This window comes from Vulpes vulpes, chromosome X (genome assembly GCF_048418805.1).
Source record: "Vulpes vulpes isolate BD-2025 chromosome X, VulVul3, whole genome shotgun sequence".
In the NCBI taxonomy this organism is placed as follows: Eukaryota; Metazoa; Chordata; class Mammalia; order Carnivora; family Canidae; genus Vulpes; species Vulpes vulpes.
This window is the reverse complement of record NC_132796.1, coordinates 84,863,719-84,935,807: the sequence shown is the minus strand read 5'-3', so window position 1 is coordinate 84,935,807 and position 72,089 is coordinate 84,863,719. Positions and strand designations below refer to the sequence as shown.

Here is a 72,089-nt window from a genome sequence, read left to right as displayed (position 1 = left end):
CTGGGTTCCTAGGTCTGTGATCTCGAAGTTTCCTTCTAGTCATAGCCATCTAGGTTAAGGTCTTTGTTTAAGGATATAACGAGGCATTTGTGTATATTCTAGGCATCCTCCTACAGAGATTGCTTTCCTTAGATGATCGGTTGCCTCATTTGCCTTGATAAGTTCTCTCTTGAAAAAAGAGGGACAGCTGAGTACTGACAATGAAGGCCTGTGGGAATTGAGCATATTGAACTTCCCAGGGTAATAAAGAACTTTCTGACTTCAGTGGCTATGGTGCCCAACATTGCTTCTGAGGGACTTTTCATTGTTATGTATTAGAACCAAACTTTGAGAAGTGTCATAGTATAATGCAGTGGGGACTGGATAAGCAATCAATATCAGAAGACCTGGGTTCATCAGAGTTCTTCCATTCTCTAGTTGCAGATGCTGAAGTAAGGAGTTCCTCTTCTCTTTTTTCCTTTTATTTCTTTTTTTAAAGTAAGCTTGACACCTGATATGGGGCTCCGACTCACGACCCCCAGAATGAGAGCCCCACCTTCCACTGACTGAGCCAGCCGGGTGCCCCAAGAATTCTTCTTCTTTTGGTCTCTCCTTCCCTAATCCTCATAGGGTTATTCTGGGTAGCAAATGAGATAATGATGTCAAAGTGATTCTTAAGCTATTTTCTAGAAATACTTTATTCCTTTCAATATTTCACTGGTTATTGCATTCTTTTAAAACCAGTGAACTGTAGCATGAAAATAGATATCTACTTTAGATATCTACTTCGGTGGGTAGAAAAATACTTTATAGGGGTGCCTGAGTGGCTCAGTCAGTGGAGAGTCTGACTCTTGATTTTGGCTCAGGTCATGATCTCAGGGTCCCGGGAACAGGCCCTATGTTGGGCTCCATGCTGAGTGTGGAGCCAGCTTGGGATTCTCTCTCTCCTTCTCCCTCTCACACGCACTCTCTCCTTCTCTTTCTCAAGAAAGAAAGAAAGAAAGAAAGAAAGAAAGAAAGAAAGAAAGAATACTTTATAAATAAAGCCCTAATTTCAGTAGAAACCTTATTAGAAAGAGCAGTAAGTGAAAGATGGAAGCAGGATTTAGCTGCTCTTGGTTGAGGCAAAGTGCAAATTCTGTTTCTCTTCACCCTCATAAAGTCCTGTGAGGCCCCTGCTCAGTTCCCACAGAAACTCAGTTTGAAACCATGAAAATTGGGTTGCCTGGGTGGCTCAGTGGTTGAGCATCTGCCTTTGGCTCCGGGCATGATCCCAGGGTCCCAGCATCGATTCTCGCAGCAGGATCCCCGCAGGAAGCCTGCTTCTCCCTCTGCCTGTGTCTCTCATGAATGAATAAATGAAATCTTAAAAAAGAAAAGAAAAGAAAAGAAAAGAAACTGTGAAAATTATATAATCCACAGCCTCATGTTCAGATGGGCCTAAGATCCAGAGAAGGAAAGGAATTTTCGTAGTGCCATCCAACACAGGGGAGGGATAGCTGAAACCAAAAAGCACACAACACGTGCACAGCATGGGAATATATTTTCCCTATGTACTAGAGATAGGTAAGGATATTGTATTCAATGTAAAGTATCAGAATTAGGGTAAATACACTAAGTAAGTTGTTTTGATTCAGCAATTTTGATGTGGAAACCTTTTGGCCATAAGAACAAAGAAACAATCTTTCAAGCTTATATAAAATATTGTCAAACAGCCTGCCCAATAAATGTCTTTTTTTCACTGTACGTCCCCTTTCCCAAGCCTTATCTCATCCCCAACCCTACTTGTATCAAATGGCTGGTAAAAATGGAAATATAAAGTGTTAGGTTCTCATGTTTTAGAGTCAGTTTCATATTTTATTAATTTTCTTTTGAACTTTATCAAAGTAAGTCCAAGTAATTTAGGCACACAGTAACAAATCAAGACATGCTGACAAATTTGTGATGGAAAGCAAGTCTCTCTTCCCATTCCCACTCCTTAGAAGCAATGTGTTTTCAGTTTCTATTTGTATTTCCTAAATGGAGCCAAGGCCAGTGTCAAACTACCATGGATCACTATGTTCATTATGCACTGGAATATGAGGGTGACAAAGCAATGGTCACCAGCTATATTTACCATAGTGTTCTTTCTATCTCTTTTTGGTCCCTCAAGATTAAAATCCTTGAGGCTAAAGCCATGGTCCTCTATAAGACCCCAAAAAGAGCCCCATCTTAATCTTTGAGAAGTAACAGTAGAACTAGGCCCCAGACTATCTCATTCTCTGGTTCTGAGGACTTAGCACATAGCAGGTACTCAATAGACTTCATGGTAGCTACTTCAACATTTGTTGAAGATTGAACTCATTAATTAGTTAACAAGCAAAGGTCTTTTTTAAAGATTTTATTTATTTATTCATGAGAGACACACAGAGAAAGGCAGAGACACAGACAGAGGGAGAAGCAGGCTCCTTGCAGGGAGCCCGATGTGGGACTCAATCCCGAGACCCCAGGATCACGCCCTGAGCCAAAGGCAGGTGCCCAACCGCTGAGCCACCCAGGCGTCCCAACCAGCAAAGGTCTTAAGGAGCCAGTACAGTATTATTTCAGTAAATTATGTGCCTCAACTCCATGACTACAGCCCTATTGGCAATCACTGGGAGTGACCAAGCCAGCCCTACTCATATATTATTATTCCTATGGACCTAAGCAACCACCCTGTAAGGAAAGACATAGAAACCTACACATGGAGGAAAGTCCTGACACTGACCTTGGCTCAATCCAGGAATCAATCAACAAGTAATAGCTGCTATAACACTCCTTTATTGAATATTGATACTCCATAAATATTATTTTTAATACTTATCTGAGTCCTGTACACAACTCTGTGAGATATTATCCCCATCACTGAGGAGGAAACTAGACTCAGAGGGAGAGTACATTCTGACTAAGGTTATACAGTTAGTTTAAAACAATGGAGTGGGAGGGGGTTCAAGTCTAGACAGTCTGACTCAGGAGCCTGTATTCTACATATTATAGTGTTTTTCACACAGCAGATGCTAAATTTATGTTAATTCTCTTCTGGTCTTGCTGGAAATGGGAAATATTTGGACAGCCATAAGTCAGAGAGGTAAAAGAAAGGAACCCAAAACACTTAAACACCAAATCTGATCATATTGAGGGGCCAAATCAGAATGATTCCCCACCTCCCAGAGCCCTTAGCATCATCCCCACTCTACCCTTGAAGGTCATCCAGTTTGATCTTCAAGTCAATGTACTGGAGCTGGCTGCCTTCCTGGGGTAGGACTTCATCCAGAACTACACCCACACAAGCCATGTGTCCACTCCCTCCTGTATGTTATTAAAGACCATGTTGATGATCCAAACAGAATGGGAAAATTATGTTTGGGGAGAAGACTGTATGCTTGAATACACTTGGCTAGGGCAGAACTTGCCAATCTGTAGTTTTCTGAGGCTCCTCCAGTAAAAGAGTGACTTCCACTTCCCATCCTCTTTTTCTTTTAAAAAAGATTTTATTTATTTATTCATGAGAGACAGAGAGAGAGAGGCAGAGACACAGGCAGAGGGAGAAGCAGGCTCCCTGTGGGGAACCTGATGCGGAACTCAATTCCAGGACCCCAGGATCAGAACCTGAGCAAAAAGGCTTAACCACTGAGCCAGTCAGGCATCCCCTGCTTCCCATCCTCTTAAGACAGGGTCTGTAATAAAGTTGTCACTTTTTCAGAGAGGACGTTGCTCCCCCCTACTCCTACCATGTCCTGCTTGTGTCCACCATAGGGCTTATCACAATTTAAAATTTAACCTAATTATTAAAGATTGTATTTATTTATTTATCTATTTAGAGAGGAAAGCAGAGGGATGGGCAGAGGGAGAGAGTGGGAGAGAATCTAAAGCAGACTCCACATTGAACATGATGCCCGATATGGGGCTCGACCTCACGACCCTGAGATCATGACCTGAGCCCAAATCAGGAGTTGAGCGCTTAACCAACTAAGCCACCCAGGCACCCCTCACAATTTAATTTTAGAGTTGTTTATTACCTAATTTCCCTAATCTGCTCTGTAAGCTTTAAGAGGGTTGAGACTTTCTCCTGTTTCCCATGGAATCCCCACACATAGCGACAGTGAGGATAGAATTCATAGCTGGGAAAGGGACACAGACAAATACACACATCACCATAATAAACTGGTGCCGAAGCCTTCAGAAAAAGTCTATTTAGAGTAGGGGCCTAACTAAAGGAACAGAAAAGGCTTCCCTGATGGGGCTGCACTTGAGCTGAATATTGAAAGATGATACAGAAACAAAGATGGATAAACACTACCCCAAAGAGAAAGCAACATAGACAGTAGCTTGGAAGCACAAAAGAGCATGCCACATTCTAGAAACTGTGCCTATGCTCTTTCCACAGTGCTATTTTATCACAGGGAGCCCCTGAGGGATTTTAAGCAGGGAAGTAATAAAATCTGCTTGGCCCACTGAAAAGCTCTTCCTAGGCATGATGTAGAGGGTAGATTGGAAGGGGCCAGAGCTGAGACAGAGAGACCGGCTAAGGGACTACAATTAACATAAGGCCACTGCTTCTCAGGTTTTGATGTGCATACAAGGCACCTAAAGATCTTGATAACACTCAGATTCTGTTTCAGTAGGTCTGGAGCAGAGCCTGAGATTCTGCATGTCTCAGATGCTACTGCTTGGACACAGGCTATGTTTGGAGTAGCAAGGGCCTAGGCTAAGGATGATGACAGCCTGAACTAGAGAAGTAAAAGTGGAGCAAAGGGGTAGTGAAGAAAAGAGATAGAATCTACAGAAATTCTTTTTTAAAAAAGATTATTTATTGACCAGAGAGGGTGTGCACAAGCAGGGGGAGCAGCAGGCAGAGGGACAGGGAGAAGCAGGCTCCCCACCAAACAGGGAGCCTGATGTGGGACTCAGTCCCAGAACCCTGGGATCAGGACCTCAGCTGATGGCAGATATTTAACTGACTGAGCCACACAGGTGCCCCAGAAATTCTTTATTAATAGAGTGTACCAACCCTACTTTCCAATTGATTCTTAGGGAGGGTTAAGGTAGCTCAGAGATTACATACCTACTTAGCAACTGGAGCTATGACCAGAACCCAAACCTGCCAATTTCTTGTCCCACTTATTTGGCCACCTGAAGGAAGTGACACAATATAACTAGAAAGCATTAGTGTTACAACTAAAATCAAACAATTCCAAGTAAAATTTTTTTAAAACTTTAGTTCACATTTGCTTCATCTTAAATTTACCCAGCTTAACTATTTCTTCAACTATTTGCACATGCCACAGTTTCTCTAGCATTAGGTGGAATTACATATGCCAAAAAAGGATGTATTTAACTATACCAGGTTAAAATACAACAGCATTTTATGGTGTGTAGTTAAGAATATTACAATATTGAGGAGTTTTGCTAACAGAGTCACTGGTCAGTTTGATCCTGAGTTTGATTGAGGGAAGACTTCACAAGGAGGAGGGAGTGGGATTTGACCTGGATCTCACAGGGTAGGAAGAATCTAGAGTGGATGAAAGGAATGAGAGAGTCATTTGCATAGGGAGGACAGTGGGGAGAAGATCCAGAAGCAGGAAAATACATAATGTGAATTGCATGTATGAATTACATGGTAAGCCTCTGCTCATTCTCAGGAATCAGTTATCACACACACACACAAAAGAAAACCACAAGTGGCCTTTTCTGTACCAGTTGGTTAGGAGAGAAGGATTCCTGTTGCCGATAGGATGATGCCACTTGGGGAAGTGGGGAGTGGAGGTAGAATTGGAGGATATGACATAGAGTGACATCAAAGAGATGAATGTCCTATCCAAACATCCATCGAATGGGCGTGTGTTTAATGCCTATCCCACCGCTGGGGAAAGAAGGCTTTCTAGCTATTCTATTCAGACCCTGACCACTGCACCCTCTCCATGCCCAGGAAACATTCACAAATGCACAGGCTCTATGTTTAGCCATTTGAGGAACTGCCAGACTGCTTTCTGAAGCATTCACACCATTTAACAATCCCACCAGCAAAGTATGAGGGCTCCCATTTCTCCACATTCTCATCAACACTTGTCTTTTTTTTTTTTTTTTTTTGAACGTAGGCTTCATAACCTTGAGTTCAATATCTGAGCTGAGGAGCACCTGGGTGGCTCAGTGGTTGAATGTCTGCCTTCGGCTCAGGTCCTGATGTCAGGGTCCTGGGATCAAATAATGCATCACGCTCCCCGCAAGGAGCCTGCTTCTCCCTCTGCCTATGTCTTTGCCTCTCTCTTTGTGTCTCTCATGAATAAATAAATAAAATCTTAAAAAAAAAAGATCTGAGCTGAGACCAAGAGTGGAAGGCTTCACTGACTGAGCCACCCAGGTGCCCCCTGTGTCTTTTTGACTATACCCATCCTAGTGGGTGTGAAGTGGTATCTCATTGTGATTTGGGTTTGCATTTCCCAGCTGGCTAATGATGTGGCACATCTTTTCATGTGCTTATTTCCAGCTGGCTCTCAAAAGCTGATTATAGGCATTTTTTTTCCAACCTTGGTAACACAGAGTTACCATACAGCCCAGCAATTCTACTCCTAGGTTCATACCCAAGAGCATTGAAAACATGTTTACACACACACACACACACACACACACACACACACAATTATACGGGAATGTTTGTAGTAGTATTATTCATAATAACCAAAAAGTGGAAAGCACTCAAATATCCATCAACTGATGAATGAATAAACAAAATGTGGTATGTGGTGTATTATTCAGCCATAAAAAGGATTGAAGTGCTGATATATGCTACAAGATGGATTAATTTGAAAACATTATGCTACATGGGAGAAGGCAGACACAAAGGTCACATGATTCCATTTATATGAAATATACAGAATAGATAAATCCATAGAAACATAAAGCAGATTGGTGGTTGCCAGAGGCTGGGGGCAGGGGGGCAGTGAATGGGGAGTAACTAGTTAATGGATATGGGGTTTTATTTTGGAGTGATGAAAATCTTTTGGCACTAGATTATGTCACTGAATTGTTCACTTTACAATGGTTCATTCTAGGGGCACTTGGGTGGTTCAGTCGGTTAAATGTTGGACTCTTGATTTTGGTTCAGGTCATGATCCCAGGTTGGTGAGATGGAGCCCCGAGTCGGGCTCTGCCCTGGGTGTGGAGCCTGCTTCAGATACTCTCTCCTTCTGCCACTCCCCCACACTCCCCACTCGCACATGCACGCACATGCTCTCTCTCTACAGAAAAAATTAAAATAAAATAAAGTGGTTCATTCTCTATCAATTTCCCCTCAAGGAAGAAAGCAAAGAGTCATTTAGAGCTGGCTCTAGCACACACTTGCCTAAAAACTGCGTTCCTCCAGTCAGGAAGATCCCACTGCCCATGCCTTCTGACACCCTCATGCCGCCACCGAGGCAATAACTAGCAGTTATGTGGAAAGGGATGAACCCTGAAGGGTAAATCCTGAAGTTTTATAGTATTTCAAATGTATTATTATATCATCTCTCTGTCTACCTTCCTACTCACCTTTGTTATTATCTTGCTCCTCACAATTTTATATATAGGGAAATTGAAAAACAGGAATAACCTAACCAAGATTGTGCACAGCTACAAAGTGCCAGAGATGGGATTTAAACTTTGGTCTAGGTGCGCGCCCACCGGGGGCCGGGGGAGTCCGGCCAGGCCGGCGACTCCGGAGGGCTCGGGGCGGCCCGGGTGTCGGACGCGAGCGGGGCCCCGGCGGCCGGAGCTCCCGGCGCAGGTTGAAAGCTACAGGTAGCAGCGGTGGAAGCTGGAATATTCTGATGCTGGTTATTTTTACTGACCTACAGCAACTCTACGGCCTAAGCATCACTGGCGGGGAAAACTCAACATGTGGTGCCGAAACCCGGGAGGAGGTTGAGCCCTTGCCCGGCACAGAGACTCCCTCCTCCTCTTACGGGCCTCAACCCCCGCCGCCGACCTCGAGGAGGCTTACTTAGGGACCTGTCCTGGTTGGGCAGAAGCTTATCCCACGGCCCGTGAGACTGCGGACGTCGTGGCCACCGTCCTTACAAACACATCATTCCCCGTTCCGGGCTGCCTCGAACCCTCCAGTCGGACAACGGGCCCGCCTTCATATCCAGCATAACCCGGCAAGTGGCTGAAAGTCTCAGCATCCCCTGGAAACTACACATCCCTTACCATCCGCAGGCATCAGGCCCTCCTGAGAGCTCATGTTGACTCAGTCACCCCGGCCCCGGACGACCTCGAGGACGATGAGATTCCTCCCCAGAAACTGCTCCCAGGTGACCAGGTTCTCCTCAGGGCTCGCAGCCCCGGCCCCTTGCAAACGCGGTGGACGGGACCCCACACCGTCATCCTCACTACCCCAACTGTGGCTAAATTCCTGGGCCACCAGCCACCAGCCACGGGTACACATCGACAACCTTAAACGGGCCCCCGCCGACAGTAAATGGGCGTCCCAGATGGTGGGCCCCACCAAGCTCCGCTTGGTTAAGTCTCCTCCTAATACTCCTCCTGAGCCCCCCCATCCAGGCAGAGTCATGTGACTGCATGAGGGGCTCGGGTACCTCGCGCTACTTCTCGGCTTATACCTCAATGCCAAAATCTTGCTACCAGGGAAAAACGCCAACCCTCTGCACGTCGCCCTATGCCCCGGGAAGGACCTTTTGGACCTCTGAGCTGTCTCAAACCTTTCGATCCCCCTGCACTAAGTACCCTAAATCTGGAAAGGTCTGCTGGACCTATTTGGCCCAAATAGGACTGTCTGATGGGGGAGGGGTCCAGGACCAGGCCTCCCGCAACCACTCCCTCAAGAGAGTACAACACCTCCTGTACAAGCACAACCCGGATATAAAGGGATCCATCTCGACTCCTCACGGGGAGCACCCTCCAGCAAACCGCTCACCCTAACCCCCCTAAATTCCAGTTAAATTTGGAAAAATGTTTCTGGAGGACAAGATTGCTGGATCTGCTTTCCTTTTTCTTCCCTCACTAACATCATCGGGATCCCAATTCCTAATCCTGGCCTATACCCAATTTCTCCAATAAAACGGTCCACATTGGATCTATCGGTGCTCCCATACCGATCCTGAACCTCATCTCCACCCCTCATACCACCACCAACATCTCCACTCTCCCCCACTGCACCCCTTCGGGAATCTTTCTCTCCTGCCCTACAGGACTCTTGTTGCTTAACCTCCAATGACTCTTTAAACTGCACTCTCATCCCTCTGTCTCCGACCACAAGCATCTATTCCTCTGAACAACTCTTCGTCTCAAGTATTCCCTACCCCTCGGAGCAAAAGGGCTGTTTTTCTCCCCTTAGTAGGGGCAGGACTAACAACTGGGGTGGCAACTGGGGCGGCGGGACTGGGAACCTCCATTAACTTCTTTAGGAGCTCTCCCAGGCACTCAACAAAGACATGGAACGTATAGCTGACTCCCTCACCGCCCTACAGACTCAAGTCACCAGCTTAGCTGCTGTTACCCTCAGAACTGACAGGCCCTGGACCTCCTCACCGCTGAAAAAGGGGGAACATGCCTGTACCTGAACAAGGAGTGCTGCTATTTTGTCAACCAGTCGGGCATAGTCCCCTCCAAAGTCAAGGAGCTCAGAGATCGGATCTGAGCAAGGTGTCAAAATGACCCTATTTGGGGCTTAAACCCTCAAGCCTGGGTGACCTGGCCTCTCCCCTTGGCAGGGTCCCTCTGTAGACTCCTCCTGTTAACCTTAATCGGTCCCTGCCTTATACGTTATGTACAAGAGCGCCTGCGACAAATGACCAGAATATCAGTTAACCAACTCCTCCTACAGCCCTATTCCCGCCTGCCCACTTCTGATGGCCTCTAGGACGGGCGCCCCACTGCCTGCAGGAAGTAGCCAGAGCAAAGTCAACGCCCCCTGACACCAGTATATAAAAGAGGCCGGAATGATGGGCCGGCAGGGGAGTCGGGGCACCCAAATGGTGGACCTTGCACCAACCCTCTCTAAGATGACAGATTTTCCCGCCACCCTCACAACGGGCCTTCTCGTCACCCAGGAACTTCGCGTTTAGGAAGTGCCAATCACCTACTCCTCGCCCCGTGTGCCCTGAGCACTACGTACCTTACATATATGAACTCGAACCCACGCCTTGGCGATGATCCGACACACGTCCCCTGCCCCATGCTCACTAACTACCACATACCTCACCTTTTTGGGGCACAAGCCAGGGCCCTACCCCGACCCAATAAAAGAACAGCACCAATTCCTTCCCAGTGTGACTTCCCCGGACCCCCCCCCCCCCCCCGCCCATGTGAGTCGTGGAACCTCACCCAAGGGTGCTTGCAATAAAGCTCATCTGGGAAAAAAAAAAAAAAACAAACAACTTTGGTCTACCCCAGCCTCTGCTCTGATATTCAAACAGAAGCTGAAGGTAGCCATGGGAGTGGTATATAGCCATGTTCCTTGGGTACCCCCAGCCCATGGGGAGACCACAACGATGAGTATGTCTGCTTGCCAAAAGACTTCAGTCCCATTCCAGAATGGGTGGCCTTAGGCCTTATGAGGAACTGTGGGGCTGTAGGGCTGCTTAGCTCTAAGGAATGATATGGCTGGGTGGCACAGTTGATTGAGCTTAAGACTCTGGGTTTTGGCTTAGGTCGTGATAGCAGTGTTGTGGGATTGGCATCAGGCTCTGAATTCAGCACCCAGTCTGCTTGATATTCTCTCTCTCTCTCTCTTTCCCTGCCCTTCCTGCTTGTGCTCTCTCTCCCTCTCTCTCTAAAATAAACGTAAAAAAAAAAAAGTGGGATGGCTGGGCTCATGTCGTGATCCTGGAGTTCTGGAATCAAGTCCCACATTGGGCTCTCCACAGAGAGCTTGCTACTCCCTCTGCCTATGTCTCTGCCTCTTTTTCTGTGTCCCTCATTAATAAATAATAAGATATTAAAAAAAAGAAATGATAACTTCAGGACCATGGGGTTTCTTCTGATTGGAGGCTTCCTTTGGCATCTTTTTCAGAAAATTCAAAGAGGAATTTAAGTATTTCAGGTTTTGTAGGGAGCTGAGGTATGTATTGCTTCCAGGGACCTAACAGACCATCTTTTTTTTTTTCTTTTTTCTAACAGACCATCTTTTCTAAAGACCTCACCAGATGAAGAAACTGAAGCTTCTAGAAGAGAAGTGACTTGTCCAAGATCACACAGCTGGTTCAGTGAAGAACCAAGACTAGATAAGGAAGTAACTGGAAGAAGTTTATCTTCATCCTCAACCTTTCTACTTCTCACTCTCCCTTTTTTTATATTCCTTGCTCAGTTCTCCAACCTGGAAGTGCTTTAATAGAAGAATATCTAGTATATTTACCCAAACTTAAGTATAATAAGGTATATTCTTTCAAAAAAATGTTTTATTATAGGGGCACCTGGGTGGCTCAGTCAGTTAAGCATCTGACTCCTAATTTCAACTCAGGTCATGATCTCAGGGTGGTAAGATTGAGCCCCACATCAGGTTCCACGCTCAGTGCAGAGTCGGCTTGAGATCCTCTCCCTCTCCCCTTGCCTCTTCCCTGCCCCTGCTCACACATGCTCTCTCAATAAATAAATAAAAATAAAATCTTTTTAAAAGCCCTTTACGGGCAGCCTGGGTGGCTCAGTGGTTTAGCGCCTCCTTCAGCCCAGGGTGTGATCCTGGAGATCCAGGATCGAGTCCCATGTCAGGCTCCTGCATGGAGCCTACTTTTCCCTCGGCCTCTCTCTCTCTCTCTCTCTGTGTCTCTCTCATGAATAAATAAATAAAACCTTTAAAATATATATAAAATTTGGGATCCCTGGGTGGTGCAGAGGTTTAGCGCCTGCCTTTGGCCCAGGGCGCGATCCTGGAGACCCAGGATCGAATCCCACGTCGGGCTCCCAGTGCATGGAGCCTGCTTCTCCCTCTGACTGTGTCTCTGCCTCTCTCTCTCTCTGTGTGACTATCATAAATAAATAAAAATTTTATATATATATAAAATTTTAAAATAATAATTAATTAATTAAAAAGCCCTCTTCATTATAGAATATTCATGTATATTACTTATTTACAAATTGCATGCGATTATATCTCCCTTAGTTGCTTATTTATTGCTAGAATATGTAAAAGCAAGTCCTAGATGGCAAGATATTTGTTCTTAAAGAAAAGCAGTATGATATAGCAAAGCACAAACATAAAGCTACACTGGGCTGCAGGTAGCGGACCTAGGTCTCACTTAACTCTTAGCTCTGCCACTAACTGGCTCTAAGATCATGGGAAGGTTGTATAAGCCCTTAGTCTCAGACTTCTTTCCCTAAGAAAGAAAAAAAAAGAACAGATTTCTTGACTTTACAACATTAAAATTCTGTGACTATTTGAATACCTCTTGACTTCATCAATTTTAAAAGAAGACAAGTGTTTAATGTGTCTCAGTCATCTGGCAAAGAAAAGTGATTTGGGGGATCAATAGAGCCATAGGGATGGGGGAGTGAGTGATGGTTCAGAGGTCTTTGAGTTACTATTTGAAGGCAGCTGCCACAGAAGGCTGATCTTGACTACCACACCTGCCAAGTGTGGCTCTGGGAAATCCCATCTCTGGCACTTTGTAGCTGTGCACAATCTTGGAAATGCATCTGCCTCCTTGTCAGAACCAGCCCAGGGCTCAGGAGGGGTCCTGCCTACCAGGAATTCAGGACGCTGGAGGGGGCCACAGAGTCTCCCAGCTCATGGCGACTTGGCTGTGTCTTAACAGCAGCTTATATATTTCATCAAAGCAGCAGCTTCCTGAATTGTCTATGTGCACATTTTCTGAAATTATTTTAAGGAGGCTATTGCAAACAAAATGAAAGAGGGAACTTTTATTATTGTTCCATTCATGCATTGGCAAAGACGTAACTCTCACTCACGTTAGTTTAGCCAAATATTTTGGGGGCAGTCCTCTTGGAGAGTTTGAGGAAATGAGCCTTTAAAGAATTTAACGGTTCGTACCTGCACATTTTGTGTCATTAACTTAAATCTGCTGGGTGTGACCATGTATTTCCCATCATTAAAAAGGCCTGTTGATCTGGGTCGGGGCTCTAGTTCTGCAGATAGTGCCACCAGGGAAACTGGTCCATGGCATGTGGGGTCTGTACTGCCCCTAACAACTGCATGTGCACTTAGTTATTTCAAAATAGAATGTCTCATCAGAAAATAAACAAAAGGCCTGAAGATCATCCATTCGAATTAAACTGGGAAACTGCTGTAAGGCTGTTTTTAGCTTCAAACAAATGTCCATTTTCTGAAGTAACCAAACACTCCACAACTTGTTTAGCCATCAAGTATCTTTCTTTTCCCCTCTTCCCCCCCTCCCTCCTCCCTTTTTCCTTTTTGTTCTCATTGAATGAGGGTTTGCAGGTTAGTGGGAGGCGCTATTTTAGAAGTTGGATGCTGCCATCTGCTGGCTGAAGGGCAGTACTCAGCTGGAGAAGGAAATCTTTCTCCAGACCCACAGCGAACAAAAACCCCACACAACTAAAGGCCTCAGACGCACAATCCCCAAAGCAACCTAACATACTTTTATGTCTTTATTATTTTAATCACAAATGTGTTTATTTTTGTCTGCTAGAAGTAGAATGTGATTATCCCAGAAAATGTGTAAAGTCTGGAAAGATAGGTGTGGGAAAACACCAATTTTCTATAGTTCCCAAATTCTAACACATGCTGGTGTCTTTTCCCCAATCCTTGTTAAATGCATTTTTTTTTTGCAATACTCTGACTCTCAGGCAACAGATATGGATTAGCACCTTCTATATGCTAGGCACTATTAGGCACTAGGGAATCAAACAGTGAAGAAAAAAATAAAAAACATCCCTGCCCTCAGAGTACTTAGATTCAAGGACATGACCAACAATCAACATATGAAGATGGCATCAAATGTTATACAACGATAAATGATGGAAAGAGAAAACATGATAAGGGGGAGTGATTGCAGTGCTATTTTAGGTAGGGTAGGGTGGTCTGGAAGGTCCCTCAGAGGTAGTAGGAGAAATGATAGTTGTCTTTTTTTTTTTTTTTTAAATCAATCCCTTGTGTCGAGGGCGAGGGCTGACTTTAGATAGATTACAGCCAGGGAGCTGCTCTGCTACAGACAAAACCCCAACCCAGAAGCAGGTGGTCTATGAATGGTTTAGCACCAGGTTAACCAGGAAATCTGGATGATCAAAGTGGGGGAGCCCTGCAAATGTCTGGAAGAAGAGTCTTCTAGTGGGGAGGGGGAGTGTCTTAGGCTGATGGAAAGGCAGGTGCAAATGCTCTAAGGCAGGAGCATCCTACCACATTAGAGGCATATCAAGGAAGCTAATGTGGCTGGATAGGTATGTGGGAGAAGAAAATTAGAAGGAAAGAAGAGAAGAAAGCAAAGCCAGGGATCAAATCACAAAGGAGCCAAATCCTGCACAGACAACTTTGTACTATTTTCCCCCATGTAAACTTACTTAACATAGCAGAGCTGCAGCTGATGAAGGACAGGCAGGATCCGAAGTCAGCAAAGGAGCAAAGAATATTTCAGAAAGAGGCATGATTGAAGCATAGGCATGCATGCTAAAAGTATGGGCTCTGGAACTTGAGAGATTTAGGTTCAAATGCCAGCTCTGCCGTGTCTAGTTGTTCCCTGACCACCCCCACCCCAACCAATAAATAGACTGTGATCCATCTGTATATCCTAGGCCTTATCTCTAGGAAACCTAGGATCAGGGGGTGGCTGCACTGAGAGAGTAATGCAGATGCAGACAACCAGAGAGTCCTCCAACATCCACTCATCCACTGGATAGAGTATTAGAATGGAGATGAAGAGGTGGGGAGAGAGTGCAGGTGCCTGACATGTGGAAAAACTAATAAGCAGAAAGGTTGAAACAGAAGTCAGGGATACAGAATAGGCCATAGGATTTCTACATGTCCTTGGGTACAACTTTGCACTGCCGCCAAGTAGCAGTATACTGTATAATCTCACACTGTAGCATGTGTCACATAGATTGCTGCGGCCCATACCTGGATTCAGTAGGTCTGGGGTGAGGCTGGAGAGTTTGTAACGTCCCAAATGATACTGGTGACACTGGTTTGAGGACCTCACTCTAAAAATTAGTGATACGACTGGTGCCAAATGAGGCAAACATGGGATATTCCATCCGCCTGTTTCTTGGTTGGTGTATTGACAAATAGCTAGAGTGTTCATCTCTTGGCATTGACCAAACAGGTTGTTTATGTTCTTGTACTTCTAACTCTATTCAAGGTAGAGAGGGGGAGAAGTATGAGTTATATGATTATTGTTTAATATAGAAAAGAGACCAGCTGGAGCTGGGAAAATATTATTAGGTTCATTGACTTACGCTGTTTCTCTTTACCCAATATTATCCATTGGCAAGCAACACATTGAAAACAGTAGCTCTATCCCATATTTTCTGTTGATGGGGGTATGAGGAAACCAGCCTTTCGCATTCTTTTTTTTTTAAGATTGTATTTATTCATGAGAGATACAGAGAGAGAGAGAGGCAGAGAGAGACACAGGCAAAGAAGCAGGCTCCATGCAGGGAGCCTGATGTGGGACTCGATCCCAGGACTCCAGGATCAGGCCCTGGGCTGAAGGTGGTGCTAAACTGCTGAGCCACCCGGGCTGCCTGCCTTTCACATTCTGTACCTATTCTGTACAGCACTTAATATGTGTAGCACTCTAAATAAGTACTATTTGATCTACTCGAAGTATTGATTCTACTTCCAGAAAATGATCATATGGCACAAATTGGAGTTGTACTGCAAAGACAGAGCTACATGGATGTTCATCACAAGTTTAATTCACAAAAATTCAAACCTGATGCAGCCTAGATGTCTAACAGTGAGGGACTGGGTACATACTATGGAAAGCTTTGCTATTAAAGAAATCTCAGTGTCAAGAAAATTAATATGGAGATAGAGATTCACAGTTGTTTTATGTAAGTGATTTTTTTTTTGGTATTTTGTGTTTTCTAAACTTTCTGCAATGAACGTGTATTGTTTTCATGATCCAAAGAACCATTCTTTCCCCAAACCACTTGCTACAAATTACATCTTGAAGCTTTATGCACATTGTCATTCTCTATATTCAAGATTAGGGTTTGGCAGCAAAGCTACAGCAGAGTCTACAGATTTTAGGTCGAACTGGTGATTGCTTTGCTCTTCAATATGATGTTATTAGTAGAACAGTCTTTACCATTTGGTAGAGAGGGCTAATTTAGTTCAGAAAACAATGATATAGGGACGCCTGGGTGGTTCAGCGGTTAAGCGCATCTGCCTTTGGCTCCGGTCGTGATCCTGGAGTACTGGGATCAAGTCCCGCATCGGGCTCCCTGCATGGAGCCTGCTTCTCCCTCTGCCTATGTCTCTGCCTCTCTCTTTCTGTGTCTCATGAATAAATAAATAAAATCTTTTAAAAAAGAAAACAATGGTATAAATGAACCATGCTAGAATACAACTATTTCTATATTCCTATACTGAATTTCATTTTCCTCACACAAATAACAACTAAATGTGAGGACAGAATTTATTAGATTAGGCTAAAAACCATCAGTCTTACATGGAAGCACCAAGTAATTGTAAAACAGTACTTTTAGTGTACTATAACAACAGGCTTAGCTGGACAACAGTTGACTTCCAAATTACACTTTGATAATCCATTTGTATCAGGATCATTATTACTCTGGATCCCACATGTCAATGAAAAGGAAAAGTCACGTATGTATTGAAACTTTATTAATGTGGTCACAGAAAATGACGGTAGAACAATTTGAAATTCCTACAAGTTCATGTCAAAAGCAAAAGCATAATTTGCTAGACAAAATGGAAAAGCGTGGCTACAAATTTATCCTTTTAATAAAGAGTAGAATTCCATCGTATTGACAGTGAATATTTCGTCACAAAAGATGTTCATAAAAAAAAGAGAGATGTTCATCAATAATCTTGCTCTACTGTTAAAGACAGTCTACTTAGTATTCATATGCAGGTTCTAGAGCTCAAAGAACAAATTAAACCAAAGAAGCAAATTCTCTAATGTTGAAAAGACACAGCATTCTGAAAGCATAGCTGTCTTCCTAACATCCCTCCTTCCAAATCACCTTCCCTACTTCTTACTCATCTTTCTGTTCTTTTATGCAAAGTAAACATTTTTTTCTTCTATGCAAACACTTACTTTTGACAGATTATTCACACCAAAGCTTACTTAAGAAAAAAACATATTAACAGGAGCAGCAAAAAGTTAAATACTGAAAGAATATGTCTGTGTTCTAGCATTAATGCACTACAACATCTCTGTTAACAGCAAACCCTTAAAAGGAAAGAACATTTTGGTCTTCAGAATTGACAACAGATTCTGGTGTTTTCTTCATTTTCATCTTAGAGAATCTTTCATGGAATGAAACCTCATTCTGTGCAGGAAAGAAAAGCAATGACTTCAGTGGGTTAACAACATTAAAAAACACTCAATGGAATTTGGGTATTGACATAGAGAAAAGACTGGGAGTGATGACCAGAGAAGACCGTGAGTTGGAAGAAACTGCATAGAACTCTTCCCTGTGACCCTAAAAGTATGAAGGAGTTCGCTTGGTCTGTGGTAGAACCACTGAGGCTACCTCCTGGGTTCTTATAGGTGAAACAGTGTCACCAAAGGGCTTAAATTGAAGAGGTAGTGAAGAAAGCATACAATCATCCACAGATTAAGTGGGTAAGCTTCCCCATTGGGGTGAGGGGCAGGCTCACTTCTATGCAGTGGAGATTAGATGACTCAACTCTGCCCAGGAATTTGACCATCTGCCTTGTGAAGACACTCCTAGGGCTAAATGACTTCCAGTTGGTATAATTAGTCCATTACCAGATAGAATACCTCAAAGATCTCCCAAGACTTAACTTCTACTCTCTTCCTTAGGTAGACTGCCACTGACCCTAAGTTTCTCTCTCCATCTTCAAGAAGTAACTTTTTAAAAAAAATATTTCATTTATTTATTCATGAGAGACACAGGCAGAGGGAGAAGCAGGCTCCATACAGGGAGCCCAATGCGGGACTCTATCCCCGGACCAGGATCACGCCCTGAGCCAAAGGCAGACACTCAACCACTGAGCCACCCAGGGATCCCAAGAAATACATTTTTGACACCATCCCAAAACTTAAGTCAGAAGCCAGACTGATACTGCTCTGAGGCACAGGTACTCTCTCTGTTACTCTATGTTACCTATTTTCCACTTCTGGGCCATGTGCTTTTATGTGGAACACAAGTAACCAGACTATGGATGGAACAGGGTGCTCTGGTTAATTTAACCGGTTGGTAACTGAAGGTTGGCAGATGATTCTTTTGATTTCAACCCCTGCTGTAAAAATCTGTTAAAATACATTTAGGTTTTGTTTTTTTTAATACATTTTTTTAATTTAAATTCAATCTGCCAACATATAGTATAACATCCAGTGCTCATCCCATCAAGTGCCCTCCTCAGTGACTGTCACCCAGTCACTCCATCCCCCCACCCACCTCCCTTTCCACAACCCTATGTTTGTTTCCCAGAGTTAGGAGTCTCTCATGGTTTGTCTTCCTCTCTAATTTTTCCCCACGCAGTTTCCCTTTTTTCCTTTATAATCCCATTCACTATTTCTTATATTCCCCATATGAATGAAACCATATAATGTTTGTCCTTCTCTGACTGACTTATTTCACTCAGCATAATACCCTCCAGTTCCATCCACGTCAAAGCAAAAGGTGGGTATTTGTCGTTTCTAATGGCTGAGTAATATTCCATGATATATATAGACCACATCTTCTTTACCCATTCATCTGTCGATGGACACCGAGGCTCCTTCCACAGTTCTACTATTGTAGACATTTGGGGTTTTTTTTTTTTGTTTTCGTTTTTGTTTTAGTATGTAGTCTGGTAAACAGTGTCTCCTTGGCAGGTGAGAACCACGTTGAGCCTTAAGTCAGTACAGATGTAAAATGCACAGTAGATTGAGCTAAATCGATGTTTGACTTGAAGTTCACTTTTAAAAAATGAGTAATTGAGGTCAGCTTATTTTCTTGGCCTTCCTGTCTTTCACAAAAGTGGAAATACAGCGAAGAAATTTCTTGTTTATTAAAGGGATCCAGAGAGGCTTTGGAGAACCACTTATTTTTCCTATACATAAAAGACAAACCTTGTATATACTTAAAATAGACATGAATTCTTAAACATCTCATGGGCATGCTTATGGTGCAGTTCTATTACATTTACCTGATTATCAATTGCTCAAAAATTGAATTTCAGGTATATTCCTCTGAGCTGCTGCAGAGAACTCTTGGTTATAGTTTTTTTTTTTCACTTTTTAGGAGTAAAGCTTTAACCCCCTGTCTCATGTATCTGTCAATTAAGTATAATAGTTAATAAAAATATATTTGACAGGCACTATAGATGAGCAACTTTGGGCCATTCAATTTAGCCTCTCTAGGTCTCTTTTCCACCAGCTATATAATGAAGAAGGCATACTCAAGAATCTTCCAAGTTCCTTTTAGTATTATGATTCCAAGTATTGGGGCTCCTGGATGGTGCAGTTGTTTAAGCTTTTCTTGGTTTCAACTCAGTCAGGTCATGATCTCAGGGTTGTGAGATTGAGCCCCGTGCTGGGCTCTGTTGCTCAGCTCAGAGTCTGATTCTCTCTTCTTCTCCCTCTGCTCCTCCCCTGATTTCTCTCTCTCTCAAATAAATACATCTTAAAAAAAAAAAAAAGATTCTGGGACTCCTGGGTGGCTCAGTCCACTAAGCGGCTGACTCTTGATTTCAGCTCAGGTCATGATCTCAGGATTCTCAGAAGGAGCCCCACATTAGGCTCTGCACTCGTTGGGGAGTCAGCTTGAGATTAGTCAGATCTCCCACTGCCCCTCCCCCAGCTCTCTCTCTCTCTCTCTCTCTCGCTATTAAAATAAATTAATAATTCTTTTTAAAAAAAGATTTCAATTATTGAATCTAGGAATGTTTGCATAGCATCTAAGAGGATCACTTACATGCATTAATCTAGCCTTTTCTATATTGTTACTTCAAAACCACTAGATGAGTTTCGCTACTACTTAAATACCAAAGCAGCTTTACTATTATTTTGATATGGTCTTTCCTATAAGCATTTTGGAACAAAAGTAGCTAGAGCTTCCATATATAAAGAAAATGCATTAGTAGTTGCCTTGGGCTCAGGGGGAGGGAGGGATGGGAGTTAACGGGGAGTTACTACTAATGGGTACAAGGAGTTTCTTTTGGGGATAATGAAGGCGTTGTAAAATTAGATTATGGTGATGGTGACAACTCTGTTAATATACTACAAGCCATTGAATTGTATACCCTAAGCGAGTGAAAATTATGAAATTTATCTCTTGAAGTTATGAAAATTATCTCTAAATAGAGTTGTGATTTAAAAAGTAGCCAGAACACCTGACTACCTAGAAACTAATAAGAAAAGCAGCCTGGCTATCTAAAAATTTTCATTCTTCCATGTTGCAGAGATATCCTCTACTTAGGGCCTCCTGAATGGATGGTGGGTCTCGTTTTTGCGTGTCTTATTAGAACAGCCCTTCATGAAAACAGCACAGAAGATGTGTTTTTTAATGGATGGCTAAACAGTTCAAGGGAAAATGTTAACCACACGCTGTGTCTTAACCACACGCTGTGCCTTCATCTGTTTGGGCTGCTGTAAGTCAATAGACTGGATGGCTTATAAACAACAGACTTTATTTCTCATGGTTCCGGAGGCTAGGAAGTCTGAGATCAAGGTGCCACATGATCAGGTTGCCCTCTGCTGGATTATAGACTGCCAACTTCTACTAGGGCCTCACTAAGAAGAGACCAGGAAGCTCTGGAAGGGGCAGGGGGTAGGGAGGTCTCTTATATAAAAACACAAATCCACACTGGCTTAGGGACCTAATCACCTCCTGAAGGCCCTACTCCCAATGCTGTCACATGGGGGCATCAAGATTTCAACATATGAATTTGGTGGGGGGAAACAAACATTCAGACCATAGCACACAGTCACACTCTGGAAGAGGGAGAGAACACGAGAGCCTAACTGCTGTGTGGTTCTCTTGATATTGTTAACTAAGTTGCTGTAGTCAGTGATTTTAAATAAAATCAGGTATCGTTTTCACTGTCACTTTTTTTTTCTGGTTATAAATACTCTTCCTACAAGGACCCAACTGGACCAAAAACAGTGTTTGAGTCGGCAGACAGAGTGCTCTGAGTAATTAATTAAATACTGGCTTGCTAATTAACATTTAGTCATATTTTCTCTTTTTCTTTGACAACATTCCATAGAATGGGTACTTGTTTGTTGTTGTTGTTGTTGTTTTATTGAACACAATATATTACATTCTTTTTTTTTTTTTTAAGATTTTATTTATTTATTCATGAGAGACACAGAGAGAGAGGCAGAGACACAGGCAGATGGAGAAGCAGGCTCCCTGTAGGGAACCCGACGTGGGACTCGATCCTGGGATTCCAAGGATCACGCCCTGGGCCGAAGGCAGATGCTCAACCCCTGAGCCACCCAGGCGTCCCAATATATTACATTCTTAATTTGAAAAGCAGGTAAGTGTAACGTTCTGGATGTGGTAAGCATAATTCCAAAAGTGGCCCCCACAGGGTTGCCTCAGAACTGTGAATGTGATGAGATACCACATCTTTGGCAAAAGAGACCTTGTAGATGTCATCAAAGTTACGAGCCAATTGACTTGAGAAAAGGCAGACTACTGTGGCTTATCCAGGCTAGCCCAATCTAATAATGGGATAAAAGCAAAAGAGGGGGCAAAAGGAGAAGTCAGAATGACTCAAAGAGAAGGAGGGGTGCCTGGCTGGCTTGGTTGGTAGAATGTGCGACTCTTAATCTTGGGCATGAGTTTGAGCCCCACATCAGATGTAGAGATAACTTAAAAAAAAAAAAAAGAAATTAAAAAAAAAAACCTAAAACAGGGCAGCCCGGATGGCTCAGAGGTTTAGCGCCACCTTCAGCCCAGGGTGTGATCCTGGAGACCTGGGATCGAGTCCCGCATCAGGCTCCCTGCGTGGAGCCTGCTTCTCCCTCTGCCTGTGTCCCTTTATCTCTCTGTGTCTCTCATGAATAAATAAATAAACTCTTTAATTAAAAAAAAAAAAAACTAAAAGAACGAGGACATGACATGACATGTTGTTGCTGGTTTGAAGATGGAGGGGGCCTGCAAGAAAGGAAATTCAGGCTACCTCTAGAAGCAGGGTGACCCTTCACTGAGAGCCAGCAGGCAAATAGAAACCTCATTCCCACAACCTCCAGGAACTAAAATTTTCCAACAACTAGAAGGAGCTTGGAAATGGATTCTTCCCCAGAGCCTCCAGATAAGCATACAGCCCAGGGCCAGCAACCTGATTTCAGCTCCACAAGGCCCTAGGTAGAAAGCCAGCCCAGTGCACCTGCACATCTGACCTATAGGACTCTGAGATGATAAAGGAGTGTTGTTTTATTTTTTCAAGATTTTATTTATTTATTCATGAAAGACAGAGAGAGAGAGAAAGGCAGAGACACAAGCAGAAGAAGTAGGCTCTCTGCAGAAGCCGGATGTGGGACTCGATCCCAGACCCCAGGATCACACCCTGGGTCAAAGGCAAACGCCCAACTGCTGAGCCACACAGGTGTCCCCAGGAATGCTGTTTTAAGTGGTTTGTGGTAATTTGTTTACGCAGCAATAGAAAACTAATATGCTAGGCTTTTAAAGACTTTAACCTCTTCTTTACGTGTACTGGTGGAGACAATATAAGAGTAGAGGGGCACCTGGGTGGCTCAGTTGGTTTCCGCTTGAGTTGTGAGGGCTGTGCCCTCAGTGGGGAGTCTGCTTTCTCTCCCTTTTTGCCCTGTCCCCCATCTCATGCTTTTTCGCTCTCTCTCCAAAATTAAATAAATAAATAAATAAATCTTTAAAAAAAAAAAAAGAGTAGAAAGCCCACAACTTTGTAGCCACACAAACCAAATTTAAATATATCATTCAAAATCTGAATTATGTTATTAGTTGTACTGCTTTGAGGAAGTTAATATACTCTATTGAGCTTATTTTATTCATCTATAATATGGAAATGTTTATACCTACTTCACAGGATTGCTGGAGATTAAATAATATCACAAATGCAAAAGTGCTTAGCACAGTGCCTAGCACATGATAGGCACTCAATAAATGCAGCTTATTATTATTAATATGTTCCTATGTCCACAGCTCTTTAAACCCTTCCACAGGGGCAGCCAGAGTGGCTCAGCAGTTTAGCGCCGCCTTCAGCCCAGGGCCTGATCCTGGGGTCCCAGGATCGAGTCCCACATCAGGCTCCCTGCATGGAGCCTGCTTCTCCCTCTGGCAGTGTCTCTGCCTCTCTCTCTCTCTCTCTGTGCCTCTCATGAATAAAATAAATAAAATCTTAAAAAAAATAAACCCTTCCACAGATGCCCTTGGTTAGGCCCATTTTGAAGGGAGTATTCCTTTCATGGCTATAGTTCTGAAAGGATACACAAATGCTCCTGAAAATTTCACCTGGCAAAGTCATCCATTCTTGAAACTAAGGTCATTTGGAACACTGAGATTTGCTTAGCATGTCTGGTATGTATTATAAAGAGCAGATGGGGGGATCCCTGGGTGGCGCAGTGGTTCGGCGCCTGCCTTTGGCCCAGGGTGCGATCCTGGAGACCCGGGATCGAGTCCCACATCGGGCTCCCGGTGCATGGAGCCTGCTTCTCCCTCTGCCTATGTCTCTGCCTCTCTCTCTCTCTCTGTGACTATCATAAATAAATAATAATTAAAAAAATATAAAGAGCAGATGGTTTTAATCTTAAGAGTAAAAGTGAAAAATCTTCATGGCACTAAATTTTTTAGGGTGACAATTCCTGCACGCTTTAAGTAGAAAGGGTACAACATCAAGACATTGATACTACCATAGCAAAATGAAGCATGGAAATCTCAAACATAAACATAAAATCAAGCCAGGCAGTTTTACTTGGGAATTTTCTGGTTCTATATTAGGATCGTTAACAGCAATTGTTATGGATTGTTCAGAATCAGATTCTAGAGGCCCTCTGCTGTAAGTTACCTTTATTTGTTTTTGTTTCATTTTTCCCCTTAAAATAATAATTAAATTTAATTGTACAAATGTCTATCAGCAATTACCTTTCACGTCTTAGATCATTTTCATGGAAGCTGTGGTCATCTTCTGGTGACATCTATACGGGAAAAGTTGAAACAAATCATGCAAAAGCCTTCCATACTCTGCACAACATGCTTATTTTCTACATTCTCAATTGACTAACATTTTCAGTAACAATTTTCTCTTTGCTTGGTCCTCGGTCTACCATTTAATTTCAGATTTTTGGGATGCCCGGGTGCCTCAGCAGTTGAGCATCTGCCTTCGGCTCAGGACGTGGTCCAGGAGTTCCAGAATCGAGTCCCACATCAGGCTCCTGCATGGAGCCTGCTTCTCCTCCCTCCATGGAGCCTGCTTCTCCTCCCTCTGCCTATGTCTCTGCCTCTTTCTGTGTCTCTCATGAATAAATAAATAAAATCTTTAAAATAATAATAATAATAATAATTTCAGATTTCTCTCCCCTATTCACAAATGCAAGAATGTCAAAGTCAGTGGGCCCTTAGAGATCAAGCACTCCAACCCCCTCATGTCACAAAATAGGAAATGAGGATTCAAAAAAGTCAAATGCCTTCTCAAAGGCCGTATAGCTTATAGTGACCCAGAAGAAAATTCTCAAGATCTAGATGTGGCCTGGATCCATACGATACTTGTCTGGATCTAGAAGAAAGATAATAATTGTAGATAAAAATCTATTGTGTGTCCTTATAACCTTTCTATAACATGCCTGTGATATTGACTATATTTAATATAACTAAGTGGGGGGGTGCCTGGTTGGCTCAGTCAGTAGAGTGGGCAATTCTTGATCTTGAGGTTGTGAGTTTGAGTCCCACCTTGGATATAGGGATTACTTAAAAAAATTTTTTTAAAGATAGTTAAGTGATATAGAGAATAGTATTATCCTAATAATTTTAGAAAGTGTTACCTGTATACCAATCAGACATTCATGTGCAAGTTAGGATTATTTTTCCAATAATTAGTTTAAATCCCTTATCCCTATAATTACTTTATAAATGACAACACAGGTTACACTTACATGAGGTCAATGAGACAAACCAAAGCATAATGAAAACATTCCATTCAAAGGTTAACCACCCCAGATCACTCCATAACTGAAATGGTTTCAGTGCACCCAGGTATGCGTAGCTAGTGTTTGGTGGTTCAGCTGTTTTTACAAGAAATCCTAACCACAGTTACAGTTTGCAAGCAGATTTGGTACTAAGAGCCTCACAAACAATATAATAGCAGCCCCAAAGTCCATCAAGCCAGCATATTTTAAAAGCACCACAACACGTGGAAGTATTCTTCAAAGTTAATGGTTACAGGTCAAATACCCTCTTACTGGAAAGTTTACGTTCAAGCTGGAAGCACATACTACGGTTTATAAGTAAACATGTTACTGAAGGCAGCCCGAATTCAACATGGATGTGTGTCTAAGGGTAACGACTCCATGAGTTAAACAGAGCCTCACACATGCTCTCCCATGTTCTACTATCAGCAACACTAGTCCTTGCCAAAAACCAAAGAAAGATAAAAATGCCTCTAGAATGGAGGTACAGTTTATGCAAACCAGTGGCAATCAGAGCAGATTATCCAGGAGCGTAACTAGGTGGTAGAGGAGCCAGGGCAGGAAAAATGAAAATAGGAGCCACGGAAATGGGGGGGAAAGGGCAGGAATTAGAACTCGAAGCTATTGGAAGAAAGGGATTTGAGCCAATGTGGTTATTTCTAAAATGAACTGATCGGTGCCATTTCCTTCCTTAAGGTCTTTCGATACTTCTATGTTGTGCTCGATAGCAAATCCATACTCCGGCATGGCACACAAGCCCTCCATGGTCTGGCTTCTGATCCTCTACCCCTTCACACTCACCTCTCAAGAGCTCTACCCACACACTTTACACTTGAGCTCAGTGGTTTTCAAACTATTTTTTTTAAGTGGCAAAATAGCTAGTTCTAACAAAATCTTATTTGGCATCCCAGTATGCACAATACTGGAAAGCAAAAGTGCCTTCATTGCCCCTAAGGCACCTCTTCGAAACGCTACAGTACATAGTTTGAAAATTACTGCAGTCTGGTCAAACCAAGCTAATTGCAGTTTACCAGACACATTGTGCTTGCTTGCTCGCTTTCCCTCTTTCTTTTTTTAAAGATTTTATTTATTTATTTATTTATTTATTTATTTATTTATTTATTTATTTGACAGAGAGATTGCATAAGGACAAGCAGGGGGAGTGGCAGAGGAAGAAGGACAAGCAGGGAGCTGGACTCAATCCCAGGCCCCTGGGATCATGACCTGAGCCAAATCCAAGAGTCAGCTGCTTAACCAACTGTGCCACCTGAGTGCCCCTCATGCTGTACTTTCTTTCACTTCTATACCCCTCCTCTGACTACAATGCCTTTCTTATATTTTCTGCTTTGCTTACTTCTGCTCAGCCTCTAGGACTCAACTCAAACTCTCTCTCCTTTTGGATGCCCTTCTCTGACCTCCCTACCTGGTTTGTACCTTGGGCCCACCTCTATCTAGGTATCTTTGCTATGCTTTCTCTCTCTCTCTCTCTCTCTCTTCCCCCTCCCTCCCTCCTTTCTCTCTCTCTCCCTTCCTTCTTTTTCTTTCTTTCTTGGAGTAAAGATTCTTTCTCAAGTACATAGCACATTTATGGCATATAATAAGAGCTCAAAAGTGTTAAATGAAGAAATACTACAAAGAAGTAGAGAAAGAGGGGACTAAGAAAAGGCCATTGAATTTGACAACAAAGAAGTAATAAAAATCTTTGATAGCAAAATTTATTGGAATGGTAGGAACTGCTGTTCTTGAATGTTCCACATTCAAGAAATGAATGGGCCAACAGAAACACTTAGGAGAGTGTAGCTGTTTCTATCTGGAAGCCTACTAGAGATTTTGTTCCTATTTTTAAAATACTCATATTTGCTTGGGCAGCCCGGATGGCTCAGCGGTTTAGCACCACCTTCAGCCCAGGGTCTGATCCTGGAGATACAGGATGGAGTACCACGTCGGGCTCCCTGCATGGAGCCTGCTTCTCCCTCTGCCTGTGTCTCTGCCTCTCTTTCTCTCTGTGTGTCTCATGAATAAACAAATAAAATCTTAAAAAAATAAATAATAATAATAAAATAAAATATTCATATTTGCTCCTCTATTCTCATGGGGATTTTTTTTTTTACTTCACGTTAAAAATCTCTTGAGGGGCACCTGGGTGCCTCAGTCGATTGAGTCTGCCTTTGGCTCCAGTCATGATCCCAGGGTTCTGGGATACAGCCCCACATTAGGCTCCCTGCTCTGTGGGGAGTCTGCTTCTCCCTCTCCATCTCCCACTGCTTCTGCTCTCCCTCTCTCTCTCTCAAGTAAATAAAATCTTTTAAAAAAGAAAATCTCTTAAATAACAAATAAGCATATATATGTATAAAATCTGAATCATAGAAAATTAATTAGAATTTAAGGACTTTTAAAAAGGCATGCATTTTTAAAGTAATCATGTCAATATGGCCATAATCAACATTTGGTAATTATAATGAATAATTTGATATAATCATCATAGTAATAATAAAATAATAAGAACCACAATTTATAAAATGCTTACCACAGTCCAGTCCCTGTGAAATCCAATTTATAGAATGCTTACCACAACAGTCTCTACCCTAAAATGTTTACATTTATTTCAATTAATCATTGCAACAACAACCTGGGGGATCAATATTATTCCCATTTTATAGCTGAGAAAACAGGCTCAAAGCGACTTGCTCAGACTTCCTTGGCTACCATGTTTCATTGAACCAAAACACCAAGATTATAAAATGCACTGTTATTTTGCATATCATTGAGAAAGCTTTTATAGCTTTTCAATTTAACTATGGTATACCATTGAATATAAGGCACTTCCTGATTTCAGAGATAGTAAAACCTAAAAAAAAAAAAACTGTATATCTTGAAATTGATTAGATATGGTAGTAAGTGGTAGAAATATGATACCATCCAAGCATGAGTCCAGCCCCCATTACTCACTAAACCGTGACAGTCATATCTCTTTAGCTATCTCATAGATGTCCTTCATTCTAATGCTATTTAGAGGGGGATAAAACTAATATTGAGAGCAGGGGAGGTGATGTGTTCAAGGTCATACACACAGCTGGTAAATAGATTAGCCAGGAAGGGAAGCCAAGTCGCTGAGACCCAGATTAGAACACTTTACATTATATTACACTGCCATTTAAGCTAACCTGTCTTTTCCTATGGGTAAAGAAGTTGGAAAAAATACCAGAGGGTCATGTGTGGGAAAAAGTATTAGGTATTTCATGTAGGAGCTACATCTACTCAATAGAACATTTCACCTAAATGCTTGTGTCAGGGGTGCCTGGCTGGCTCAGTTGGAAAAGCATGTGACTCTTGATCTCAGGGTCTTGAGTTAAAGCCCCACTTGGGGTGTAGAGATTACTTAAATAAATACGACTTTTAAAAATAATACATATTTATGTGAAACACATGGGTTCTATATTAAAGATGGAAGTTTCCAGCAAAATAGATTTAATTGGCTTAATTGATATACAGCATTTCTTGTGATTGCTATTCATAGAACTCCAGTAAATAAATAAATAAAATAAAGACAGTATCCTAGGGATTCAATAATTGTAAAAGTGTATTTAAAATAATACATGTAAAAAATGAATAAAATAATAAAATAAAATAAAATAAAATAAAATAAAATAAAATAAAATAAAATAAAATAATACATGCTAGTGGGGCACCTGGCTGGCTCAGTTGGTAGATCATGGGGCTCTTGATCTCAAGGGCATGAGTTCAAGCCCCATGTTGGATGTGAAGCCTACTTAAAAAGAATAATACATGCTACTAATAAGTTTTATTTGTATAATCCTATCTCACTTGAGAGGCTCAGAGGCTAAATAACATAAGGTAGCATGAGGGTAATGGAACTGGGAACCTTTGGCAAGCAATTGTACCACAAGGCTGGAAACACATGACTCACATAGACATGTGTGACATATGTGGCTTCCTCTTACCTTGCTGTTGGTAAAAAAGGTTTTACAATGTCTTAAAGTAATCATCAGTACAAGCAGATGCCAAAACTAACTAGGAGAAGAAAAGTAGCTACAAAAAGAAAAGCCTATTCTAATGAAAATGATACGGAAAAAACTACATAGACTCTGTACTATTAATACTGAAAGTGCAGATCCTTACCCTTCGATTCTTATTCATTTGATCATGTCTCTGCTGCATCTGCTTCTGGAAGCATTCATCCCTTCTTTTCATTATTAAATACCTGATACGAATCATAAATGGTGAAACTTTAAAAAGCAACCTTTTAGTTCAAAAGAAATTATGTAAAACATAGATCTTCAAGCAATGTTATGTTATTATATGTATTTTGATGTCTGGTTTAAGACAAGATACTAGAATTAGAATACAGAAGAGTGTTTTGATAAATGATTTTTAGCTTAGGTGTGAATTATTACTTACCGCACGCATCACAAAGATTAGACATTAGCCAGGCATTTGGGTGACCATTTTTGTTTAAATTTTTTTCAGGAGTGATGTCAGCAAGATGGTATTTATGGATTCAATGCTTTGTTTCCTCAAAATTCCTAAGTTGAAGCTCTAACCCCCAAGGTGATGATATCAGGAGCAGGGGCCCTTTGGGAGGCAACTAGGTTTAGATGAGGGACGCCTGGGTGGCTCAGCAATTAACCATGTGCCTTCAGGTCAAGGCATGATCCTAGAGTCCTGGGATTGAGTCTCACACCGGGCTCCCTGCATGGAGCCTGCTTTTCCCTCTGCCTGTGTCTGTGCCTCTGTCTGTGTGTCTCTCATGAATAAATAAATAAAATTTAAAAATCTTTTTTTAAAAAGTTTAGATGAGGCTGGGGTCCCCACGATGGGATTAGTGTCCTTCTAAGAAGAGGAAGAGATCAGAGTTTACTCTCTCTCCACTATGTTAGAACACAGAGAGAAGGTGGCTATATACTAGACAGGAAGAAAGCCCTCACCAGAACCCAACCTTGCCAGCCCCCTGATGTCAGACTTTCAGCTCCAGAACTGTAAGAAATAAATTTCTATTGTTTAAACTACCCAGTCTGTGGTATTTTGTCATGGCAGCCCAAGCAGACAAAGACGATGGCAGACTAGGAAGCTATAGGCCCTCCTTGCCTGAGAGATACACTAAATTAAAAACAATATAAAAAAAAGATACATAGACTAGAAGACTTCTATGAGAACTCCAGAGACCAGCTGAGAAGCTACAGCACCCAGGCCATTGTAAAACCAAGAAGGGATTCCAGTGAATGGGGTAGGAATATTCATGACATTTAGTGCACCCATCTGTGTCCCTTCCCCTATGGTCAAGCATAGAGCATCCGGGAGGAAACCCCTGTATTAATTAGGGCTCCTCCCTTGGGGAGGAAACTACAGAGTGGACCTTTTTATGCAATGTTCTGGTTTCTCTGGGGGCTGCCTGAGAGGCTGGTTTTTGTCTCAACAGACTCAGAGCATTCATGGGACTGGTGCCAGAGTTCAGAAGCTACTGAAAACAAAAGGTAAGCAACACATTAGAGCTACAGTTCTGTAGGCAGATGCTAAGGGGCACAAGAGATTATGCAAAGTCTGACAGGTGTTAGAGCTCCCAGATAGTAGATTGGTGGTCTTCCCCTGCATGAAGCCAGTACACAAAGACTGGGAAAGGTGTTTGTTGTTTCAAACGCCCAAATCCCAGCAAAAACTATAAGACACACAAAGAAAAAGAAACGTGGTCCAATCAAAGGACCAAAATAAAACTATAGAAATCAACCCTGAAAAATGCAGATCTATGAATTACCTGAAAAAGAATTTAAAATAATGACCATAAAGATACTCAATGAGCTAAAAGAGAACACAGACTAAAGGAAATCGGGAAAACCATGCATGAACAAAATAAGAACATCAGCAAGGGGCAGCCCTGGTGGCTCAGCGGTTGGTTTAGTGCTGCCTTCAGCCCAGGGCCTGATCCTGGAGACCCGGGATCGAGTCCCACGTCGGGCTCCCTGCATGGAGTCTGCTTCTCCCTCTGCCTGTGTCTCTGCCTCTCTCTCTCTCTCTTTCAGGAATAAATAAAATACATTAAAAAAAAAGAAGAAGAAGAACATCAGCAAGGAGACAGAAACTATGAAAAATAATGAAGCAAACCCCGGAGCTGAAAAATACAATAACTAAAATGAAAAATTCTTTAGATAGGGTTCAACAGAAGATTGGATCAGGCAGAAAAAAGAATCAGCAAACTGGAAAACAGGTCATTTGAAATCATTGAATCAGAGGAGCAAAAATAAAAACGAATGAGAAGAGACCCTAGGGATTTATGGTACATTATCAAGCTGGACAATATATGCATTGTGAGAATCCCAGAAGGGGAAAGAGGGGCAGAGAGTTTCTTTGAAGAGATAGAAGCAACCCAAATGTCCACTGATGGGTAAATAAAGTGTGATATACACAATGGACTATCATTCAGCCTTTAAGAAGAAGTAAATCCTGTCACATGCCACGACATGGGTGAACCTTGAGAACATTACACTAAGTGAAATAAGCCAGTCACACAAAAAAAACCAATACTATGTGATTCCACTTACAGGAGATATCTAAAATAGTCAAAGTCACAGAAACAGCAAGGAAAATGGTAGTTACCAGGGGTTGGAGTGAAGGAAAAATGGGAAGTTATTATTTAATGGGTACAGTTTCAGTTTTGTGAGATGAAGAAGCTCTGCAGATTTGTTTCACAACATTGTGACTATACTTAATGTCACTCAAGTGTACACTTAAAAGTGATTAAGATGGTAAATTTCATGCTGTTTTTTTACAATTATTTAAAATAAAAAGACAAAATTCAAGAACCCTTAAGATGTTGCTGGTTGGCATAGATCCTTAGCCACATAGTCCAAATTTCTCCTTTCACATATTAGGAGATTGAGATCCAGAGATAGTAACTCCCTCAATCCACTAGTGACAGAGTTGGGACATAAAGCCATGTCTTCATATTCTTAACGTTGTTTCTGCTCACTCATACTTTTAGGGGACATTTCCTTAAAAAAACACAGACCAGATTCTCACTGGCATCTTCTTTCAAGAAATAAGAAAAATACTAACAGCTAGGTAACAAACAGAGCTAGGGAATAGTGAAGAATTGGGGAATAAAAATAGGGAAATCAGTCTGAAGAAGACTTCTGTTTTCAGACTGATACATAGTAAATTAGGGATTTTCAACCCAAAGATCTGATTTGTCAATTATAACCAGGTTTGAATCTGTTTCAAGAATTACTTGCAGGACGCCTGGGTGGCTCAGTTAGTTGGGTGTCTGCCTTTGGCTCGGGTCATGATCCCGGGGTCCTGGGATCAAGCCCCACTTTGGGCTCCCTGCTCAGCAGGGAGTCTGCTTCTCCCTCTGCCCTGCTTGTGCTCTCTTTCTATCTCAAGTAAATAAATAAAATCTTAAAAAAAAAATTATTTGCAATGCTGGAGTGGTAATAAAATGTCAGTTGTCACTCTATAATTGGCATTTAAATGGCTAGCATTCCAAAACTAAGTATCTCATTTCCTCTGAAGCTATTATCTGTGTTTGGAAAAGCTTTCATCAGGTGGACAGCCCAGCTAATGTAAAGATATGCACTTTGTCATTAATTTCATGTAAATTACTTAGTGGAGAGTAAAAAAGACAGTTTTTGTTCTGCTATGCTTCTCTATTTACACATCACTTTAGCCAAGGAAGGTATCTGTCTACGTATATCATTACCATATCAGGAAAAAGGAGCAAAAGCTGAAATCAGGTATTTGGGGAGTGTTAAGAATCCAAATTCCAGGGCAGCCCAGGTGGCTTAGCAGTTTAGCACCACCTTCCGCCCAGGGCCTGATCCTGAAGACCTGGGATCGGGTCCCACATCGGGCTCCCTCCATGGAGCCTGCTTCTCCCTCTGCCTGTGTCTCTGCCTCTCTCTCTCTCTGTTTCTCTCATGAATAAATAAATAAAATCTAAAAAAAAAAAAGATTCCAAATTCCCACCTTGTTTACAATAAATCCTATTTAGAGCTTTTGAGAATCATATTGTTTTTTTCAAAATTGAGAAAAGTTTTTACAAATCCCCATAAATAAATAGTATTGTGAATATGATATCATTCTTTATTCCACTTATTCACACAACTACTTGTCTTTTATTTAGACCACACTGACTTCTACATTGGTAGCTTGTTTAAAGCAAAAGTGTACTTAGCACTGCCTGGTTTGTCCTCTTCTGGTGAAGCTGCACTGAGGGGAAAATTTTGTGTGAGGGCATATTACTGAAACCCTCATTTTACACTTGGTGCAGAAGCCAACTCCAAGTCTGAGGAGTATTATTACACCTAACTGGTCAACTTACATATAGTACTAGAAAGGAGAATTATGGAGTAGAAGAATTCATCTCCAAGGGGTCAATTATAAAAGTGTATTAATCTTTTGTACTTTATGCATTTCTTAATTCTTCTATAATAGTTTTGCATTTGATAACTTCAACCTTAACCAAGCAAGTACTACTTATTTGTGCTGAGGCTACAAAAAAATTATAAGAATAGAAGATAAAGGAGAAAAAAACTGAACAGAATTGTTAATTATAGTTACAAATGTAAAATGACATAAATATGGCATTGGACCTGTGGAAGTGTCATGCCACCTGACAAACAAAAATAACTGTATCAAATGAAGTAAAACATGAAAATCCCTGAGAAATGCAGGGATTTTAATTTTTATATCTTAATTTTTCTAGCAAATTATTTGTGTACTGTTAATATAAGTAGGATGGGGAACTTTTGCATTAAAATGGTGCCCACATCAGACATTATATACACAATAACCACCACATACATTTTGGAAATAATTTTTAGCTGAAACTAGTAATTCTGTGCAGTTGTTAATATGTGCTAAAACATGTGACTAGACATTTATAGGCAATGCAAACTGAAAGCAATTCCTGAGAACTTCAAACTGAAAATAAATAATAACAATAAAAATGGCTTGTCGTTTTTAAAACTCAAACAATTTGCTATGAAATTTCTTTTTTTTTCCGGGATAGACAGACATAGCCTGTTTCATAAAGCAACAGTAAATACACACAATATATTCAAAATATATTCAGAAGGTTAGTGTTGCACCTATGCATAGAATAGCATCCTCTCCTATGGCCTGACAGGAGGAAAGCCGAAAAGTTCAGCTGCCCAAAGATACACCTATTATTTGTGTGCTGAGGACTCTGAATACTCTTTAGGAAGGAGACAGAGGAAGGAAACACAGAAATTCATTATCAGAGATTACATATTATCAATCTAGCATAGTTTATTAGCTTAACTAACCTAGCAGCCTGGAAGGTTCAAAGGGAATGAGCACCAAATCAATATATTTTATTGTGAAGAAGGCTCGGTAGGAAAGGCTGAGTACGTGGGACTCTGCCGGGGAAAGTCAAGCTAGATGAAACAACTTAATGAGGGCACACTGGCAAACTGGATGATACTAAAGGCAGTCAGCAGGTTGAAAGAAAACTGATGCCATGTATATGTAGCCTCCATTCTATCAATATCTTAGTTCCAATACAATGTCTGTTACAAAAACATAGTTAGCCACTAAAATATATAAAGGAAGATGCCCTTACATTTCCACATTATTCAACATATTAATAACAATATAATATAATAATAATATAATACTAATAACACATTATACTAATATTAATAAGTATTTATTATGTTTTTACCTGTCATATTCAGACTCAATTTTGGGTGATCTTTTGAATCTTTCTACTGGTGAATGTCTTCGATATCTCCCTGATTGGCCATGAGATCTCCCTGATAGGAGATGAGATCTCTCTGATGAGACATGAGATCTCTCTAATGGAACATGAGATCTCCCTGATAGGACATGCGATCTTTCTGATGGGACATGCAATCTCTCTGATGAGACATGAGATCTCCCTGATAGGATAGGAGATCTCTTTGAGTAGTCATTAAATCTCTCTGAGTTGTTATGACATCTGTCTGAGTGACCATAAAACCTCTCAGTGTAACCATGAGATCTCTCTAATTGGCTAAGAGACCTCTCAGTGTAACCACAAGATCTCTCTAGTTGGCTATGAGATCTCTCTGTGTGGCCACGAGATCTCTCAGTGTGGCCACGAGATCTCTCAGTGTAACCATGAGATCTCTCTAATCGGCTAGGAGATCTCTCAGTGTAACCATGAGATCTCTCTAACCAGCTAGGAGATCTCTCAAAGCAGCCATGAGATCTCTCTAATCGGCTAAGAGATCTCTCAGTGTAACCATGAGATCTCTCTAATGGGCTATGAGGTCTCTCTCTGTGGCCATGAGATCTCTCTAATTGGCCATGAGATCTTTCTCTGTAGCCACGAGATCTCTCTAATCGTCTATGAGATCTCTCAGCGAGGCCACGAGATCTCTCTAATAGGCTGGGAGATCTTTCTGTGCAGCCACGAGATCTGTTTAACAGGCTATGAGATGTCTCTGAGTGGCCATGAGATCTCTTTAATTGGCTATGGGATCTTTCTTTGTAGCCATGGGATCTTTCTGTTTGGGCATGAGATTTCTCTGACCGGCCATGAGCTCTCTCTAATTGACCATGAGATCTTTTTGTTGGGTCACAAGATCTTTTTGTTGGGGCACGAAATCTCTCTGGATGGCCACGAGACCTTTCTGGTTGGCCACGAGATCTCTCAGATTGGCCATGAAATTCCTCAGGTTGATTACGAGGTCTCTCCAGTTGACCACAATATCTCTCAGACCGGCTACTAGAACTCTCAGACTGGCTTTGAGATCTCTCAGACCGGTTTCGAGATCTCTTAGACTGGTCATGAGATCTCTCAGACTGGCCATGAGAACTCTCTGACTGGCTATGAGATCTCTCTAACTGGCCATGAGATCTCTCAGATTGGCCATGAGATCTCTCCAACTGGCCACGAGAACTCTCCGACTGGCCACAAGAACTCTCCGACTGGCCACAAGAACTCTCCAACTGGCCACAAGAACTCTCCAACTGGCTACTAGAACTCTCAGACTGGCCATGAGAACTCTCTGAATGGTGTCGACTTTCTGATGATTGGCCTTGAGATTCTTCTGATTGATGCTGGTTCCCCTCTGACTGGCTTCCACTCGTTTCTGTTTGGGACTTAGAATTGTCACTTAACTTCTCCTGCAAAGAACCACAATTTGGCAAAACAAATGTAATGATATTTTGTCAAAGCCATTTCTATGCACAATTTTTTTTTTTAGAATTTTATTGCCCCTACTTTTATAGACTAAACAGTTTTCAGAACTAATTTGTAGAGAATGCTCTGATATTTCAGGTCATTGGCACAAAGTATATCATGCATATAAAACTTTAATAAAATCTTTTAAATATAGAAAATTTGTTGCTTTGCAAATTTGAATATATTCCAAGGTGTTTTACCTAAAAGACAATAGATTCTGTGACTTTATAGTTGAGGAGAGAAAGAATATTTAATATTTTGCAGTACAAATCCTAGAACCAAAGGAAAGTATTCAAAACCATACAATTCTTCACCTGTTTCAGATCATTAAAAAAAACTATCTCTTCATTATGCATTAATACTTAATTCTAGAAAGAAAGACAAATATGTGAGGGGAATGATAGCAATAAAGAAAGCAAAAAGTTGGCTTAATACTGTTCAATAAATAAATTGACCTGGCAACAATTCAGCCTTTCTACCTTTTCAATGTTTAAAACAAAAGGGCAGTAGAGTGAATTAGCCAAATGGAAATGATGAAAACTTTGACAAATCTCTATGATGTTACATAAATACAAGAGGATAAATCCATATGGACCATGCTGTGAAATCAAGCTTTCCACTAGTAAATATTGCCTGGCAAATAAAACAACCCTGAGACCTGCCATTGTGACTTTCTAATATAACGCTAGCAGAAGCTGGAAGCAACTGTTAAAGGGCACAGATGCACTGGTATAAAGAATATTATTCACATAAAACTTTAGTAAAATGGGGGCACGTGGGTGGCACAGTCAGTTAAGTATCTGATTCTTGGTTCAGCTCAGGTGGTGTTCTCATGGTTGTGAGTCAGGCTCCATGCTCAGTGCAGAGTCTGCTTGAGATTCTCCTTCTCCCTCTGTCCTTCCCGTTTGTGCAATCTCTCTCTCTCTCTCTCAAAATAAATAAATCTTTTTTTTTTTAATAAATCTTTTTTAAAAGTAGTACTCACTTTAAAAAAAACACTTTAGTCAAATGGAAAATATGACAAATTTGTTGCTTTGCTAAAGCACAAAGCCATAGTCACTCTCCAGCCTTTCTACCATAAAATATAAATGAGAAGGTTGGGTGGAATGCACATGTACCTCTTTTCTAAGTGATTAGTGTTGGGAGCATAATGAGTCAGCAGAAAGGATTGAGACCCATCTCCTAAAGACCCATATGCATCCAAGTACCCTTCCCAAGGAGCTTGTAGTATTTTTACAAATGTTTATATAAGAAATAGTTTCATCAACTTGGATATGACATATTTCTACCTTTAAAAGAATGAAATGCTTATTAAGTTTTCTTATAAACCATAAAAACTATCAAAAAGATTGTGCTAAATATATACAATTAATATTAAGACTAAATCTTGTACAGTATAAAACTAGCTTATTAGAATTTCAAAACAGGATTGAAAACTATAATTGTTACTCAATTTATCAGCAAAGTAATTATGCTTAAATTTTGACATATTTCTTTGCCACAGAGTATTTTTTTTCTGGTGTTTTCTGCTATAATGACAGTCTCAAAAGTCTTAAAAGTATGAGAGACAAAAAGGTGCTTTAAATTTGAAAATCTAAGAATTGTTCCATCACTCTATTGTACACTTGAAACTAATATAACACTACATGTTAGCTGTACTGGAATTAAAGTCTTAAAAAAAAGAAGTAAATAGTGTTTTACAATAATTCTCAGCTCATTTATGCATCTCAGACTGTGGAAGATGTAAGCTCATGTCTTTCTTTCCAAACTTTATGAAAAACCTCCTCACCCTACAGATTGTCACCTGTTAGGGGTACCGGGGTTGCTCAGCCGATTAAGCATCCAACTTGATTTCAGCTCAGGTCATGATCTCAGGGTCATGAGATAGTGCCTCACATCAGGCTCTGCATCAGGCTCCACAACACACATGGAGCCTGCATGAGATTCTCTCTCTCTCTCTCTCTCTCTCTCTCTCTCCCTCCCTCTCAAAAATTTAAGTAAGTAAGTAAGTAAATAAATAAATAAATAAATAAATAAATAAATAAATGTTACCTGTTAAACTTTCTCAAGTCTTCCCAGGCAGAATGAATCACTGCATCCTCACAATATATAATGTATACCTTATTAGAGCATGTATTGCAACTTGCCTAGCACTAAATTTTTTTCTTATCTTTCTCTCCTATCACCACAGATAATATTTGAAGCAGGACTGGCTAGTACCTCGCATAGTACTTGTGCAAAGTAGACAATATTTACTCAATCAACTTAAATTAATCCTCTATTTGAAAATGCAACATGTTCCCCTCCAAAAAAACAAGATTTATTTATATAATTTGGCAAAAATGGCTTAAGTTCCCAGAACCACCATTTTTTTTTTTTTTTTTACTAAATGACCACATAATACCTTCAGAAGAATCAGTTTATAGGCCCAGCTAAAACAGTAGCATCAGTGTTAGCTTTTGAATCTGAATAAGAGTACCTCTCAAATTCCTGTCCAGTGGTTGGCTTATTTATACAAATTTAGAGGTGATGGGTTTCTATAGGGTAGTATGTCCCATCCATTGGACTCAGGGTATATTTCGTATCGTATATCATCTGACTTGTTTTTTACAATTCATTCACAAAGGTACTAAAAGTGTTTTATACTATACCTTAAGATCAAAGACTCTATATGAGGGCAGAAATGAGAATGATCATACAAAACAAGCCAGAAAACTAAGAATTTATTTTGGCATTTTAAAAACTCAAAATTTCTAGCAATGATCAAAAATAGCCAAAATTAAATGTTTATTAAAACAGTTACAGAGGAGGAAAAAAATCAATGAAAAATATTGGGTTTGTATTGTGTTCAAGGCACCACAAGAAACAATCTCTGCTCTCAATGGAATTTAAAATAATCCTTAATATTAAGAATTATATTAAATTTAAAACCTTTTATATTGGTTAATTCTCAGTGTTTATTTACCTGCTCATTTACAGGCTGCTTGTTTAAAGTGCTTTGTCCACACTTGAATCCAGAAGATTCTCGGTATGGGTTTTTATCAGGATTTTCTTCCTCAGTGTTCTTTCTGAATCTTGAGAATCCTTTGAAAAATAATTATTTTCTGTATTTTCAGTCAGTAAATTCAACATATCTTTCAGAAGTGTTATCTGTGATCTCACTGTTTTAAAGCTATGCACTGGGTTTTGCAAAACTTGACATTTCATTAGTCTTACGTCATCCGAGAGTCTCACTGAATTCTGGGAAAGTCTTTGCCATACCGTTTCTATTTGCACACCTTAATATAGTAGTCTTCTCTGTATACAATACCTCAGATTTGTTTTCATATGCCAACAAAGTTGGGGCATATCATCCATCTACTAGAAAAAGAAGAGATGGAGAAAAACTGCTTTGCATTAATCATGTGAATATTTGCCTCCGTTGTCTGCTTTGCTTTGGGTGTAAAGATAGTTTAAGGAACAAAGAAGATGGATCTCCAAAAGGCTCACAAAGATCAATTTTATGTTCAGTTAAAAACATGAGAGTGAGATGGGGCATCTGGGTGGCTCAATTGGTTAAGCATCTGACTGTTGGTTTTGGCTCAGGACATGATCTCAGGGTCGTTGACTTAAGCCTTACACTGGGCTCTGTGCTCAGCACAGCATCTGCTTGTTCCTCTCCCTCTGCTCCTCCCTGTGTGCACTCTCCCCTCCTCTCTCTCTCTTAAATTTTTTTTTTTAATTTTTATTTATTTATGATAGGCACACAGTGAGAGAGAGAGAGAGAGAGGCAGAGACACAGGCAGAGGGAGAAGCAGGTTCCATGCACCGGGAGCCTGATGTGGGATTCGATCCCGGGTCTCCAGGATCGCGCCCTGGGCCAAAGGCAGGCGCTAAACCGCTGCGCCACCCAGGGATCCCCTCTCTCTCTTAAATTTAAAAAAAAAAAACATGAGAATGGGCAACCTCACCATTCTCAGCGGCTTTGTTCCTCTAATAACCACAATCCCTCCTTTTCTCAGAACCTGCTAAACCACTGAAGGATTCAAACAAGGACTATCATGAAACTGGGTGGGCAACTGGCAGGGGCTTGGAGTAGAACACAACCTGTCAAGATGATTCCAGATCTCCTTGCTGAAAAGACTTCTCTACAAAAGCAGTCAGCAGCACATTTTTATTAATATATACAGACTGGGGCACCTGGGTGGCTCAGTGGTTGAGCATCTGCCTTTGGCTCCAGTCATGGTCCCAGAGTACTGGGTTTGAGTCCTGCACCGGGCTCTCTGCATGGAGCCTGCTTCTCCCTCTGCCTATGTCTCTACCTCTCTCCCTGTGTCTCTCATGAATAAATAAATAAAATCTTTAAAATAAAAAATAAAATAAAATATGCAGACTGCACTGATCAATGGGATTAGAAATACAAAAAGGCTTTCTTCATGTTCTATACTTTGCCACAGGGCATTTGTCTTTTCAAAATGTGGGTGCCATGGTGCCCAGATTATTAACCATGCTCTTATCCCTCCTGTATTGCCTCCTAAAGGTGGAACTGGACCAACCAAGCAGGTCTGTGAATAGGTATAGAACATTTATCATTCTCCTCCTTCTCGCCCTTATGGAAGAAACACATATAAATTTTAAAAATTGTTTTCATTGGTCATGGCATAAATTCTTACCAACCGTATAATGTCTACATTTCCAAGAAAAATAAAACTAGCAACATAATGCAACGTCAGAATACATTCCAAGTTTGCAAATTTGCTTACCTAGTTATTTACAAATATTTCAGATTCTTTTTTTTTTTCAAATATTTCAGATTCTTTACAATGTTTCATTTTTAGTATACTTTACCTCTCTGATGGTACTGCCTATGACCATTTGATCGGCGTCTTGAAATCACGCTCTTTTTTTTACGGTTCTGTGTCCCATTCTTTTTTGGTTCAGTTTTTGGGCTTTCTATATTTTTGAGGATTATAATGTCATCTGTATTAGAAAAACACATAAAAAAAACCCTAAGACAATAGAAAAAGCTGAATTACAACATGTCTCAAGTGAATAATCTATATTCTATCTCACCATATTTCAGAACATTGTAAACATTGGTAGCCCTGAAAGTGCTAACAGTATAATAAGAATGAACTTGTGAGACTATAACAAAAATCAAACAATTCAGACATTTTAGGGTTAGTTTCCCGGAACAATAAAGAGAAAGATTCCTGTTAAACAGATTTATAGTAACTTCATTCATGCAAAAATAAAATACTTTCAGAGTCAAGTAGCCTAAAGGGGAAATCATTTAAATAAACGATTTCACTAAATGTTGTAGTTTCAGAGAAACATAGAGCAAGCGTCCCTCCGGATGAAATATAAATGCTAGACAATTAGTTGCATTTATTCTTGTGAATTGTAAGAAAGGAAGCAATAGTGATGGACATTCAGAGTACGCAAGGAACCAAGATGAGTGTAGTACAGGAAGCAATCAGACTTCACTCTGTAGTCAGGCATGTTCTAGGTACTCACGCAGCATGATCTGAAGGATGAGAGATGCCTACAAACTGCTTTAAAATATCTCTCCTAACATCCAAGATGGGAAGATCTTTTTTAAAGATTTTACTGCTCTGTTTCACATAAAGAGAGCACAAGCAGGGTGAGCAGGAAAAGAAGCAGAGTCCCCACAGAGCAGGGAGCCCAATGTGGGACTTGATCCCAAGACCCCGGGACCATGACCCGAGCCAAAGGCAGACACTTAACCAACTGAGCCACTTAGGCGTCCTGGGACAGGAGGATTTAAAGACTGGATGTTCTATCAGTGGATAAAAGCTTACTTAAGTCAAAGGACCTTAGAAATAACCACAAGCTAGGCATTTGGAAGGAACTGGAGATACTAGAAGAGAGAGGGGGAGATGGGAAGGGTACAAAAGAGGAGGCAGTTGTACACCAAAGATCATCCAATTCCTTCATTATTTTGCTTAGTACTAGCCCTGCCTCGGGTCTTCAAAAATCTGATTCTGATTTTCTTTGAAATGGCTGGCATCTTTAAAGGTAAAAGTCAGGGTAAAGTTCAACAATCAGTTGAGTGCCATTTCTTGACCAGCCCATTTTAAGCCTTTGTTCTGTCTGCCCATCGGCTCCCAATGGTTATAGCATCCTGCAAAGACATAGCCTTTTAGTTCCTTGTATTCCTCCCACATCCTCTTAACTTCTCGTTTTTTCCCTCTGTTCTCTCCCCTGTATTCGACGTTTAAAATCTGTATAAATCTCTGCATGGAGTTTTGCCTCATTACACTATAAGAGCGTTCACTAATCAGAACATCTTGCAAGGCACCACTTTGCATAATTAATTTGAAATAGAATGAACAGGAAAATGCTATTTTAATAAGAACATCACATTCAGATGGAGGATCACTAGCCCAGGTGGTGCTGAGACAACAGAGATTTTTTAATCTTTGTTAAAAGATTAAAAGCCAGCCAGCTTGCAGGGACCCAGAGAGATGGCTGACTTCCTAAATAGGAGAACAAAACCTCAGAGAGGAGAAAGTGAAGAGCAAGCTCCTCCTTGAGTCAGTGGTTATGTTTACAATGACGTGAGGGAGTGCTCTGGGATCAGTCTGTCTTGTGGCACTCACGGGCAATTTTCAATGACTTGATTTTTCCTGACCTCTGAGTCATCAAAAATAAGGCAAGCTCTGTCTTGGAATCACATAAGGATTAAATATGATAGAAAATGTCTTGAGGAGACACCTGGACGGCTCATTCAGTTAGGTGTCTGCCTTCGGCTCAGGTCAGGATCCCAGCGTCCTGGGATCGAGTCCCTTGTCAGGCTCCCTGGTCAGTGGGAAGTCTGCTTCTCCCTCACCGCCCCTTGTGATCTTTCTCTCTCACACTCTCTCAAGTAAATAAATAAAGTCTTTAAAACAAAAAAGAAAAGAAAGAAAAGAAAAGAAAAGAAAAGAAAAGAAAAGAAAAGAAAAGAAAAGAAAGAAAAGAAAAGAAAAGAAAAGAAAAGAAAAGAAAAGAAAAGAAAAGAAAAGAAAAGAAAAGAAAAGAAAAGGAGCCCAAGACATTTTCTTGGCTTGAAAATGAAAGAAAAGAAAAAAAGAAAATGTCTTGGGCTCATGCAGGACTACAGCTACAGTTGAGAAGCAGGCTCCCCACAGAGCAGGGAGCCCAATATGGAACTTGATCCCAAGACCCCGGGGCCATGACCCCAGCCAAAGGCAGACACTTCCACATAAAATCTCTTGGCACAGTACCTGGCATACATGCGACACTCAATAAATGAGACAATAAATGAACAAACGTTTATCAAGTATCTCATGTATGTCAGGTGGTGCACCCCCACCCTTAAAGGTCAGCAGAGTTCATCCCCAAGTGGGGATGAAACAGACTTACATGACTTACTTGAGGGCAAAAGATTAATATGTTAAGAAGCCGGGACAGATTCTAAGTCCAAGATTCTTGCCACTACATTGCACTTCTTCCTTCAAAAGCTCAGCTATCTGGGCAACTGGGTGGCTCAGTCGGTTAAACATCTGCCTTCGGCTCAGGTCATGATCCCAGGATCTTGGGATGAAGTTCCGAGTCAGGTTCCCTGCTCAGCTGAGAGTCTGCTTCTTCCTCTCCCTTTGCCCCTCCCCGCTGCTTGTGCTCTCTCTCACTCTTGTGCTCTCTCTCAAATAAATGGATAAAATCTTAAAAAACAAAACAAAACAAAACAAAAAAAAAACCTCAGCTATCCCAGGGCACCTGGGTGGCTTAGTCAGTTAAAGGTCCTGGGATTGAGCCCCCAGTGGAGTCAGGCTCCCTGCTCAGCGGGGAGTCTGCTTCTCCCTCCTTCTACTCCCGCTCTCTGCTTGTGCACACACACTCTCTCTCTTTCAAATAAGTAAATAAAATCTTAAAAAGAAAGAAAAGCGCAGCTATCCCAAGGACGAGGAGAACAGCACCCAGGCTAGTGACCTTCCATTTGAATGTGATATTATTAAAATAGCATTTTACTCTCAATTGTTTCTTTTTTTTTTAAGATTTTATTTATTTATTCATGAGAGACAGAGACGGAGGCAGAGATATAGGCAGAGAGAGAAGCAGGCTCCATGCAGGAAGCCCAACGTGGGAGTTGGTCCTGGGACTCCAGGATCACACCTGAGCCAAAGGCAGATGCTCAACCGCGGAGCCACCCAGGCGTCCCTCCATTCTGTTTCAAATTAATTACACAAAGTCAAGTTTAGCACTCAAATAGTGTAAGGCAACCTCTAATACAGTATTTGAGCACTCATTTTGCCCTGTCCCCTTGATTTCTTCAGCCTCAGATTGGTATACAACCATTATCAGTCTTGTTCTGAACCATATAGTGCTATGGAATAGCTATGGTGTGGCTTCACTCATTTGCTCAAAAGAACTTAAGTCATTTGATCTTTCAAACAACCACCCTGCAACTCACATAATCCTTTTTAATTCATGAATGAAATATATAACATGGCTCCAGAAATCCTGAAATTCCTCCCGCCCCCCATAAGCAAATCCTTCTCAGTAGCTTAAACATAACATTATAAGGACTTTGGTCTTAGGGTCACTCTGACAGTGCCACATGAATCCTGTGGATTTTTTTAATCCTTTACTTTTAAATATATTAGGATAGGGACACCTGGGTGGCTCAGGGGTTAAGGCATCTGCCTTTGGCTCAGGGCATGATGCTGGGGTCCCAGGATCGAGTCCTGCATCGGGGTCCCTGCAAGTGGCCTGTTTCACCTTCTGACTGTGTCTCTGCCTTTCTCTGTGTGTCTCTCATGAATAAATACAATCTTTAAAAATAATAATAATAATAATAAATAAATAAATATATTAGTACATGGAAGCATTTTCCCATGTCAGTCTGACTCAAAGCAAATATCATATAGCTCCCTAGTACTATGAATGAACAAACATCAGAGGAAAAAGTAGTGAATAGCAGTAAATGTTGTACATTTCAGGCAGGATTCTTTTTTCTTTTTTAGTAAAAATGTCATTTCCAAACAGGCTTTACAGAGATTGACTGTCATTGTTCACATTCAACAAATGGGTAGAGGTTTCATATCTGCTATTGGCCATCAGCATTGAGATATTTTGACTTAGAGTAATTATTCTAGAATATTCTAGAAGAGAGAAGGTAGAAATATACTCTGATATCTATCCAAATCTACAAAAGAGAATCTCTGGGTGAAAAATACATTATTTTCCCACTTATTTAGCCTTACTGTAAGGCTTTTGTTATGGTACTGACATTTACATTTTCATAAAAATAGTCACTGCTTTCACCCAATTTAACCTCATAAGTGATGGTACTGGCTTTTCTTTAAAATATCAGCAGCCCTGGGGCACCTGGGTGGCTCAGTCTGTTCAGCATCTGACTCTTGGTTTCAGTTCAGGTCATGACCACATGGGTCCTGAGATCAAGCCTCACGTCCCTTGGGCTCCACTTTCAGCGAGAAGTCTCCTTAAAGATTCTCTCCTTTTGGGACGCCTGGGTGGCTCAGCGGTTTAGCGCCTGCCTTTGGCCCAGGGCGTGATCCTGGAGTTCAGGGATTGAGTCCCACATCGGGCTCCCTGCAAGGGGCCTGCTTCTCCCTCTGCCTATGTCTCTGCCTCTCTCTCTCTCTCTCTGTCTCTCATGAATAAATAAATAAAACCTTAAAAACATAAATAAATAAATAAACCTATTACCTCCCTCAAGCCCCACCTTCTAATACCAACCCTTAAAAAAAAAGATTCCCTCCTTCTGCCCCTCTCTGCACTGGCACTTTTTATTTCTCTCTCTCTCAAGTAAATAAATAAATCTTTAAAATATCAGCGGCCCGGGGATCTCTGGGTAGCTCGATGGTTTGGCGCCTGCCATCAGCCCAGGGTGTGGTCCTGGAGTCCCAGAATCAAGTCCTGCATCAGGCTCCCTGCATGGAGCCTGCTTCTCCCTCTGCCTGTGTCTCTGCCTCTCTTTCTCTCTGTGTCTCTCATGAATAAATAAGTAAAATCTTAAAAAAAATTTTTTTAAAAAGATTTTATTTATTTGAGAGAGAGAGATTGAGAGAGAGAGCATGAGAGGGGGGAAGGGTAGAGGGTAAGGGAGAAGTAGAGTCCCCACAGAGCAGGGAGCCAGATATGGGGCTCCATCCCAGGACCCTGGGATCATGACCTGAGCCAAAGGCAGGTGCTTAACCCACTGAGCCCCCCAGGTGCTCCCTGGAGAGATTTATTTTAAAATATAGGGTCCCTATGCAAGATTATGACTCAGTAGGACTGGAATGGGACTCAAGTATTTGTGTTTCTTAAAAGTCCTCCAGGGAACTCTGATGTTTAGCCCAAATTGCTTGCAACTGCTGTAAGCAAACAAAGAAACTTCAAAGAGTATATGAGTGAGATTATGAAATTGATGGTTTGGGGAGATAGCAATTTATGATTGGCAGTAAATTGCAGAATAAAGTGAGATTACCAAAAGGAAAACCAATTATTTTGGGGTAGGCAGATGGATGGCAATAGTCCAAGCGTGAAGAGAAAAAAGTTTATACTAAAGTGGTGTGGGGAGGTGGGAGGGACATAAAAGAGAAACAAGAAGTCGCCTCCCCATTCACCTCAGATGCAATGGGAGGAGCCTCCACAGACCTACCCTCTTCTACTCATCTCCTTGCAAGCACAAAGCTCTTCCCCCAGAGCTCACACTATTCTCACTGAACCATCAGTTACCAAAGATAACTCAAGTCACCAAGGAAATGAGGCTGTATTGGGAAGGAAGAGCAACCCATAGAGATGTTCTTAGAACTATAGTAAGGGAGAGGTCTTCCTAGAATTCTCAGTTTGACTCTGAAATACATTACTGCATAACATATTATTATAAATAGTTGTTGCAATCCAAATAGCACCAAATAAACTTTTGTGCACTACCCTAGAATCGTACACACTTGGGATGCCTGGGTGGCTCAGCAGTTAAGTGTCTGCCTTCAGCTCAGCACATGATCCTGGAGTCTCAGGATCGAGTCCCACATCGGGTTCCCTGCGTGGAGCCTGCTTCTCCCTCTGCCTGTGTCTCTGCCTCTCTCTCTGTGTCTCTCATGAATTAAATAAAATCTTAAAAAAAAAAAAGAATCGTAAACACCCTTTATAATATCACTTCTAGGGCAGCCCAGGTGGCTCAGTGGTTTAAGCGCTGCCTTCAGCCCAGGGCCTGATCCTGGAGACCTGGGATCGAGTCCCACGTCAGGCTCCCTGCATGGAGCCTGCTTCTCCCTCTACCTGTGTATCTGCCTCTCTTTCACTGTGTGTGTCTCTCATGAATAAATAAATAAAATCTTTATATATATCTCACTTCTACAGGGAAATTCTGCATCCAACAGCTGGCATACAAATGAGGTACTGGAACACAACACTTTGCCAGCTGGGAATTGCTTGTATATGATTAAGCACCAATTGAATAACACAGATGAAATACTCCAAGACTGCAGAGAAAAGACAGACTACTGTGTACTGGAACAGCTGCAACATCTTTGTGGTGGAGCTGGATAAGATGGATAAGATGTAAATGAGGGGAAAGATCCCTACCCTCAAAGAAAGAGAAACAACATAAGAAAAGGCTTGAAGCCAGGAATTAATATAGGATGTGCAGGGAGAAGATTAGCTTGGCTAGAATGGAATATTAGTTCTGGAAAGTTATTCGGGAAAGTTTAGACAGATAAGGTAGATAATGAAAAGCCATGAGTGTCAGGACACCTGGGTGGCTCAGTTGATTAAGCATCAGATTTCAGCTCAGGTCATGATCTCAGGGTGGGGGGATAGAGCCCCACATCCAGCCAGGAATCTGGCCCAGAGTCAGACTCTGTGCTCCATGGGGAGTCTGCCGAAAATTCTCTCTCCCTCTCTCTCTCCCCCTACTCATGCACACTCGCGATAATTTTTTTTTTTTTTGAAAAAAGGAAAAGCCTTGAGCGTCAGTATCTCAATATAGAGTGAGGGATGATAGGAGCTAAGGCACAAGTAGTGAGGGTTATGGATGACAGTGAGGGAAGAACCATATACAATCTCTAGGAGTGCCATCTCAATCTACCAAATAATAAGCACTTACTGAGAGCATTCTATGTGCTTGGCAATATGCTAGGTATTATCTGAAATCAGGAAATTGATCAATACTTTTTATTTTTAATTTATTTTTCTAAGATTTTTCTTATTTATTCATGAGAGACAGAGAGAGGCACAGACAGGGAGAGGGAGAAGCAGCCTCCCCCTAGGGAACCTGATACAGGACTTGATCCCAGGACCCTGGGATCATGACCTGAGCCAAAGGCAGAGGCTCAACCACTGACCCACCCAAGTGCTCAATACTTTTTAAATAATAGAGAGAGGAACCCCTGGCTGGCTCAGTCAGAGGAGCCCCACGATGGGTATAGAGATTACGTAAATAAATGAAAACTTTTAAAAAATAAAAAATAAATAGAATATTAATATTATCACTGCACAGCTATTTGAAAGGAAACTGCCATCTTTTCTGTGATCTAATAATTTTAATTTCATTTGACTATCTTTAGAAATTAAGTCCATATTTTAAAGAGAACTTGTTTTAGCAAGCACTATAAAGCTGCCTAGACTATAAAAGGAGGATAGTCAAAGAAAAGTTGAATGCTGGGAATATTTGATATAACATTACATCCTTAAAAGCAAATGCATGGAGCACCTGGGTGGCTCAGTGATTGAGCATCTGCCTTTGGTTCAGGTCATGATCCCTGGGGTCCTAGGATAGAGTCCCACATCTGGCTCCCTGCAGGGAGTCTGCTTCTCCCTCTGCTTCTGTCTCTGCCTCTTTCTCTCTATGTCTCTCATGAATAAATAAATAAAATCTTAAAAAAAAAAAAAAAGCAAATGCATTTGGTATACTCCAAGTCCAGTTGTGCATGGCTCCCAGTCAAGTAGAAAAGCTTTATATAAAACAGATCTTTTATTTCACCTCTTGCCAAATGCTGACTATTCCATTTCTCTCCGAACTTAGAACACCAATATGGTGACACCTCAGGACAAGCTCATATGGCATAGTACCTGTCTAAGACTATTGCAAGATGCAAACATCAGTATTTAAGATACCAATTGTGATGAAAGTCAAATGAATAGGAAATTTTAATCTTGAAGGTGCTTCAGATTCAAAAAGGAGAAAATAAATATATTTTAGTTTTATAATCTTAAACATCCGTTCTGGGGGCCTGGGTGGCTCAGATGGTTAAGCCTCTGCCTTTGGCTCAGGTCATGATCTCAGGGTCCTGGGATCAAGCCCTACATCAAAGCCACCTTCTCCCCCCAGCTCTGTCTCCCTCTCTCTCACTATCTCAAATAAATAAATAAAATCTTAAAAAAAAAATAGATCACCCAGGGAGTCTGGCTGGCTCAGTTGGAAGAATGCGCCACTCTTGATCTCTGGGTTGAGTTTGAGCCCCATGTTCGGTGTAGGGATGACTTAAATAAATAAAAACACTTACAAAAATAGATTGTCCAGCTTGAAATGCCATATAACTAAATTTTTTAAAAAGATTTATTTATTTATTTATTCAGAGAGAGCTAGAGAGAGGCAGAGGGAGAAGCAGGCTCCATGCAGGAAGCCTGACGTGGGACTCGATCCCAGATCTCCAGGATCACACCCCGGGCTTCAGGCAGCGCTAAACCGCTGCGCCACTGGGGCTGCCCCTATAACTAAATTTTGATATAAATTATATAACCAAGTTTCTTGTAAAAAGCATAATTATATTTGATGTATATTTTAGAAGGTGTTGAAATCACTATTTTAGCATTTATAAACATTTAAAACATATCCCAATTTTTGTAAACAGTTCTGTCATTTTAAAAATATGTAATATTCCAGAAACCTCAAAAAATGTGAGTTTCCTCTCAATTTCTAAGAGAGTTTGACTATAGTCACTTCCAGAACACTTAAAACAACATATAATTGCACATATTTACTTAGCTGCCTCCCCAAACTGGATGAGAGGCTTGAGAAGAAGCCATTGTTTATTTATCAGTGTACCAAGTGCCTAGCACAGTACTTAATATAGAGTGGATAGTTTATAAAAATTTATGATTTATGATTGATTACATCTGCAAGCAGAAAGGGGTTTCTTTTCTTTCAAACTATAGTAATTTCACCTTAGTCTCCTTTAGACAGAAGCGGTGGACAGGGAAGTACAGTTCCCATTAAGTTCCTACTGTTGCCAGCTCCAATTTTGGTTTTATTTTTGCCTTTTATTTCTTTTTTAATACTTTATTTTTAGGTAATCTCTACACCCAATGTGGGGCTCAAACTTACAACCCCAAGATCAAGAGTCACATGCTCCACCAACTGAGTCAGCCAGGCACTCCATATTTTTGCCTTTTATTTCTAAAAAAACACTGTAATACTTCCTGAAAATGTTCACTAGAAACAAGAACAAAAACAAATCTGTAGAGCCTTTCCCTATTTTAGTACATCTTATTACAATAGAAGTAATATCCTTGCATTCAATATAAATGATAAAAATAACAGAAAATGATATATAATATATAAATGACATAAACAAACATAAAATTGCTTTTCTAATGTATACATGCAGTTATCCAAAGACAAGTATGCATTGTTAAAAGTAGTATTTTCAAAAAAAATAGTATTTTCACTTTAATAAAGAGGAAATTTACTGGAAAAGTATGGATTTCTCATCAACTCACAGAAGCAATATGCATTACGCTCTTTATAATGTTTTTTCTTGGCTTCAAACTGGAAGGGCCTTTCATGACTAACCAGTTTTGCCTGTTCCCCTTGAAAAACTCCAAAGCTATACTCTCACCTGTCTGAAATGGTATAAATATGAATCAGGGGCACCAAGGTTTAAAAGCATGAAACAGTGAAATCAACACAAGAAAAGCACTGGAGGGGCAGCCTGGGTAGCTCAGCGGTTTAGCGCCGCCTTCAGCCCAGGGCATGATCCTAGAGACCTGGGATCGAGTCCCACGTAGGGCTCCCTGCATGGAGCCTGCTTCTCCCTCTGCCTGTGTCTCTGCCTCTCTCTCTCTCTCATGAATAAATAAATAAAATCTTAAAAAAAAAAAAAAGAAAAGCACAGGAAACATGAGGTTTTACCTCAGTGCTATAGATTCTCCTTGGCTCTAGGATTCCGCCCTCCCCATCGCCCCATTCAGGCTCCCGGTGACAGAACAGAGCCTAGAGTAGTGCAAATGAGGCACTCACTTCAGGCATCAAAGTTTAGAACACTCCAAAAACTTCAGTATTTAACACAATCTTTTTAAAAATTAAAACCAATGCAAGAACAATTCCAATGAATAAAATATCAACAACAAAAACCAGATCAGACCCTGTGTGAGTACAGCCTTGCCTCACTTGCTTCATCCTATTCCTTTGTTTATAAAAACACGTGACCAGCCAGAGGGTTTAGTTTGTCCCTTTGATTTTTAAAAATATTTCATTAAAAATATTATCTCAAGGAGCACCTGAGTGGCTAAGTGGGTTGAATGTCTGCCTTTGGCTCAGATCATGATCCCAGAGTCCTAGGATCAAGCCCCGCAGGGGGCTCTCTGCTCCAAGGGGAGTCTGCTTCTCCTGCTCCTCACCCTACTTGTGCACTCTCCCACTCTCTCAAATAAATAAATAAAATCTTAAATATATATATATATATATATATATATATATATATATATAATCTTAGGTCAGGGGGTGCCTGGGTGGCTCAGTCAGATGTTTCTGACTCTTGATTTCAGCTTAAGTTGTGATCTCAGGGGTATAAGATTGAGACCTGAGTCTGGCTCTGCTCTCAGCACCAAGAACCTGCTTGGGATTCTCTCCCTTCTCCTCTGCCCCCCCACTCATTAAATAAATAAATAAATAAATAAATAAATAAATAAATAACCTTTAAAAATATGTTGTCTCAAGGCACCTGAGTGGCTCAGCTGGTTAAATGACCAACTCAAGCTGGTTAAGTGATCTCAACTCAAGTCTTGATCTTGGGGTCATGAGTTCAAACCCCACATCAGACTCCACACCCAATGTGGGTGTGAATAAAAAATTATCTCAATCATCAAAAAAATTTTTAAAGATTTACTTATTTATTTGAGAGAGAGAGAACAGGGAGAGGGGCAGAGGGAGAAAATCTTTAAGCAAACTCCCCTAACATGGGGTTTGATCTCACAACGCATGAGACCATGACCTGAGCCAAAACCAAGCAACAGATGCTTAACTCACTGAGCCACCCAGGTGCCCCACAATCATCGAATTTTTATTGCCTCCTTAAAATTTCCACCCTTAGCAAGTGCCTCACTTGCCTCACCTTAGTCCCAGCTCTGCCCAGTGACCAAATATTATATTTTTAAAGTTATTTTAATACCACAAAATATTTCAGAAGTCATGTTGGAGCCTGGGGTGGAGGGCAAGCAGCAGTCTGGAATCCATGGGGCTTCTGTTTGAGTAAAGCCTATTGATGGCCATTGTGAAATAGATTGTAAAAAACACATTAAAGAAAAAAAAAGGCAAGAAAATGTCTTAGGTACTATTCCAGGCCATTCCCCCTCAGAGACAACAGGGAAGGGTAGGCAACTACCTCAACCTTATGAAAAGCATCTAGGAAAAATCCACAGCTAAAATGATGATTCATAGGGTGCCTGGGTGGCTCAGGTGTTAAGCATCTGCCTTTGGCTCAGATCGTGATCCTGGGGTCCTGGGATTGAGTTCTACGTCAGGCTCCCTGCATGGAGCCTGCTTCTCCCTATGCCTATGTTTCTGCCTGTCTCTGTCTCTCATGAATAAATAAATAAAATCCTTTAAAAAATAAAATAAAATGATGATTCATGGTGAGACTGAAAGCCTTTTCCCTAAGATCAGAAACAAGGATGTCTACTCTTTTTTTTTTTTTTTAAGATTTTATTTATTTATTTATGAGAGACAGAGAGAGAGAGAGAGGCAGAGACACAGGCAGGGGGAGAAGCAGGCCCCATGCAGGGAGCCCGACACGGGACTCTATCCCTGGTCTCCAGGATCACGCCCTGGGCTGAAGGGGGCGCTAAACCACCGGGCCACCCGGGCTGCTCACCCATCTCATTTTTATGGCACGCTTGACCTCCCCTGTTTCCCTCCCTGTTTCCCCCTCCCCCCCCGCCCCCGCGCTCCCTGCCGCCCCCCCCCCCAGTGCCAACCGGCCCTGCCACCATTTCTAAGTTCGACCTTCCCTGTTCAGCTCCCTAACCCTCGCCTCAGAATGAAATCTCTTCACACTACTCTTCCCATCTGAAGTTCAGCCCTCCTGCTTCTTCCCTTCTCATTTCTTTTTTATTTATTTATTTTTTATTTTAATTTTTTCCCCTTCTCATTTCTAAGGCTGCCCTTGCCTTTCAGCTCTTTCTTCCACAGTTAAAGTTTTCTCCACCCCCTCCCGCCCTCCACTGCCCCTGCCCCACCTCCTGCCATTTTTAAAGTCAGCCTCCCGCTCTGCTCCCTCCCCCTCCACCCTCTCTTTTCCCTTCACCCAGCCACTTCCAAAATGGGTGATAGTCCCAAAGAGGTCTGAGGGTAAGAGATTAGAGGGTGCTAATGGAGAGGAAAGGTGGTCTAGAGTGTATAAGCACCAATCCTCATGCTTATATGGGGGATGCTGGCAAATTTAATTTAAATTAAAAATAATAAAAATAAATTTTTAAAAAAGTTACGTTGTAGGAAAGGAAATTTAAATATGTATTTTTGTCGAGTTTTAGGAAAAATGCATTATTAAGTACCTGCTATAACAATAAATCTTATCATGCCTCAAAAAACCAAAACCAAACCAAAACCAAAACCAAGCAAGCAAGCAAGCAAATAAACCACCCCTTTGCCTAGTCCTGCTGACCACTATCACTCTTTGAAAACTAGCCCTTGGAAACTAGTCATTTGCTCTCAGATTCAAAGAGTGATTTTCAGAGCATGTGGCCGTGAATGTAGTGGGCAGGTAGTTTGCTATCAATCTGTAAGAGAATAAAATATATCGAGATTGCTGGCTTTTAATTTTCCTCAGAAAAAATAATAATAATTTTCCTCAGCCTGAACCTTTGCAGCAATCCTTACGCCTCACACAATTTCTGTCGGCTTTCGCCAGTTTCCCACCTAAGAGGACTCATGGGAAAATGGGAACAGAAAGGAAGGGAAGGGCAGGAGCTAAGCTGTCCTGGGCTTTATCTGCATTGGGACAGAAGTGGTACACAGAGCACAAGCCTCCTCACCCAGGAGTGTGTGCCTCACCGGGCCACTTCCAGTTTGCCCTAAACCCAGGTCTACTGTTCAAAACCAGTGAGCCCAGACTAGTGGGGGTTGGAGTCGGGGGTTTACATACCTAGAGACATATCTAGAAAGGTCATCTTTCCCCCATTGTTAGATTCTTTCAGCACCTTTCCAGAAGGTGTTGAGCTAGAAACCGAAGCCATCTCCTCCTCAGCGTAACTGCGCCGCGCTAGCTAAGCTCACGGAGCTCTCTCCTGCTCACTACTCCCTAGGGGGTCCGGCTAAACTCGTTACCCAATCACAGTCTCTCCCTTCACAGTTGCAAAGGCTCAAGGGGCGGAGTTTAGCAGTTACTGCTCCACAGGCGTCCTATCAGGAACTTGGTTCATAAAAAAAAAAAAAAGACCCACCCATTTCTTTCCCGCCCTTTCTAAAAACCGTCTCTTCTCTCGTGTTTCCACTACGTAGTCAGCCGCAACTTTTTTCTTCTGTGAGGGTCTTGATCCTCTCCTTTCATAACTAAAAAAAAAAAGAAAAAGAAAAAAAAAAAAGGCCTCTTCGTTGTTGGCATTTTTGGTGAATAGAACCTTATGCTCTTGACATGACAGACTGGTTCGCTGCTTCCCTTAAATTTGAAATTTACCACAAATCTATCAGTTAGGGGCCACCCACAGGCTTGCAGCACCACATACTTTTTGAGGTCTTCCCTAAAGATGTGTCTATAACATTTCCTAAGAAAAAAATATAATCATTCCTCTGATCACCTTCATACGGCTTGGTATACACTGTTTTTAATTGTTAGAAGAACCCTGGATGTCGGGATGCCTCGGTGGCTCAGCGGTTAAGTGCCTGCCTTCGGCTGGGGTCCCAGGATCCAGTCCCACATCCGGCTCCCTAGTGGAGCCTGCTTCTCCCTCTGCCTATGTCTCTGCCTTTCTCTGTGTCTCTCATGAATAAATAAATAAAAATCTTAAAAAAAAAAAAAAAAAGGACCCTGGATGTCATTGGTTCTTCAGAGAAAATAAAAATCAAATTAATTTCGAGAGCTGAAAACTTGTTTAAGTTGGTTTATTTTATTTTATTTATTTATTCATGAGAGACATACAGAGAGAGAGGCAGAGACACAGGCAGAGGGAGAAGCAGGCTCCATGCAGGGAGCCTAATGTGGGACTTGATCCCACATCTCTGGGATCACGCCCTGGAATGAAGGCAGTGCTAAACCACTGAGCAACCGGCTCCCCTTATTTGTTGTATTTAAGTCATTACTTAGCACAAGGAACCTAATGATTAATAAATATTTTTCTCAAGGCATATACAGTTGTGATGACAATAAATATATGCAAAATATTAATTTAGATGCTATAATTCAGTCTGTCAGTAAAGACTGAGCTCCTTACTGTGTTAGTCTCTGAGAATACTGTTATCTATAAAATATATATGAGACTTATAGAAGAAAATCACCTAAGGTGTCAAGAAAAATTCATCTAAGACTTGAAATATTAGGGAATATTCTTAGGGATGGGAATGGTATTTCCTGACAGGGGAAGCAGACCTACCAGCACTCTGAAAAGTTCAAGTCATTTCATGGGTTGGGGTACTGAAAGATGAATCTGAAGAGATCAGCAGATAAAAGATTATGGAGGTACTTCTATGAAACACTTTGAAGCAGTTTTTATTTTTTACTTTTTTTTGAAAAAAATTTTATATATTTTTTTTAAATTTTAATTTTTATTTATAATAGTCACACAGAGAGAGAGAGAGGCAGAGACATAGGCAGAGGGAGAAGCAGGCTCCATGCACCGGGAGCCTGACGTGGGATTTGATCCCAGGTCTCCAGGATCACGCCCTAGGCCAAAGGCAGGCGCTAAACCGTTGTGCCACCCAGGGATCCCTGAAAAAAATTTTTTAAGACTTTATTTATTTATTTAAGAGAAAGATAGCACAAGCAGGGGAAGGGGCAGAGCAGAATCAGACTCCTCACTGATCAGGGAGACTGATGGAGACTGATATGGGGCTAGATCCCTGGACTCTGGGATCTTGACCTGAGCCTAAGGCAGATGCCTAACCAATTGAGCCACCCAGGTGCCCCTGGAGCAGTTTTAATTTTTTATTTTAATTTCAATTTTTTCAGACATTTTTTAGGGGTGCCTGTGTAGCTCAGCTGGTTAAGTGTCTGCCTTCAGCTCAGTTCATGATCCTAGGGTCCTAGGATGGGTCCCTCATCAAGCTACTTGCTCAGCATGGTGTCTGCTTCTCCCTCTACCCACTCCCAACCCCCCACTAGTGCACTTGCTCACTCTCTTTCTATCATAAATAAATAAATAAATAAATAAATAAATAAATAAATAAATAAAATATTTTAAAACAAAAGAATAAAAAACTTTTTAAAAATATTTTATTTATTTATTTGAGAGAGAGAGAGAGAGAGAGAGTATGAGCAATGGGGAAAGGGAGAAGTAGGCTTCCAGCTAAGCGGGAGCCCAAAAAAGGGGCTCAATCCCAGGACCCTGGGATCATGACCTGAGCCAAAGGCAGATGTAACTGAGCCACCCAGGTGCCCCTGGAGCCGTTTTTAATATCGGATTTATTGAATTATAGAGTAAGAAGGGAAGAGGACCAAAGAGGACCCAAGTATATTACAAAGGAAATTGAGTAGAAAATACCAGAGAGAGATGGAAAGAACCAGGAAAGAAGCATCCAGGAAATAAAGGGAAAATTCTAAGAGGAACCTAGTAGTCCACCGTGTCAAGTAATGCTGAAAAATCAAGTTAGCTAAGACATGGAGAATTCCTTAAATTTAGTAATTAAGAATTGGTTGGCTGTTTTTCTAACTTTCAGCAGACTTTTAACAGGCCATAACTTGAGGATTGATAATTACTTAACTTTTATTTAATGAACATATATAACATTTACTATCTACCAGGTACTATTCTAAGAGCTTTACAAATATCCATTCATTTAATCCTCACAATAACCCCATAAAGTAGGAACTAGTATTTCATTTATACATGTAAGGAAATGAAGGCACAGAGACATTTAAAAATTTGCCCAAAAAACTAGTAAACAGTGGAGTTTTCAACCCCAGGCAGTCTGGCTCTAGAATTCATACTTTACACTACTACTTTCACAAGGTAGAATAAAGTGAGCCTTTTGTTGTTCTTGTTGTTAAAGTAATCCTTAGGGATGCCTGGATGAGCGTCTGCCTTTGATTCAGGACCTGATCCTGGAATCCAGGATCGAGTCCCACATAGGGCTCCCTGCAGGGAGCCTGCTTCTCCCTCTGCCTGCATCTCTGCCTCTGTGTGTGTGTGTGTGTGTGTGTGTGCGTGTGTGTGTGTGTGCGTGCGTGTGTTTGTGTGTGTGTCTCATGAATAAATAAATAAAATCTTTAAAAAAAATAAAGTAATCTCTATGCTGAGCTTGGGGCTTGAACTCATGATCCCATGATGAAGAGTCACATGCTCTATAAACTGAGCCAGCCAAGCATCTATGCAGTGGGCTTTTTTAATGGAAAAGGTTTAATTAAACATACTTACAGGCTATGCGGAAAATAGCTAGGAAAATAAAGGCATTAAAAATGAAGAGAATAGGGCAGCCCAGGTGGCCCAGTGGTTTACGCCGCCTTCAGCCCAGGGTGTGATCCTGGAGACCCTGGATCAAGTCCCATGTCGGGCTCCCTGCATGGAGCCTGCTTCTCTCTCTGCCTGTGTCTCTGCTTCTCTCTCTGTATGTCTCTCATGAATGAATAAATAAATAAAATCTTTTAAAAAAATAAAAAATAAAGAGAATAGGAAATGATCACTGGACACATTCCCTATCCTAGAAGAGACAGAAAAGATGAAATTAAAAGTGTTATTAGAATAGTCTTGAATATGAGAGGAAACAAATATACTAATAAATGAAAAATTTAATATGTATCATATAAGTTTTCCCAAGCCTCATCTTCAATCTGTGGATATCTGTAGTAGTACATTAATAGTAATAACTTGGGCAGCCCGGGTAGCTCAGGGGTTGAGAGTCTGCCTTCCCCCCAGGGCCTAATCCCGGGGTCCTGGGCTTGAGTCCCACGTCAGGCTCCCTGCATGGAGCCTGCTTCCCCCTCTGCCTGTGTCTCTGCCTCTCTCTCTCTCATGAATTAATAAATAAAATCTTTAAAAAATAGTAATAACTCAAATTTCAATAATTTATGTTTCCCAAGAATTGTGTGGTATATCCAGTCTGAAACGTGTCATATATCCAGCCTGTAGTATATTCTCCCTGAAATATGTCTCCCCTAATATTTTCTGGGTGAGTGGGGGGGGGTGTCTTTCATGAATGTAATCACAAACAATCCAGGAAGCTGCCATATGTAATCAGCTATTTCTTTCCTTTTATCTTCCTCTGGCCTCCTTTTCTTGGTACCACCATAACCTTTAAGCTCCATCATCTTCTGCTATAAATAAGGAATTGAAGCCCTTAGGAAGTAAAAAGCCACGTGCTAAAGTAGAGAACTTCTGCTCTCTCCTTCTGGGTCACATCTATTAGAGGGACACCAAAGTGATGCTTTTAGCATCGCAATGTCCTAAAGAGTTTTACTGGAACATTTTTTATGTTAATTTGGAATTTGTTTTGTTCTGTTTTTAAATTTGCACTCCCCTCCCTCCTTAGGTTTCAGAATTGCATCTAATAGAAATTGGGCGAGGAGACAACTCTGAGAGAGAGTGAGTGTGCAAGCGATCTCTCTTATAACATTGCTTTGCATAAAATTTGCTTCTCTCCTCCGATAACACTTTGTTATTTAATGAGTTTGGCCTTACATTACTTTTTCTTAGGAAGAATTCTCTGCCTTCATTCAAATAGGCTGAGGTTCAAACAGAGTTTCCCTGCTATGTAAAGATTAATGGACAGTTCAGAATGTTGTTTTTCTAAATCAATTGTAGAACAATTGGGTATTTTTACGTCAAAGATCTTTTGTTTGGATGTAAGTCCACTCCAACTAGGTTAAATGAAAAGGAGGATTTAAAAAACATACACATTTTCCCTACTACTTATTTTTTTATCTTTTAAAAAGATTTTAGATTTTACTGGGCAGCCCGGGTGGCTCAGCGGTTTAGCGCTGCCTTCAGCCCGGGGCCTGATCCTGGAGACCCAGGATCGAGTCCCATGTCAGGCTCCCTGCATGGAGCCTGCTTCTCCCTCTGCCTGTGTCTCTGCCTCTGTGTGTGTGTGTGTGTGTGTGTGTGTGTGTGTGTGTGTGATGAATAAATAAATAATATTATTTTTTAAAAACTATTTTACTTATTTATCTGACTGAGAGAGTGCAAGCACAAGCAGGGGGAGTGAGAGGGAGAGCAGGCTCCCTGCATGGCAGGGAGCCTTACATGAGCCTTGATGCAGAGTTCTGTCCCAGGACCCTGGGATCATAACCTGAACTGAAGGCAGACACTTCACTGACTGAGCCATGCAGCTACCCCAAAAGGAAGATTTTTTAGAAGAATCAAGTGAAGGTTAACAGCGTGAAGTATAGTTTATCCTCCCAAAAGCCTGGAACTGGTTAATTTATTTGATACCCAAAAGATTTGATACAATTGATTACTTTTTCCTCCTTGAAATGCTTTCTTCTCTTGACTCCTAAGACTCCTTGCTTTCCTTCTACCTATTGGCTACTCCATTTATGTCTTCTTTTCTAGCCACTCCTCATCTCCCTGACCTCTAAACCACTGGTACTCAAACTTCAGCATACACTGGAATCACCTTATTAAAACAGCTTGCTGAGCTCCAACCCCCAGAAATTCTGATTCAGTAGGTCAGGAATAGGGAAGAAAAATGTATATTTCTAACAAGTTCTCGTGTCATGCTGATGTTACTTATCTAGGGACTACACTTTGAGAACTGCCTATGTGAACCCTGGAGCCAGAGCCCAGTCCTTAGACAGTTTCTGTATTTACATATACTGCCTTGGTGATCTCATCCAGTCTCACGGTTTTCAGGAGCAGTTATACAGATGTTTCCCTTGAATCTCTAGCTCAGACATCTCTATGGAAAGTTTGTATAACTGATATACTTCCTCAACATAGCTACTCAGGTATAAAATGGTCATCACAAACTTAATTTTTTAAGACCAAATTCTTATCCTACCTCTGCTCTTCCCACGTTCAGCCCCATTTCAGTAAATGACACTCCATTTTTTTCTTTTTTCCTTTTTAAGTCTTTATTTAAATTCTAGTTGGTTAACAAACAAACAGTGTAATATTAGTTTCAGGTGTAGGATTTAATGACTCATCACTTACATACAACAGCTAGTGTTCATCACAATAAGTGCCTTCCTTCATCCCCATCACCTATTTAACCCATCCGCCCACTCACCTCCCCTCCAGCAACCCTCAGTTTGTTCCCTAGAGTTAAGAGTCTGTTTTATAATTTGAATGGCCACTCTGTTCTCTATTTGCTCAGGACTAAGCATTTGGAGTCATTCCTGACTTTGTTCCTTCTATCACACCCTATACCCAGTTCACCTACAAATGCTGTGAGCTCTACCTTCAAAATATATCCAGAATCTCACCACTTATCTCCACCTGCACCATTACCATCTTGATTCATGCCAACATCATTTATTGCCTTGATTTTTGAAATAGCTTCTTAACTAAACTTCGTAGTTCTGCTGTGGCTCTTATGTCTGTTCTCCGCACAGAAGCTAAAATGAGGCTTTTAAAACATTAGTCAGCTGCTCAGCAAATGAAGTCCCTTCTTTTGTGAACATCTCACTATTAGAACCTTATTGTGAGGCAGAGCCTGTCTCCCACTTCAAACCAAGAAAATTTCCAAGAAACTGAATGAAAACATATGACCTAGACTTGGCCTGCATAGAAGCTGGTATTAGTACAACACACATGCAGGGACAGTGTAGATCTCATTCTGGCCACAACAGCCAGTCCCTAAGGGCAGCAATGGCAGTGGTGTGATTCCAACATCAGTATATGGCACTGCTGGCTTCATCAGATTAATTTTGGGGTATGATTTTAGTCACAATACTGAATTTCTAACCATTCTTGGTTTCTGTCCTTTTTCTCGAGCCTGGTTCTCTAGAGTCTAGGTGTTTCTTGAGCTACCCTACTGACTTCAAATAAATTCCTTCCATTCTAAGGCAACCAGAGTTAGTCCCATTCAACTAAGAACCCTATTCCTCCCGGTATCAATAGAACATCCAGTGTCAGAGATAATACATTGAGTTTTGCTTTCATATTGGCCACTATATATTAATTGACGAACTGGATTGAAACAAGGAAAATCGACTACGTTTGTGAGGAGCTTTAAATCATGTCATGTGAAGCACTATTGCAGAAATTGTAGATGTTTAGCCTGTAGAAATCTCAAGAAACCATAAGTATTCAAAAAAATAAAATTAAATTGAATTTTTAAAAAAAGGTGAGGGATCCCTGGGTGGCACAGCAGTTTGGCGCCTCCGTTTAGCCCAGGGCAAGATCCTAGAGTCCCAGGATCGAGTCCCGTGTCAGGCTCCTTGCATGGGGCTTGCTTCTCCCTCTGTCTATGTCTCTGCCTCTCTTTCTCTGTGTCTCTCATGAATACATAAATAAAATAAAATAAATCCTGGAAAGAGGGAGTGAATTTATTATTTTGTGCAGCGCTAGAGGGCAGCCTTGGATCAAGTTACAGGAAAATTGATTTCTGCACGACACAGAGACATTCCAATAGTTGATAATAATGGGATAAAACTACAATGGGACAAACTACCTTGAATTGAGGTATTGACATTGGAAGCATAGAAGCAGTAGCTAAATTACTACTTCAGTAGGTTACTTTCAGTGACCTCTGAGGTTCCTTCTAAATCTGAGGTTATAGGGTGTAAATAAACACGTGGTGACTTCTCTGGCCAATGAGTGCAGTTACCTGATTTAGACACAACTATCAGTTTCTCAGGTTTTTAAAATAGGTAGGAATGATAATAAAAGAAATAAATAGGTAATTCCCATCTAGAGAAGTGAGACCAACATAGATTTTATGTACCTAGAATGGTGATCATTCACTATGATATTTTAGTACAAAATTAGGTATTACCTTATATATACTTAACTATTCTTTCCTTAGCATATTTATCTGACAGAGTACAAGTTATCTTGTTTTAAAAGTTAAATCCTTTAAGGAAAGAGTTCTGTTATAATGTTGGTTTTTTTAAAAATATATATTTTAAAATTTTTTCCCCATTTTTAAAAAATATTTTATTAAAAAAATATTTTATTTATTTATTCATGAGAGACACACAGAGGGAGAGGCAGAGACATAGGCAGAGAGAGAAGCAGGCTCCATGCAGGAAGCCTGATGTGGGTCTCAATCCGGGAGCTACGGGATTATGCCCTGAGCCAAAGGCAGACACTCAACCACTGAGCCACCCAGGCATTCCTAAAAAATATTTAATTATTTTATTTATTTATTTATTTATTTATTTATTTATTTATTTATTTGAGAGAGAGTGAGAGCTAGAGAGAAAGTACAAGAACACACAGAGAGAGGGAGAGGGAGAGATAGAAGCAGACTCCCTACTGAGTTCCCTGGGAGCTCCATGCTGGGATTCAATCCCAGGACCCTGGGATCATGTTCTGAGCCCAAGGTAGCTGCTTAGCCGACTGAGCCACCCAGGTGCCCCCCAGAATTTTATTTTTAAGTAATCTCTACATCTAACATAGGGCTTGAACTCAAGACCCTAAGACTGAGAGTCACATGCTCTTCTGACTCAGCCAGCCAGGCACCCCTGTTATAATGTTCCTAACAGACACTTTTGGGAACACATGATTTCTATTACTTATGTTGAACAACAAAATTCAACTGCATAAATTTAAAGATTGAATTGGCATTATTTACTGATTCAAGAATTAGGAAGCGGGATGCCTGGGTGGCTCAGCGGTTTGGAGCCTGCTTTCGGCCGAGGGTGTGATCCTGGAGTCCCAGGATCGAGTCCCACATCAGACTCCCTGCATGGGGCCTGCTTCTCCCTCTGCCTGTGTCTCTGCCTCTCTCTCTCTCTCTCTCTGTCTCTCTCTCTTCTCTGTGTCTCTCATGAATAAATAAATAAAATCTTAAAAAAAAAAGAATTAGGAAGCATCCCACCTGGCAAATAGAAAGGAGCTCCAAAGAAGTATAGGAAAGGGGGCCACCTGGGTGGCTCAGTTAGTTAAGCATCTACCTTTGGCTCAGCTCAGGATCCCAGGAGGCTTGGCTCAGGATCCCAGGATCCAGCAGGGCTGGAGCCGGCACCAGGCTCCCCACTGAGTGGAGAGTTTGTATCTGCCTTTCCCTCTGCCCCCCCCCCCCTTGCTCTCTGTCTCAAATTGAGAGGTTGAGCATAAAATCTTAAAAAAAATTTTTTTTTCCAAAAAAAAAAAACTGTAGGAAAGGAAAGGTTTTTTTAAAGCAGAAAAGGGGTAGGAAAAGGAAGTTTATTAGCAAAGAGGATATTGTTTCAGGCAAGGTTGCTTTCCTAAGGAAGGGGTCTAATGGCAGATTTCCTCACAAGTGCTGACCAAATAATTCCAGATCAGCTGGTTAAAGATTACATTCCTAGAAGAGTCTGAACCTGCAATTAGATTAGGTATTAAGTCTCAGTTTGGTGATGTGGGACATAGCTTAAGTGACTCCATTTTGGACCTGTTGTCTCTTTCTTAGCAATCCCCAGTCCCTCTGATCTCAGCTGAGATGTCACCAAATATTAAGGCATTAGTGCTGCTTACCTCTTAAGTTGTCCCAGTTTTTGTTGATAATTTGAGTGATACTCACAGGTCACCACAGTTTTGCTGACTCTGTGGTATTCACAGGTCACAACTTCAGGCTCACAATTTCTCAGTTGGTCATTTTTTTTTCATTCGTTTTCTGACATTCCAGTTTTAGGGATGTCATGTTCTTGATGGTTAGCAGCTGTGAACGTGCATTTATAACTTTTGAGAGAATACAGTGCACCAAGGAGATTACCATGATTATTACAAGCAGGATAATTACCAATGTCTGGAGTGCACTTCAAAGCCATGGTCTCCAAGGCCCAAGCCAATTAAAATCAAGTAAGTAAAGGAAAGACCCCATTGAAGGAGACACCTTTTTAAGCCAAGTGCCTTGCTCAGTGATCTTATGTGACTAGGTTTCAACTTCCCCAGAAGTGTTAATCCAGGTGCAGCAGGTGGTATTTGCCACAGCACAGACATCTTATTCAGCTAAAACATAATCAAGGACTATCCTACAGTCAAGAAGAATATTGGCCAGGGTACACCTAGGTTGATCAGCAGTTGAGCGTCTGCCTTCAGCATAGGGTGTGATCCTGGGGTCACAGGATCGAGTCCTGCATCCAGCTCCCCACAGAAACCCTGCTTCTCCCTCTGCCTATGTCTCTGCCTCTCTCTCTGTGTGTGTGTCTCTCATGAATAAATAAATTTAACACACACACACACACACGAGAGAGAGAGAGAGAGAGAGAGAGAGAGAGAGAGAGAGAGAGAGGCATAGGGAGAAGCAGGCTCCATGCAGGGAGCCCGATGTGGGACTCGATCCCGGGACTCCAGGATCACGCCCTGAGCCAAAGGCAGGCGCTAAACTGCTGAACCACCCAGGGATCCCAATAAATTAAAAATCTTAAAAAAAAAGAAGAATTTTGGCCAGAGAGACTAAAGATTTTGGTCAGACAGTTGTTGCATTAGCAACAGATTCTGCAATATTTTCAAGAATTAAGGAGATGTTCCTCTTCATAGCTATATTTATATTTCTTCCTCAACAGGGAAGTTGAGACCTGCCAAAAGGAGCTAATTTTAAATCACGAGGGCTGGTGTAGAGGGGCAGATATCAGGTGGAGACTTCTTTAGCTGTGACATATATCCAAGGATCAGGTCCCCGAAATTTTGCTGCCATCTGGTTAGTGAGGAAGACCTGATCTAGACCTTTCCAAGGAGATTCAATAGTAGTCTTTGTTCTAAATGATTCCAAATGGGAAGGGTGGGAGAAAATTGGAAATATTAGTTTGAAAAGTTGTAGCCTGAGATGCCTGGGTGGCTCAGCAGTTGAGCATCTGCCTTTGGCTCAGGATGTGATCCCGGAGTCCCAGGATCAAGTCCCACATTGGGCTTCCTGCATGGAGCCTGCTTCTCCTCCCTCTGTCTATGTTTCTGCCTTCCTCTCTGTATCTCTCATGAATAAATAAATAAAATCTTAAAAAAAAACTTGTAGCCAGATCTTTTTTAAAGATATTTATTTATTTACTTATTTATTTGTTTATTTATTTATTTATTTATGAGAGACAGAGAGAAAGAGAGGCAAAGACATAGGCAGAGGGAGGAGAAGCAGGCTCCATGCAGGGAGTCTGATGTGGGACTCCATCCTGGGACTCCAGGATCATGCCCTGAACCGAAGGCAGACACCCAACCACTGAGCCACCCAGGCATCCCTATAGCCAGATATTTAAGGAAACCAGAAGAATTCAGGACCCAGTCCAGTTATAGGTATATAACAAAACCTTAAGGCAATTAATAGGATTAGAATCTAATATTAAAAAGGTACTAACATAATTTTTCTTTCTATAATTACCTGCCTTTTTTTAACCAAAAATAATTTGTTTACCCTAAATTTGCTGTGATTATTTACATAAGTGCAGCAAGAATAGCAATTGACCATATAAGCTCATTTTTTTCAAAGATTTATTCATCTATTTTAGAGAGAGAAAAAGAACGGGAGGAGGGGCAAAGGGTGAGGGAGAGAATCCCAAGAAGACTCCCCGCTGAGCACAGAGCCAGATGTGGGGCTCAATCCCAGGAGCCTGAGGTCCTGACCTGAGCCTAAATCAAGAGTCCAATGCTTAATCGACTGAGCCACCCAGACACCCCTAATCTCTTCTTAAGGTTGCTTTCCTGAAACCTCATAAACAAGGTACCAGGCTGATTTTTCCAAAGAGCATATTGGCTTCATAAACTCAATCTTAGTTTTTAAAACTCTCTGGTCATCTCTCCACCCCCCCCCCCCCCGGTCATCTTTGAGTCTGCACACATCTCTGTCAAATATGACATTTCAGTCAAAACCTTGGTAATATAACTGATGTTTCTAATTGTGTCCTGTTACAAGGAGAACAAATTCTTATTGAATTTATGTAAAGAATTATTTGCCATAGAAGAACTCAAGAATTTCTGGATTCTAGGGCACCTGGGTGGCTCAGTCAGTTATGCATCCGACTCCTGATTTCAGTTCAGGTCATGATCTCATAGGTGGTGGGATGGAGCCCCACAATGGCCTCTGCACTCAGCAGGAAGTCTGCTTAGGATTGTCCCTCTTCCTCTCCCTCTGTGCCTCCCCATCTCACGTGCTCTCTCTCTCAAATAAATAAATAAATCTTAAAAAAAAAAAAGAATTTCTGGATTCTGAAGCCATCAGGTTGAGAGAAAAAGTAAGTGTGTCATCATTGTTTACAAAGGTACACTTCATCAAATTATTTTAAGTCATAAACAAGAGAAAAGGTTTCCTCAAATTTGGAAAAATAAACCTAAAGAAGCAGCAATGTTTCAAAGAAGAAGTCACAATAATTATAATCATTCTTTTCAGTTCATTTAGCCTTATGTTATTAATTTTTATTCTGCTAGGATCCAGTTGTTTCATTAGTTATGAAAATTCTTATCCAGTTCATTTTTATGATCTTGAGCTATCAGAAATCTGTGTTTACCAGAGTCCATTCTATGAATCTCCTAGAAGATGACACACTTTTGCAGGAACATTTTTGTAAAAGCACTTGAGTAAATAACTGTTAATGACAAAAGACTTTTATAAACACCCGTTTTTTTTTTATTATTTAAATTCAATTAGCCAACATATAATACATCATCAGTTTTAGGTATAGAGTTCAGTAATTCATCAGTTGCATATAACACACAGTGCTCATTACATAATGTGCCCTGCTTAATGCCCATCACCCAGTTACCCCATCCCTCCACCCTTCTCCCCTCCAGCAACCCTCAGTTTCTTCCCCATAATTAAAGGTCTCTCATGGTTTGTTTCCCTCACTGAGGGAGTTTCTTATATTCCTCATATGAGTGAAATCATATGGCAATGGCCTTGCTCTGATTGACTTATAAAAATGACCATTGTTAAAGATCTGATTAGAGTTAATTATAATGGAATTGACAAGGAAATTTGGTTAATTGTTTGACATGCAAATTTTATTTTATTTATTTTTTAAAGATTGATTGATTTGACAGAGAGAGCACAAGCAAGGGGAAAAGCAGAGGGAGAAGCAGGCTCCCCACTGAGCCGGGAGCCTGATGTGGGGCTCGATCCCAGGACTCTGGGATTACGACCTGAGCCAAAGGCAGTCTCTTACCTTACTGAGCCACCCAGGAACCAGTATGAAACACAAATTTTAAAATGATAACAAGAATTATGATGATAACATTATACCAGCATATTTCAGACTTTAAGAGTTTTATATAATTTCTGGAACACTTATAAAATATACCTACACAAATACAACATAAAGAAAACACATGTTTTAATTCCAGTGTAGTTAATATGCATAAATTCCACATATAAGTGAAATAATATGGTATTTGGCTTTTTGTTTCTGACTTATATCACTAAGCTTAATGCCCTCCAATTCCATCCATGTTCTTGAAAATGACAAGATCACATTCTTTTTTATGGCAGAGTAATATTTATACCACTTCTTTTTCCATTCACCTATCATTCAATTAATGGACACTTTGGTTGCTTCCATATCTTGGCTATTATAAATAATGCTGCAAGAAACATAAGGCTGCATGTATTTTTCCAAGATAGTGTTTTCCTTTTCTTTGGGTGAATACCCAGAAGTGGAATTATTGCCTTTAATATATATATATATATATATATATATATATATATATATATATATATTTTTTTTTTTTTTTTTGGAGGTAGGCTCCACACCCAGCGTTGAGCCTAGTGCCGGCTTGAACTCAAAACCCTGAAATCAAGATCTGACCTGAGATCAAGAGTGGGAAACTTAACCAGCTGAGCCACCCAGATGTCCCTGTTCTTAATGTTTTAAATACTCTTTTCTGGAACGCCTGGGTGGCTCAATGGTTAAGCATCTGCCTTCAGCTCTGGCGTGATCCCAGAGTCCCTGGATCAAGTCCCACAGCAGGCTCCTTGCATGGAGCCTGCTTCTCCCTCTGCCTGTGTCTCTGCCTCTCTCTCTGTCTTTGTGTCTCTCATAAACAAATAAATAAAATCTTTTAAAATAAATAAATAAATACTGTTTTCCACAGTGGTTGCACCAATTTACATTCCCACCAAGAGTTCATGAGGGTTCCTTTTTCTCCACATTCCTGTCAACACTTGTTGTTTCTTATGTTTTTGCTATTAGCCGTTCTGACAGGTGTGAGGTGATATCGCATTGTGATTTTGTTTTTTGTTTTTTTGTTTTTCTAAAGATTTTCATTTATTTATTCATGAGACACACACACACACACACACACACAGAGAGAGAGAGAGAGAGAGAGAGAGAGGCAGAGACACAGGCAGAGGGAGAAGCAGGCTCCATGCAGGAGCCTGATGTGGGACTCGATTCCAGGTCTCCAGGATCACCCCTGGGCTGCAGGCGGCACTAAACCACTCTGCCACCAGGGCTCTCCCACATTGTGATTTTGACTTGCATTTCCCTGATAACTAGTGATGCGGACTATCTTTTCACATGTCTGTTGGCCATCTGCATGTCTTCTTTGGAAAAATGTCTTCTTTGGGAAAAAAAATCAGGTCCTCTGCCCATTTCTTAACCAGATTATTTGTTTTTCTTGTGTTTATATATTTTGGATATTAATTGCTTGTTGGTATGTCATTTGCAAATATCCTCTCCCATTCAGTAGGTTGGCTTTTCGTTTTGTTGATGGTTTCTGTTGTTGTGCAAAGCTTTTTATTTTGATGATGTTCCAATAGTTTATTTTTGCTTCTGTTTTTCCTGCCTGAGGAGACATATCTAGAAAACTGTTGCTATGGCCGATGTCGGAGAAATTATTGCCGGTTTTTCTCTTCTAGGATTTTATAGTTTCATGTTTCACATTTAGATCTCTAATCCATTTTGAGTTTATTTCTGTGTATGGTATAAGAAAGCAGCCTAGTTTCATTCTTTTGCATGAAGAAGGTACAGTTTTCCCAGCACTATTTATAGAACAGACTGTCTTTTCCCTACTATATATTCATGCCTCCTTTGACAAAATTGACCATATAAGCATGAGTTTATATCTGGCCTTTCCATTCTGTTCTATTGATCTATGTGTCTGTTTTTGTGCTGGCACCATATTGCTTTGATTACTATAGCTTTGCAATATAGCTTGAAGTCTGGAATTGTGATACCTCCAGTTTTGTTCTTCTTTCTCAAGATTGCTTTGGCTATTTGGGGTCTTTTGTGATTCCATACAAATTTTAGGATTGTCTGTTCTAGTTCGGTGAAAAATGCAGTTGGTATTTTGATAGGAATTACATTTAATTTGTAGATTCCTTTGGGTCATATGGACATTATAACAGTATTAATTTTTCCAACACATGAACTTGAAACATCTTTCCATTTGTGTCATTTTCAATTCCTTTCATCAATGTCTTATAGTTTTCAAAGTACAGGTCTTTTTCCTCCTTGGTGAAATTTATTCCTAGACATTTTATTCTTTTTGGTGCAATTATAAATGGAATTGATTTTTTAATTTCTCTTTCTGCCAGTTCATTATCAGTATATAGAAACACAACAGACCCCTTTGTGTAAATTTTATATCCTGTAATGTTACTGAATTCATTTATTAGTTCTGATAGGCTTTCTTGGTACAGTCTTTAGAATTTTCTATATATACTTTTTTTTTTTAAAGATTTTATTTATTTATTCATGACAGACACACACACACAGAGAGGCAGAGACACAGGCAGAGGGAGAAGCAGGCTCCATGCAGGGAGCCCAACATGGGACTCGATCCCAGGTCTCCAGGGTAGCACACTGGGCTGAAGGCAGCGCTAAACTGCTGAGCCATCCGGGCTGCCCTTTTATTTTTAAATTAAAAAAAATTTTTTTATTTATTTGAGAGAGAGAGAGAGAACAAGCAGGAGGAACATCAGAGGGAGAGGGAGAAGCAGACAACCTACTGTGCAGGGATCCCGATGCAAGGCTTGGTCCCAGGACCCTGGGATCATGACCTGGGCTGAAGGCAGATGCTTAACCAACTTAGCCACACAGGCACCCCTGTTATTATTTTTTAAACATTTATTTATTTATTTATTTGAGAAAAAGAGTGGAGAGAGAGGGAGAGGGAAAGAAAAAATCTCTCGCAGACTCCCTGCTGAGCTTGGAGCCCGACATGAGACTCGATCCCATCACTTACAGATCATGACCTGAACAAAAATCAAGCATTGAACACTTAATCAACTGAGCCACCCAGGTGTCCCTATTTTATTATTTTTTTAAGTAAGCTCTATGCCCAATGGGGGGCCTGAACTCATGACTCTAAGATCAAGAGTCACATGCTCTACTGAGCATGACTGAGCCAGCCAGGCTCTTCTATTAGCTGATTTAAAAAAATTTTTTTAAATATATTTTTTTAATTTTTATTTATTTATGATAGTCACACACAGAGAGAGAGAGAGAGGCAGAGACATAGGCAGAGGGAGAAGCAGGCTCCATGCACCGGGAGCCCGACGTGGGATTCGATCCCAGGTCTCCAGGATCACGCCCTGGGCCAAAGGCAGGTGCTAAACCACTGTGCCACCCAGGGATCCCTAAAAAAATGTTTAATTTATTTATTTGAGAGATAGAAAACATAAGGTGTGGAGGAGGAGGGGCAGAGTAAAAGGTAGAGGGAGAAGCAGGCTCCCTGTTGAGCAGAAACCTGGTTTAGGGCTTGATCTCAAGACCCTGAGATCATGACCTGAGCCAAAGGCAAATGCTTAGTTGACTGAGACACCCAGGCACCCCTTAGTTGATATTTTAGCAGAAACTTTACAGGCCAGAAAGGAATGGCATGATATATTCAAAGTGCTGAAAGGAAAAAAACCTACTACCAAGAATACTTTACCTGGCAAGGTTATCATTCAAAATTGAAGGAGAGATAGAGTTTCCTATACAAACAAAAGTTAAAGAAGTTCATCACCACTAAATCAGCCTTATAAAAAATGTTAAAGACACTTCTTGGGATGCTTGGGTGTCTCAGCAGTTAAGCGTCTGCCTTAGGCACAGGGCGTGTCCCAGAGTACTGGGATAGAGTCCCACATTAGGCTCCCTGCATGGAGCCTGCTTCTCCCTCTGCCTGTGTCTGCCTCTCTCTCTGTGTCTCTCATGAATAAATAAATTTAAAAATCTTAAAAAAAAAAAAAAGAGAGAGAGAGAGAGACTTTTTTAAGTAAAAAAAAAAAAAAAAAATGGCCGTCACTACAAGTAAGAAAATTACGAAAGGGAAAAATTCCACAGGTACAAGCAAACATATACTAAAGGTAACAGATC

General features: G+C 41.0%; 1 protein-coding gene across 1 annotated transcript; it reads right to left on the bottom strand.

The window, feature by feature from the left end:
- Positions 1 to 16,738: 16,738 nt before the first annotated feature.
- LUZP4 (leucine zipper protein 4) lies at positions 16,739 to 54,878 on the bottom strand. The gene is made up of 7 exons (XM_072744324.1): positions 54,735 to 54,878; positions 41,245 to 41,376; positions 39,383 to 39,501; positions 34,912 to 36,359; positions 29,355 to 29,436; positions 24,175 to 24,227; positions 16,739 to 17,424 (listed from the first exon to the last, which is right to left on the bottom strand). The coding sequence occupies exons 1-7, from the start codon at positions 54,823 to 54,825 to the stop codon at positions 17,388 to 17,390; spliced, it is 1,962 nt and encodes a 653-aa protein (XP_072600425.1). The 5' UTR covers positions 54,826 to 54,878; the 3' UTR covers positions 16,739 to 17,387.
- Between the last annotated feature and the right edge of the window lie 17,211 nt (positions 54,879 to 72,089).

Bases quoted from the DNA above. Each gene is read 5' to 3' on its own strand.
- LUZP4 (XM_072744324.1), bottom strand. From the start codon at position 54,825: ATGGCTTCGGTTTCTAGCTCAACACCTTCTGGAAAGGTGCTGAAAGAA. The intron at 36,360-39,382 runs GTAAATAAACAC...GGTTCTTTGCAG, and splicing joins AGCAGCCTGTAAATGAGCAG to GAGAAGTTAAGTGACAATTC. The intron at 29,437-34,911 runs GTAAAAACATAA...GATTCGTATCAG, and splicing joins ATTGAGTCTGAATATGACAG to GTATTTAATAATGAAAAGAA.